We start from the raw sequence: 72,089 nt of genomic DNA, 5'->3' as shown, positions 1-72,089 counted from the left end.
GAGAATAAATTATTTTCATAATTAAACAACATTATTATCACCGAATCAAAACTTTTGCCTTTTTTTCCTAGGGGTAAGGGAATTCTAATAGATATGAAATAAAAATTCTTACTTCATGAAATAAAAAGGCAGGAATTACATTCCAGGATTTTTATCATAGTAAGAATAAAAGGTGAAGGCTTTAACAGTGTGAATTTGTTGTGTTCACCATTCACAGAAAAGAATACGGTTGGCACTTTTTGACATTTTCATAAGAGGACTTTAAAACTATGCAATTTTGTAAATTTAGAATGACATGTGAAAGCATATCCTTCTGTATAATTGTGTGGTTTTGTTGTGCTACTGTCAGGTTCGATCGACACTTAGTAATTAGGTGTTGGGACATAAAGGATGGTGGGTTTTTTTAAGTAGCTTGGCACAGGTGGAAATTTTCAAATCTCCTCTCAGAATGCCTGAATAGAACATCATGATCATAAACTATCTTTTTCCACTTTCTTTGATTCAAAGAAGTGGTCTCTATGTTACAAAGGCAACTTATTAAAAAGTAAGAACACCAAATCTCTTTGAATATAAATTAAAAGTCACTCTGACCAAAATATTGATCTGCTCTCCTAATAGCATTTAGAAGCAAAATTTCATTTTAATCAGACTATTCATATGAACCTATTCTACTTGCACAAATACCTTATTAATGCTGAATATATTACTTATCAATGTCAAACAGTATCCATATTACATAGGAAATAGGGTTTCTATTACTTTATGAATAAAAAAAGAAAGAAATCACTCTACAACCTCTAATGTGAGCGCAGGAAATAACCAATTCCTTTTTAAGACTTATACTTAAGCACATTAAGTTAATGATCCCTAAAATTCTAGAACAGAAGCCAAAACATATTATATATGTTTTTGGACAGATGTGTGATGTGATTATGTGGATAATTCTAATGAATTCCATTTTTTTGTGTCTAAAGTAAAATAATATATTTACCATTTGAAATGCTGGCAAAAATTTTTGGGGGTGTCGCCTGGGTGGCTCAGTCGATTAAGTGTCTGACTTTGGCCAGCCCCTACCCGCTTGCGTGCTCACTCTTTCTCTCTCTCTCTCAAAGATAAATAAACTTAAACAATTTTTAAATAAAAAATCTTGATGGGGAAGAACTATCTCTACACGTTTTCCCATCTTATTATTTTAAGATCCTTATTAACTTAATTTTTCTTTGACAAAAGAACTTCCATAAAATCATCTTTTCTCTCATTTTTTTAAAACTTTTTTTAACGTTTTATTTATTTTTGAGACAGAGAGAGACAGAGCATGAACGGGGGAGGGGCAGAGAGAGAGGGAGACACAGAATCGGAAGCAGGCTCCAGGCTCTGAGCCATCAGCCCAGAGCCCGATGCGGGGCTCGAACTCACGGACCATGAGATCGTGACCTGAGCCAAAGTCGGCCGCCTAACCGACTGAGCCACCCAGGTGCCCCTTTTCTCTTATTTTCAATACTTTGCCTTTTGTGTTGGCTTTCAAAAGCCACAGGAAATACTTTCATTATAATGTTTGTGCTGTTGTGACAAACATATATTTCAAGTTTTCTGGTTTCTCACTTTCTTTTCTTTATCACTACATTAGGAAGACATGCCCATATATTACTATTTTCATCTGTTGATGAAATCTTCTCCAATGTTTCTTGACATTCTGTCTAAATAATCACTAGGAAAATAATTTTTAGAAATTGCTTAAGTATTTAAAAATCATATAAGTCTAGTAGCATTTTTAAAACTTTTATTTATGATATGTAAAATTGATTGTAGTGATTTTCTGATAGGTTCAAATTGGACCATAAACATATTTTTTGTTAATCATTTATTTGGAAATTGAAAAAGATAAATTGTATTTCATATGAGGTACACTGAATTCATATTTCGTATGAGAAAGCTAAGGTTGGACAAATTAGGGGAGAAAAGAGAAAAATGAATTAATGTTTTTTGGGTACTGGTTGGAAACTCAGAATGGTATCTGAAGGTAGAAATAACATGAAATTCAATTAAGTGCTGTAAAAAGGTCATGTTAGTTTTTAAAACTTTTGTTTTCTTCAAATGACTGTTGAGTTTTCTCCTTCTGCCATATTCCAAATATTATATGCTTAATTTGAGCTTTCATTGAAAAATCACTTTAAGATGATGTATTATGCTAGAAAACATTTTACTGGGGTGCTTGGGTGGCTCAGTTAGTTAAGCCCAACTCTTGATCTTGGTTCAGGTCATGACCTCAAGGTTCATGAGATTGAGCCCTGCATTGGGCTGTGTGCTGACAGAGCTCAGAGTCTGCTTGGGATTCTCTTTCTCCCACTGTCTCTCCCCTCTGCTCCTCGCATGAGCTCTCTCTCTCTCTCTCAAAAATAAATAAATAAAAATGTAATGAAAAGAAGGAAAACATTTTGTTTCAAAAAAGGTTTACTTCTTTAGAGAACCAGAATAATAGAATAATGACATAAAGAAGGATGCGAAAGAAAAAAAAAAGGCTTACCTGCTTGCTGAGAGGTTTGGATTCTGATGCAACAAGCTGGACCTGATTTCAAACATGTCTTTATCCATATATGCACCTTTATTTACTCACCTGTAAAATACCTAAATTGGATGATTTTTGAGTATCCTTACAGCCCTAAGATATTACATCTCTATAATGCCAAGTGTCTTTGGGAGTCAATATGATTAGTAGATTCTCATGTAGGTTCTATTTAGATAGTAAGGTTTTAATGCCTGTGGATTGATCACTAATGCTCATTATGATATGTGGGAGTTTCATTCATTCATTGACTATTTACTGAGTACCTACTGAGGTTTAGTCTCTGAGCTATGTATGTATGCATGTTCATCTACTATCTTATCATCTCACAAAAATGGTGAAGGATAAAACTTCATATGCCATTTAAAGTCAGAAAAATATATAGTAATAACTCAAGTATAATAATTTTGAATTACCACAGATCAGTAAATTATATTATGTTCATTTACTAATTTGTAACTTGTGAAAACACTTTTACATATTAAAATTTTTCCATTTTCACAATGTTATGAGGAAGTCATAACACAGACACATGCACACACCCGTATGCACATGTAAGAAACTAACATACAGATCATGCCCTACATCATATAATTAGAAGACACCCTAGACAAACTAGAATTCTCACTCCCAGACCAGTGATCTTTTCAAAATATATTTTAGTTGCTTCTCATGAATACGGGGAAAGGAAAAACATCCCTAGTGTTGATTACTTTGGCACTCCCATGGAAGTTTTTAAGAATTGAGAGTATTTGCTTTCAAATTTCTGTAATTTGTGCTATACAGTTTATTGATATATTACTCTACATGAGTTTGAAAATAACATATGCATCTATCCTTTATTGATATACTTAGAGTTTGAAGTATGCCTAGTGTTTGGTGTGCACTAGAGTATGGGAAAACATGATCCTAATTAAATTCAGCTTCTATGGAGAGACACTGAACTTCTTTTTCAGTTTACTAGTGTCCTTTTTATGGTATAATGTACCAACTGTGAGGGTATGGTAGACATTGTGACCCCTCCTTACCCACCTACCTTACCCAATATCTCATCTCCTACTCTAAGGAGCTTGTATACAATGACTAGTCAACACAGAGATAGAAAGTCGTGGTTCTTGTTAAAACTTACGACTCTGAAGGGTTATCAAAGCTTCAGAGCTCCCTGTGAGACCAGCTGAGATCTTTTGTGAGACAGCATCACAGTCCAAGCTTTCCTTCTTTTCAATCCTGTATCCTTTACTTTTCCATAGACATTGATATTGAGAGCAATCCCCAGTAAACTTCGTGCTTGTAGGTCTTTGTATATAATTTGTTTTGGGGGTAACTATTTACTCAGGAAAGGGGAATACCCAACCATTTGGACTTGTGTTCATAGGGTCTAAGTTGACATTGATACCAAAGCATTTCCATACCCTTTCTGTTAGAGTGTAAGGATATGGAAGCAAAATAATAGAGTCTCTAGTGCAGGTCTGGCTCACATTGTGTTCACTCGTCCATGGAACTACCTAACTGTCATTTTCCTAGTCCCTGATGTATAATTGACAGGGATAGTTTTGCGAGTGGACACAATGTCCACATTGGTTTCTTGGCCTGCAGGGAAAGAGGGCTTCTAGTGGGGAAGGGAAAATGGAAGTCTCTGAAATTGTCTCTTCCTCCCAGACAAAATGCTAAATGAAATTCACTTTTGCAACATGAAAGGAATGGTAGACACTGGTGCAAACTTAAAACACCTAACAGAGTATTAGGCCCTTTCTTCGTTCCATTTAATTCACCAGCCTAGCCCCTAGGAAAACCATCTAGATCCTGAAGGATAGCATAGACTATCACTAATGCAACCAAATAATAGACTCACTTGCAGATGCTGTGTCAGATGTGGTACCTTTGCTAAAATAGGTTAACTTGGCCCGAGGTACATGATATGTGGCCATTGGTCTGGCAAATATGTTCTTTTTCATTCCTCTCAAAAAAACATTATCAGAAAATTTATTTCCTTCAAATCGAAAAGAATATACACTAATGTCTTTCCCCAGAGCTATGTGAAAGTCCCCACCTTCTGTTATAATAAAGTGTGATGAGACCTGAATCATCTGGACATCATAATAAACCTTTCACTACTACCCTATATTGGTGACATCATGTTAATCAGATTGTAAAAGCAAGAGTAACAAGTATGTTATATGTGTTTCTATTCCAGAGGATGGGAAGATTCAGGGGTTTGTCATATCAATATTGAGGGGTTCAATGGCCAGAGATATGTTAATATATATAAAGTAAAGGACAAATTATTGTCTCTGATATCTCTCCCCATGAATAAGAAAACACAACATTGGGTAGGCCTATTCAGGTTCTAGAAACAGCATATTCCACATCTTGAAAAACTGTTCTCCCCATATAAAGTATGATATGAAAAGCTGCTAGCTTTGAATCGATATAAAAAAAGGTTTCTGTAGTCAGTTTAGGCTGTAGGACAAACAGCTCTGCGTCTTGGGCCTTATGATGCATTTGGAGTTACCTGTGGGGAGGAAAATGTCAGATGGGAAAAAAAAAGATGTCACATGGAGTGTTTGGTAAGTCCTAGTAGGAGAAACACAATATTGTTTATTCTGGAGCAAGGCTCTGCACAATATTTTATGCCTTTTGGGAAATATTTCTTCTTTTAAGTCACTGGACACTGGTAGAGATAGAATGCCTCACCATGTGGTCATCAAATGACCGTGTGGTCAGAGATTCCCTCATGAGTAGATCTATGGTTAAGATAAGTAGGTTCTATTCTTGTGCCAGTACCATACTGTCTTGATGATTACAGCTTTGTAGTATAGCTTGAAGTCTGAGATTGTGATGCCTCCACCTTTGGTTTTCTTTTTCAAGATTGCTTTGGCTATTTGGGGTCTTTTCTGGTTCCATACAAATTTTAGGATTATTTGTTCTAGCTCTGTGAAGAATGCTGGTGTTACTCAATGGAACAGAATAGAGAACCTAGAAATGGACCCACAAACGTACAGCCAACTAATCTTTGACAAAGCATGAAAGAATATCCCATGGAATAAAGGCAGTCTGTTCAGCAAGTGGTGCTGGGAAAACTGGACAGCGACAGGCAGAAGAATGAACCTGGACCACTTTCTTACACCATACACAAAAACAAACTCAAAATGGATGAAAGACCTAAATGTAAGACAGGAAGCCATCAAAATCCTTGAGGAGAAAGCAGGCAAAGACCTCTTTGATCTTGCCCGCAGCAACTTCTTACTCAACACGTCTCAGGAGGCAAGGGAAACAAAAGCAAAAATGAACTACTGGGACCTCATCAAAATAAAAACCTTCTGCACAGCAAAGGAAGCAATCAGCAAAACTAAAAGGCAACTGACAGAATGGGAGAAGATATTTGCAAACGACATATCAGATAAAAGGTTAGTATCCACAATCTATAAAGAACTTATCAAACTCAACACCCCAAAAACAAATAATCCAGTGAAGAAATGGGCCAAAGACATGAATAGACACTTCTCCAAAGAAGACATCCAGATGGCCAACTGACCCATGAAAAAATGCTCAACATCACTCATCATCAGGGAAATACAAATCAAAACCACAATGAGATACCACCTGACACCTGTCAGAATGGCTAACATTAATAACTCAGGCAACAACAGATGTTGGCGAGGATGCAGAGAAAGAGGATCTCTTTTGCATTGTTGGTGGGAATGCAAGCTGGTGCAGCCACTCTGGAAAACAGTATGGAGGTTCCTCAAAAAACTAAAAATAGAACTACCCTATGACCCAGCAATGTCACTACTAGGCATTTATCCAAGGGATACAGGTGTGCTGTTTCGAAGGGACACATGCACTCCCATGTTTATAGCAGCACTATCAACAATAGTCAAAGTATGGAAAGAGCCCAAATGTCTATTGATGGATGAATGGATAAAGAAAGTGTGGTATATATATACAATGGAGTATTAGTTGGCAATCAAAAAGAATGAAATCTTGCCATTTGCAACTACATGGCTGGAACTGGAGGGTATTATGCTAAGTGAAATTAGTCAAAGAAAGACAAAAATCATATGACTTCACTCATATGAGGATTTTAAGAGACAAAACAGATGAACATAAGGGAAGGGAAACAAAAATAGTATAAAAACAGGAAGGGGGACAAAACAGAAGAGACTCATAAATATGGAGAACAAACTGAGGGTTACTGGAGGGGCTGTGGGAGGGGAGATGGGCTAAATGGGTAAGGGGCATTAAGGAATCTACTCCTGAAATCATTGTTGCACTATATGCTAATTTGGATGTAAATTTTAAAAAATACAAAATAAAATTAAAAAAGAAAGATAAGTAGGTTCATCAGGAATTCATTATAAAATGGAAGTAGAACATCTGAAATCTGGTATAAGCAATGCCCAAAGACACAAGTTCAGCCTGTGTCTTAAGCAGATGTCTGAGACCTTCTCTGACTCCACTACTACTAAACCTTTTACTACACCATCACCACCACCCACACCACCCCAAACCCTCATGAGCCATGTCATTCTCTTTAGCAGCAGAATCTCTGAGTCAGCTTACAGTTGTGGACACGTGGAATTTGGAACAGGAAAAAGCAGAGCTTGGTTCATAAATATGTTGGCTTAATGTGTTGGTTGAGCAAAAAAAATGGCCATAGCTTTGCTACAATCCCTCTCTGGGGATTGGAAGAAGTGAGAGCCAATGGAGACAGTGGTTAGGGAAAACCTGATTAGCAAGCTGAAGCTGGTAAACCTATTCATCCACTCTATGAGGAAAGAGAAGTGGCTTCGAATTAGAATATATAGAGATTCATGAGCAATAGTGGATGGCTTGACTAGATGGCCAGGGGTCTGGAAGGAGAAAGAATGGAAGATAGGGAACAAGGAGTTCTAAGGCAAAGGCTTACTAGGTGAACTTAGGGGAGTGGGCACAGACTGAAAATTTTTTCATTGCATGCTGTTACCACCGGAGAGACAACACCCGTCATGGAAGAGGGACTAAACAGTCAAGTAGATAAAATGACTTAGCCAATTGATGTCAGCCAACCTCTGTCATTGTCCACTCCAGTGCTTACACAATGGGTGCATGGATGTAGAAACCATGATCTCAGGGATGGAAGCTATGCATGGACCCAGGATCATGGACTCATACTCATCAAATCTGATCCTGCTGCTACCACTACTGAACCTCAACCTGTCAGCAATGGAGACAACGAGTCCTTAATATAGCACCACCCCTCAAGAAAACAAAGACACTTGGTGGTGTGTTGACCATATTGGACCCCTTTTATTCTGCAATGGCAGTGACTCATTTTAGCAAGAACAGAAATATTTTCTGAGTGTGAGCCTGCCTTTCCTGACTGCAGGATGTCAATATAGCACCACTATCCAAGGGCTTACAGAGTGATGTACCAGGTCAGGATCTTACTTAATATCATGTCATATCGAGACCCTCATTTTGTAATAAAAGAGGTAGGGGAGTGGACACATTCCCATGAGATCCACTGCCCACATTATGCAGTATACTACCCAGAAGCTGTCATTCTGACAGAGCAAAAAAAGGACTTATGAAGACAAACTAAAGTGCCAGCTAGAAGATTCCTTGAAGGCTGGGGCACCATCCTCCAGGATGCAGTGTACAGATGAAATCGTGAATTGGCCAACTTTTTCTGGAAAGAAACAGATAATAAATATTTTAGGTTTTGCAGGCCTTGTGGTCTCTCTTGCCACTATATTGTGAAAGTAGCCTTAAATACTCTGTAAATGAGTGGGTGTGGCTGAGTTCCAATAAAACTTTATTTACATAAATAAGCAACAGGATGGATTTGACCCAAGGGCCATAGTTTGCCAACCTCTACACTCAATCAGTGTCCTTAATAGTTAGAATATATGAGTTCAAGATCAAGGGAGGGAAGTAAGTGTGGCCCCATTATGATCACTCCTGGTGATCATCTTGGGAATTTGTGTTTTCTGTTTGCATGGCTCCGTGCTTTATAGATTTAAAAGTCTTAATACCCAAGGGGGATTACATGTATGAGGGGACACATAAAAAGCCCTTTGCATATAAGCTATCACCTTGGGTGTCACCTGGGCTTTCACCTGGGGTAAAAGACAAGTACACAGGAGGAGCAGTCAGCATCCTGGCAATGAACTGATTCACATAATCAGGAGGGTGTAAAGTTGCTGTTACTCAATTAGAACAAGGAAGTCTGTATTTGGCTGCCAGGTGACCTACCTGTATACTTCTTAGTTTCCCTTACCTTATTTTAACAATAAATGGACAAGTGCAACAGCGGCAGTCTGGGAAGGGCATAGTACCCACAGATCCAAGACCAGCAGAAATGCTAACTGAAGAGAAGGGAATCTAGAGTAGATTATGCAGGAGGGAGATGGTAAGCATCATTTAGCCCTAAGATCACCGCTGTAATATCATGGGTTTTATTCATGCCACCAACCTTTTTCTTACAAGTCTGATGCAGTAAAAGAGACCCATCATAACCACAAATCTAACTGCTCTAGTCAAAATACTTATGAAGGAGTAAATATGACCAGTACAAGGGATATACTGTAGTGGGTGCTGTTCTGTAAGACCTGGATCTTGCTTTAAAATGGAGGTATTTATTGCTATAACTTTCTGGAGATATGACCAGCTAACAAACCTCAGCTCTTGGTCCTGTCTGTAGATTGCTCTGGGCTTCCTAGTCCAAAATCACATCTCCCTCTAATGAGCAGCTTGCATCCAAGCATCCAATAATTGGTCAATGCAAGAGTGTATAGGGACTGGTACCCTCATCACAATGCAAAACAACTTCAAAAGGTCCCTTGGTGAAATCCTATGCAGCCTAATATTCTTCCTTATCCAGTACTGCTTCTTATCCTTCCTTTCCATCGCATCCCTTCCTTTCCCCAAGTGTTGATCCCAGGAGCTCTCCCTAATAAATTTCCTGCCTAATATCCAATCACAAAATCTTATTGACAGGGAATCCTACCTGCAGCAGGGAGATATAAATGTCTACCAAGCCCCCAAAATAATTTGCTTCAAATCTGACAAAGAAATGACAAGAGTTCCCTCCTGATGCCAGAGGCCTCCTCTCTTGAATCTGCTGGTCTGTTTTTAATGTAGTGCTCCCTGGTGGACTCCCAATTAACAGTACTGCACCTGGGAGTGCTAGTGATGATTTAATGAGCACCGTCTTTGTTCATATGTGGAACTGTCAAAATGAAGAGTTCTCGTGGAGGCTGACTTGCTTGATTACAGCTCCAGTGATGTTCCTGGATAAACTGCATCAAAGCTTAAAAGTACTTCCACATAAGGAAACTGGATAAGGGATACATAGGATCTCTCCATATTTATTTTTTTACAACTGCATGTCAATCTGTAATTGTCTTGAAATAAAACATTTAATTTTAAAAAGTCCCCTAAAATAGGATTTCTAGCTCTCCTCCCCCAACAGAATAAGTTTATTCTTTTACTGGGAAGTGTCTTCTGTATTAAATGGCTATCCATCCATGATTCATCATAGTTGGATTCAGACTGAAGACTCTGGGGCCTTTTACATGGCTTTGTTTGTTGTTTCAGTTTCCCCTTGAGGAGAGTCAGGGTCCTCTTCTGCAAGAGACTTAACTGTAGATAAGTCAATTGCTTTCCAGTCATGCTTCGAGAGCCTCCATATATGTCCATAAGGTATTGGAGGATATTATGCAATTAACTGAGAAGTTCTGAAGGAGTTCATATTCACACATTTTTAATATTTGCTCATATGGATCAGTTTATATGAATGAGACCTACTTTTAAAGTACATGCTGCTTTTGAGAGCTGTGCTATTTAAAGGTATTCTATAGGATCTTCTTAGATTGACTCTCTTGAGGCTGTGTTTTAGAAAATGGAAAAGATAATACTAAATGAAATTGAAAAATGGAGGAAAAACAAACTTATGAACAATATATTCACAATCTAATAAATTAGGCTGCAAAATACAAAGTTGGAAAGAAACTGTATTGGTGCACATCCAATCCAATTATTAAGCCATCCAATTATTAAAGTCTGTTTCCTACCAGGAAACAAATAGGGCCCACAGTGCATCAGGGAGTAGTCTAAGCACAATGTAACTCAGTGCTCATGTACAGCATTGTAGGTACCTGAGTGCATGGGAAGGCTTTGAAACAGACTGGTAACACTGCCTACCACCTCAGAAGAGCATTTCCTTTGAAGAATTACATTGCTTGCCCCAAGGTTTTTAACACCCCTTTCAAGCTCAATACTTGAGGTTTATTGTTTGCATTTAAAATCTAGTTAAACCACTGGAGCTATGGTTGCTAGGAAACCAGTATTATTTGGAAGCCGCTTCACCATCTCTTTTGTAGTCACACCCTTAATTAGGAAGAGCCATCAGATTGCACAGTTTTAACTCCCATATTTCCCACTCTGAAAGGTCACTGAGACTAAAGACCACACTTCCAGCATTTTCCACTTCTTTATATTCAAAAACCATTTGTGTAATACATTCCTTTGTGATCTTGATTAAATTGTCTTCATTAAAGAGACCTCATCCTTTGCCACTTCACTTAGCATTTCCTAAATTCTCCTTATGCAGTTTTCCATTATGAACAAAGCAGTTCCCCCAACCTCCCCCGCCCCATGCAGGGGAAATTGTTCATTTAGGAGAACAACTAAAGGGTTAACATTTACTGTTAGCACTTGGCATGCCAGAGTCCTTTAGGGGAGAGCTAATTATTTAAATAAATCACAGTAGTTATTTTTTTGTTTTTTTGTTTTTGTTTTTTGGCTCCTTTTTTTACAATGACAAAATTTTGGGTCCATTGGACAGGTATTTCCAGTCTGGGCACTTAGGATAGTTTCTTTGTTGCCTTTTCTTCTTTTTACCTCCCCTCTAAAATAATGTTATTTTCTCAAGTTGTTGGGCTGTGACGCTACCAATTTCCTGAAATGGTGGGAACATGATCTTCCAATTCAATATTCTTAAAAGGTTGGGCAGAGCTTAATAGCCCGAGAAAGTACTATCAGCAAATTACGCATGCCTTCATCTGTACCAGTCACTCAGATTGCAGGATTCAGATTAGCATTTACCCAGGGCATAGAAGAAAGAGATTATAAAGGCATTTGATATATTTCACATCTCCTTATTATTAACTTTCTGAATTTTCAATAAAAGATATCTGGGAACATGTTCCAAGGCCACACTTAATACATGGCATGTGACGAGAAAGCTGGGCAGTTTGCTAGTGTTTCAGGGTATCAGAGAGTAGTTTATTTATCCAACAATATGTGTTGGCACCTAACAGGAGCTTTGCTAGTGGCCAAGGGTAAAAGCAAAAAGCAATTATTCTTCCTTTGCTAAAGGATCTCTTTCTCCAGTTAAAGGGGAAAAAAGGACATGTGTACAAGTAGCATATGAAAACCTCAGGGTGCCTGGGTGGCTCAGTCGGTTAAGTGTCCGACTTTGGCTCAGGTCATGATCTCATGGTTCGGGGGTTCCAGCCCTGCGTTGGGCTCTGTGCTGACAGCTCAGAGACTGGACCCTGCTTTGGATTCTGTGTCTCCCTCTCACTCTGCTCCTCCCCCACTCAGGCTCTATCTCTCTCTCTCAAAAATAAATAAACATTTAATTTTTTTTTTTAAAAAAGCATATAAAAACCTAAGAATATATTTATTGAGGGCAAGGACTATTTGCACCCCCAAACTAAGTAAGAGGCTACACAAATATCATGCTTATCCTGGACTGCCATATATTGTATAATCACAACCTAATAAAATTATTTGAACCACATAAAAAATGAAAACTATCTTAACAAGCATTTATCTCCCTCAAATATTCACCTTAAGAGCTTATATGACTCTTCCTATGAAATCAACATCTCTCAAAATATTTCTGAACACTTCTTTGTAAATTGCCTTCAAAGTCTGTCACTCAGCTTTTGAGTATCCTATATCATGGCATATTTGCAGTCTTTGAAGTTGGATTTGGGTGTTGGAAACACCCATGCCTGAATGCCACTGAAAGACAAGTCTGATGTGTATTATGGGTGATCCTTTAGTATAGTTTTATTATAAAACTAATATGTGATTCAAAAGTAGTGAGATGTTAAATGATTTTATATGTCTTAGAAATCAGTCCCTCTTACAAAAACAAATAATAAAAATATTTTTCTAATTGATAATGTGGCTTAAATAAGTACATGTGAAATTGGCACTTTTATGCATATAGCAACTGTACTTTTGCTCACCAACTATATTTAATCTTCTAATAGACTCACTAATTTAAAAATGGTAATATTTTTCACTTTGTTCTGGCTATTAGGAGGCTCACAGCCAAATTAATAACATTTGAAGAAATTAAGTATGCATTTTTGGATAAACTTTACCTCAATCTAACTTTCCATTTTTCCCCTTGTTCATTCTTATGATCTATTTCTATGGTATTACAGTAAGTTAAGTTTCTGAAATTATTTCAAATCTCTCTGAAAAAGAAAGTTGGGTATAAATATTTATATTCTTCTTCACTTCGATGTTTTTTCATTAGAGATACATCTCATAATCATTTATTGATACTTATACATGTTTCTTTTGAGCAAATAACATAAGAAAATGAGCACAATTAGAAGATTGTTCAGAGAAAGATCAGTGGAAAAGGAAAAGAAGTTATGCATTCCATCAAGTCTAGCTTAATAGTAAATGACTACAATTCTATTTGATTTTATAACAGATTTGCTAATAATCTAGCATAATATTAAATAATAACAACAAATTGGTTTGCTAAATTCTAGAGAATGAACAAGCAACATGAGCATATCTTGGAAGTCATAGGCAGAATTTCATACACTTTGTAAGTAAGATGTGATTTAAAAGATCTGTCTTCAAGGGGCACAGCACTGGGTCGGGCTCAGCCACTTAAGCATCCAGCTTCGGCTCAGGTCATGATCTCATGGTTCGTTCGTGGGTTTGACCCCCACATGAGGCTCTGTGCTGACAGCTCAGAGCCTGGAGCCTGCTTCGGACTCTGTGTCTCCCTCTCTGCCCCTCCACTGCTCATGCTCTGTCTCTGTCTGTCAAAAATAAATAAACACTAAAAAGATTTAAAAGATCTGTCTTCAAAATGAAAAAAAAAAAAAATATATATATATATATATATATATTTGGCATAAACAGATATGGCTTGGTCTCCTTGAACTTCTATGAATTATTAGAGTTTATACCTGAATTAGTAAAGTGGCTTGTTGTCTATGGCAATATACGATGATAATACAGTATTTGTACTGGAAAGATAATATCTTTCCAGTAAGTTGCTTTGAGATTCAGAAAATAGATTCAAATTCAAACCAATATTTAAGATCTATCTTCATCCTATTTAAGAAGATGTTAGATGTTGGTAGTATTAAACATTTCAATCCTCATAACAAGTTAAATTTGTGCAAGCCATTTTCATCAGTTGACACAGCTACCCTAGTGATGAGGGACCATAAGGAAAGCTGAAGGCCAGCCACAAGCTAGCAAACACCTTCCCCAGCCCGCAGGTGGGATATGTGTAATATTTCTCAGGCACTTCTTGCTGCCCAAGAACAAAGAAAAGGGAAGAACAAATGGTTAACTGATAGAGATAACAGTCACGCAAGACATGAGTCTCCATCAGTTTACAAATATCTTAGTAAATTACAAGAAAAAGGCAATCTTATCAATAGCCTTGTCTCCAGAGACCTACAGACAGTTTCCTGGATCCCCAACATCACCCTCCCCTCCACAGTGATGTAGGGAATAAAGGCAAAAAAGAAATGGCAGGTAAAATTAAGTTTCTTTATAACCTGCACCCCATTGACAAATACTTGAGGCAAATACAGAGTATCACATTTTTCTAGGAACCCCCTACCATCCTAATGATAATGCCTTACTAGAAGGAAAACAACCTTAACTTGACAATAGTCAGGCCTCCGGTGTCTTATGAGTCCTCTTTAGCATATGAAAGTCTTGGAGCCCTCCCTTTGGTCTTTACCTTCCCCAACTCCATAGTATGTAACCAGTCACTCTTCACAACCCCAGTGCAGCTGTTTCTGCCCACTGGTCCTGTCCCTGTGCTTTAATAAAATCACTTTTTTTGCACCAAAGACATCTCAGGAATTCTTTCTTGGCTCTGGACCCCCTACCAAAACCCCATCACTAGGATCTTGGGTATTAAGATAGGTCATTACACATGACAGCATGAGGATAAATTCTCCAATACTTTCTCCATTCCCCATAGTGGGTAATAGCATGGACTTTGGAGTCAGATAGATCCGGGTTCATTTTTTAACTAGTTACATAATTTCTTTGTTCAATTTATTTACCATAAAATGGAGATAATTATACTTATATCATAGACTTGTTTTGAAAATTATACATATGTAAATTGCTTAGCTCAGTAGGTTATCAAGAAATAATAACTAATAGTAATAGTTTTAGTAGTAATAATAAGAGTAGTAGTGAGTATAGTAATTATTCAAGAAATAATTGAGGACTACATATTACAAATTAAAATGCAAATATTAAACAGTATTTCTCACATGCAAGTGCTGTTAATCTTGTGGTCCTATAAAACATATTTAATAGGGTGCCTTATAGGTTAAGAGTCTGAAGCACATGTGCATAGGGAAGTGAAATGGAAAGGCAGCAGGAATATAGTTTTAGTACTTTTGATGCTGTTAATTCTGTACCACATCTGAGCTAGTAAAAATTGCTTGACATCACCCCAAACATCTTCTCCTGACAATAATATGTCCATATCCTCTTCCCTGATCTCCTTCCTAGCTAAGGTAAGTTTGGGTATGGTCAGAAAAAGGGGGTTTGGGAAAACATTGTTGGGTAGTGTGGGTGTGGAGTGCTCACCTGTACATCTTTTACACCTCTTTCCGGGCACATAGGAAGAATAAACTTATCTGTCCCTGCATTTAATCTGGTTCATGAGGCCAACTTTTGCCAAGGGCTATTAGCAGAAGTGGTCTGTGTCATTTGCAGGCCATAGCATTGAATTGTGAGGGTGAGACCTCTAATACTGTCTTCCTTGTTCTGTGATCAAGGAGGCTAAGTGTTCCAGATGAGGATGGCAGACCCCCTTACTTCAGGTAGACTTGTTATTTTGGAGATTTTCCTGTGAAGAAGAAATTGGTCTTTGTTGTTAAGCCATAAGATTATTTTTTGTTTTCTCACCTAGCTTATCCTGATTAAATGTAGGTGAGTAGAAGTGATTTCAGTCCTCTCTCTCTCTGTCTCAATTATTATTCTGAGTATATCCTGTGGAGAGAAAAAAGGAAGTTTAAAGGAAATACCCAATTGTTATAAAAGGAGCTCAGTTTTCTACTTTACAAAAATGAAGGGAGATAATAAACTTTTTTTTTTTTTTGCTGAATTTATTAGATAAGACTGAGTGGGCTAAGGACCCAGTTTCTTGCCTTTTTCTAGTTGCAGTAAAGTGGTAGCTAATGGGGAAAAAACGAACAGGAAAAAATAAACTTTATGGAACATATAGATTGGTTTGCCCTGTGTTCTCCTCCCTCCACATAAATAATGGTTGTCCATAAAGTATACTTTTATATTCGTAAATATAGAATTACAATCTTTTATCTGCTATAGACAACCTAGAGTTCTTCCATTAGACAAATGTTCATTTTGACATGGGTTTCTTCAACTAGCAGGAGAAATCCTTAAGGACTTAAAAAACAAGGAGGTCTCCCACATACTGCAAATTAGGAATTAGGCAAATAAAAGAAGAGGAAGATAAGATTAAAGCCCTTTCCCAAGTTGAACGGAGTTGTGACCTGGTTCATAGTTCAGAAATCTTTTGTGTGATACACAGCCTACTGTTCAAGCTTCCCATCACGTTTTGTTCTATATCTAAGAGGTCTAAAAAAATTAAATCCCTAAGGAAATCTGGGGGAAAAAAACCAATGTGGTATATTTAGAAAAACCTTACCTAACCTATCCAAAACCTACCAATTATAAAAATTTGTGAAATTCTTGGAAATTTAGAAAGTTATAACAGTATAACATGAAATAATTTAGGAGAGACAGGAAACCAGAATCAGCGATATGTGACAAGTGCATGACCTTGCATTTGTGCCACCATAATGGCAGTTTGGCCAGTGTGCATAGATTTCACCAATGTCAACTAAACATCATTTTTTCCCCATTAGCTACCACTTTACTACAACTAGAGGAAGGCAAGAAATTGGGCCCTTATCCCATTCAGTCTTATCTCATAAATTCATCAGAAAAGTAACTGGAATGTGCAGAATTCTGAAGAGTTATTTTTTGGAGATTTATGTTATATCTTTAAGAAGAGTATGGATGTTTTCTTTTAAAATGTAAGCTAATCTGAAAAACTTACCACATGACTTTATGTGTAACTGGTGTAGACCAATCCAATGAAGAGTGTATCCTCGGGATCAATGCCTAGAGGTCCAGGAACTCACAGTGGTCTTTAGTCTTCTTAAAGCCTCCAGACTCCTCCATGACCCTGGACCCCCTGACAATCTCTGCATTCTGGATCTTATCAGTGAGAGGGGTAATGTCATTGGAAAAAAATTAGTTAAACCCTTCTATTTCTTTTTTTTTCAATATATGAAATTTATTGTCAGATTGGTTTCCATACAACACCCAGTGCTCATCCCAAAAGGTGCCCTCCTCAATACCCATCACCCACCCTCCCCTCCCTCCCACCCCCCATCAACCTTCAGTTTGTTCTCAGTTTTTAAGAGTCTCTTATGCTTTGGCTCTTTCCCACTCTATCCTCTTTTTTTGTTTTTCCTTCCCCTCCCCCATGGGTTTCTGTTAAGTTTCTCAGGATCCACATAAGAGTGAAAACATATGGTATCTGTCTTTCTCTGTATGGCTTATTTCACTTAGCATCACACTCTCCAGTTCCATCCACATTGCTACAAAGGGCCATATTTCGTTCTTTCTCATTGCCATGTAGTACTTCATTGTGTATATAAACCACAATTTCTTTATCCATTCATCAGTTGATGGACATTTAGGCTCTTTCCATAATTTGGCTATTGTTGAGAGTGCTGCTATAAACACTGGGGTACAAGTGCCCCTATGCATCAGTACTCCTGTATCCCTTGGGTAAATTCCTAGCAGTGCTATTGCTGGATCATAGGGTAGGTCTATTTTTAATTTTCTGAGGAACCTCCACACTGCTTTCCAGAGTGGCTGCACCAATTTGCATTCCCACCAACAGTGCAAGAGGGTTCCCATTTCTCCACATCCTCTCCAGCATCTATAGTCTCATGATTTTTTCATTTTGGCCACTCTGACTGGCGTGAGGTGATATCTGAGTGTGGTTTTGATTTGTATTTCCCTGATAAGGAGCGACGTTGAACATCTTTTCATGTGCCTGTTGGCCATCCGGATGTCTTCTTTAGAGAAGTGTCTATTCATGTTTTCTGCCCATTTCTTCACTGGGTTATTTGTTTTTCGGGTGTGGAGTTTGGTGAGCTCTGTATAGATTTTGGATACTAGCCCTTTGTCCGATATGTCATTTGCAAATATCTTTTCCCATTCCATTGCTTGCCTTTTAGTTTTGTTGGTTGTTTCCTTTGCTGTGCAGAAGCTTTTTATGTTCATAAGGTCCCAGTAATTCACTTTTGCTTTTAATTCCCTTGCCTTTGGGGATGTGTCGAGTAAGAGATTGCTACGGCTGAGGTCAGAGAGGTCTTTTCCTGCATTCTCCTCTAGGGTTTTGATGGTTTCCTGTCTCACATTCAGGTCCTTTATCCATTTTGAGTTTATTTTTGTGAATGGTGTGAGAAAGTGGTCTAGTTTCAACCTTCTGCATGTTGCTGTCCAGTTTTCCCAGCACCATTTGTTAAAGAGACTGTCTTTTTTCCATTGGATGTTCTTTCCTGCTTTGTCAAAGATGAGTTGGCCATACGTTTGTGGGTCTAGTTCTGGGGTTTCTATTCTATTCCATTGGTCTATGTGTCTGTTTTTGTGCCAATACCATGCTGTCTTGATGATTACAGCTTTGTAGTAGAGGCTAAAGTCTGGGATTGTGATGCCTCCTGCTTTGGTCTTCTTCTTCAAAATTACTTTGGCTATTCGGGGCCTTTTGTGGTTCCATATGAATTTTAGGATTGCTTGTTCCAGTTTCGAGAAGAATGCTGGTGCAATTTTGACTGGGATTGCATTGAATGTGTAGATAGCTTTGGGTAGTATTGACATTTTGACAATATTTATTCTTCCAATCCATGAGCAGGGAAAGTCTTTCCATTTCTTTATATCTTCTTCAATTACCTTCATAAGCTTTCTATAGTTTTCAGCATACAGATCTTTTACATCTTTGGTTAGATTTATTCCTAGGTATTTTATGCTTCTTGGTGCAATTGTGAATGGGATCAGTTTCTTTATTTGCCTTTCTGTTGCTTCATTGTTAGTGTATAAGAATGCAACTGATTTCTGTACGTTGATTTTGTATCCTGCAACTTTGCTGAATTCATGTATCAGTTCTAGCAGACTTTTGGTGGAGTCTATCAGGTTTTCCATGTATAATATCATGTCATCTGCAAAAAGCAAAAGCTTGACTTCATCTTTGCCAATTTGGATGCCTTTGATTTCCTTTTGTTGTCTGATTGCTGATGCTACAACTTCCAACACTATGTTAAACAACAGCGTTGAGAGTGGGCATCCCTGTCATGTTCCTGATCTCAGGGAAAAAGCTCTCAGTTTTTCCCCGTTGAGGATGATGTTAGCTGTGGGCTTTTCATAAATGGCTTTTATGATGTTTAAGTATGTTCCTTCTATCCCGACTTTCTCAAGGGTTTTTGTTAAGAAAGGGTGCTGGATTTTGTCAAAGGCCTTTTCTGCATTGATTGACAGGATCATATGGTTCTTATCTTTTCTTTTATTAATGTGATGTATCACGTTGATTGATTTGCCCTGCATCCCAGGAATGAATCCCACTTGATCATGGTGAATAATTCTTTTTATATGCTGTTGAATTCGATTTGCTAGTATCTTATTGAGAATTTTTGCATCCATATTCATCAGGGATATTGGCCTGTAGTTCTCTTTTTTTACTGGGTCTCTGTCTGGTTTAGGAATCAAAGTAATACTGGCTTCATAGAATGAGTCTGGAAGTTTTCCTTCCCTTTCTATTTCTTGGAATAGCTTGAGAAGGATAGGTATTATCTCTGCTTTAAACGTCTGGTAGAACTCCCCTGGGAAGCCGTCTGGTCCTGGACTCATTTGTTGGGAGATTTTTGATAACCGATTCAATTTCTTCGCTGGTTATGGGTCTGTTCAAGCTTTCTATTTCCTCCTGATTGAGTTTTGGAAGAGTGTGGGTGTTTAGGAATTTGTCCATTTCTTCCAGGTTGTCCAATTTGTTGGCATGTAATTTTTCATAGTATTCCCTGATAATTGTTTGTATCTCTGAGGGATTGGTTGTAATAATTCCATTTTCATTCATGATTTTATCTATTTGGGTCATCTTCCTTTTCTTTTGAGAAGCCTGGCTAGAGGTTTGTCAATTTTAAACCCTTCTATTTCTAAGTGTGGCAGCGAATCAATCCTAATGGGCAAAATATGGTAGAAGACAGGTATGCATGACAAAGAGCTATTTACAATAATAAAGCACCAGATCTTTGTGTGTTTATGAGTGTGAGTGTGTGCATGCATGCATGCATGTCTGCTCTGTAATCCTGAGTTGGCGATTTATCCCTGAGATTGCTTGTGTTCTTAAGAACACAGTGCAGGAATGAAGGATGCCTAAATTAAGATATACAAAAACAAAACAAAATGAAAGTAGTTACCTTTAAAGATGGAAAAAATGTTTAGTGTCCATATCATTTTTTACACAGCTGAAAGAGAGAAGCTTTCACAAAAAGTGGCCTCTGGTGTAAAACCCAGTAGTCCTGCCACACTTAACATCTTTCTGTCAAGAATACCTTTCCTTTATTCGTTGGAGACTGTAGTAAGCTTGGCTGGCAATTCTGGGGCAGGTCTGAGCAGATTCTAAGGAAGGACAGTGACACATCCTCCATCGTCCCTATTTGTATTAAGAAAGAAACTGAATAGAATCATGTTTTTCTTTACTAGCTTCCCTCACCAGTGAAAAAGCTTTGATAATGTGGAACTCTGCCTGATTCCTTTAGCACTGGCTGTCCTTACCCTCCCAAACCCATTTTCCCAGCCTTGTGAATATATCCTTTTATAAAATCAGAGCTTCCTGATTTTGTAGGCAACCTCTCTGCAGTTCTTAGTATGGGATGGTGGCAGCTTGCTCTCACTACTTGTTGGGATAGTTTGCCACCACTTCCCAATATTTGTGCCAGGAGTCATGGATGGGAAGCCAATTCCCTTCGCATTTCATAAAGTATCTTGACACAATCTGTATTTATTTATGTATTTATGTATGTATGTATGTATGTATTTAAGAGAGAGCAGGGAGGGGAGCAGAGGGAGAGACAGAGAGAGAGAAAGAGAGAACCTAAAGTAGGTTCCATGCCCAGCGCATAGTCTGACGGAGGGTGGGGTGGGGTGGGGATCAATTTCATAAACAGGAAATCATGACCTGAGCCAAAATCAAGAGTCAGATGGTCAACCAACTGAGCTATTGGGTGCCTCCAACACAATCTGTTTTATACTATAGGGTAAACTCCACTTTATGGTCACCAGAGCCTAGAGTCCTGGTGCCTAGTAAAGTGAATTGACCTAAAATAAGCCTAGAGACTCCAATTGCCCTTTATTTCTCTTGATGAAGCCAGATGACCTCAACCCAGGGTAAGGATCCTTCCTAGTGCTTGATTTTCTCCAAAATGGTCATATATTTGGGGGGATAGGTGAACAAAAAGGGGATTAACAATGCACTGATTTTGATGAACACTAAGAATCATTGAATCATTATAATGTACACTTAAAACTAATCTAACACTATATGTTAATTATACTTCAATCATTTTTTTAAATGGCCATAGATCTGATAAGCAGCAAGCTAGACCCTAAAAATATCTTAGGAGTGTCAAACCCTACCCTTAAAAGTTCTCGTGTGTTTACTTTTTTTTTTTAATCATAGAATGTTGCTGCTAGTTTATTATCTATAGAATAAACTCAGAACACTTATCAGGTGCTCAAAACATATACATGAAATAAATTATTGATGGACTTTCAAGTTGGCGATCCTGTGTTACATGCTTTAGTGATGTTCTTAGTAAATGATGGGTGTCTGTGAACTATAGTTTAAGGGTGAAGTCCAAGGCTGAGGAAGTGATACACAAAAACAGAATCCATGATCTTGCCATTAGGACTATAAGATCTCAGTTAACAAGATAAAATCTTGACAAAAACAAAAACAAAAAAAACCTCTACACTGTTAACTGCACCCAATGTGTTCTCATCCCCAAGGCCCCTGTGAGACTTCTTCAACATAACCTCCTGAGGTTCCCAAACCCTAGTTTGAGTAAAACCCCTGCCATGAAGTCATATGTTCACAGAAACTGGTATAATCACAGGAGGTCAAAGTGTTCTATTTTGCAGCTGAATTCCAAAATGAGCTGGATAATTTTATGACCAGCAATAAAACTAGTAGTTATGAGAGCTAAAATAAAAAAGCTAATCAGATCTCATGTTTCAGGACATAAACTTGTCACCATGAACATTAACAAGATTTTCCCCCCTTAAATGGCAATGCAATATGTTATAGAGGATTTTCACTTTTTAGTCATCTATGCCATATGTTTGTTCCTGGGAAAATTAAATTCAGCATGCATTTATTAGGTACCCACTGTGAACAAAGCACCATCCTAGGCAAGATTTCCATAGGGTTGAGAAACTTGCAAAATAGAATTAGGTATAATCTAGTTGCAGAGGGAGATGTGTGCAACCAGAGCCCACATCAGTGACTCCAGGGCATCAAGAATCATAGGATTCCCAGGAATTCACATTACAAAAGGCACCTGGTATTTTGGGGGGCAATTTCAAGGGGATATTATGACCAGGAGTTGGTTCCTTTCAAATATTAAAATCCTCACCCAAGTCTGAGATGAAGGATGTCCACCCAACCTTAGAAAGTGTTCCCTGTGACAACCCTAAATATTAGGGTATATCTAAGAGACAAGACTGGAGAGGGGAAGAATATTAGAAGAAAATATTTGCGTTAGCCTAGTATGATTTTCTTATCTAAGGAGCTTTAAATTTAAAAAAGCAAATCTCTTTAGGAGATTTTTAAAAATCCAGAATTCTTCGAGGCAAATCCATCCCTTTGAAAGCTCTGTCATATTTGTAGGATGGTTTTCTTTCTCCTATGGCAGTAAGGGCCCTAATTCTAAATGGGAGTCCATCCAGAATGCTGGAGAGTGGAAAGGAAAAGTGATACCAGGAAGCTTAGAGCACTAGGGAGGAGAGAAGAAATAAAGCATAAGCAAAGTCGAATTCTAGATGCTAAGGGGGATGGAAATACCATTACCATGTCTGGTATCTAGTTACCTCTGCTACCTGCAGAGAGACAGGAAATTGTGGGCAATTCTGTTTTCACAGTGGCAGTAAAGCATCTAGCAGGGAAGAAGTTTTCTAGACTTGAATGGGAAGTAGGAATTTTAAATGGTTGGGGTTGGGCCTTCCATGTGGGAAGGATAGCCTAAGCTTCAGTTATAAACAAAGGACTGCCATATGAAACACAATAAAATAGGCACTATATGATAGAAGAGCAAAGAACAGGCAGTGGAATTTCAGAAAAAAAATAAACAACTAATTGTGAATGAAGGGGCTACATAAAACTTAACAGAGAAGATGATGTTTTAACAGACATTTAAAGGTAAGTAGGATTTCAAGTGATGGAGGAGGCATTATGGTGTGAGGCATTCCAGTATAAGGACATAGTGCAAACAACAAAATAGGTTAACTGTTCCTATTTTTCAGCAAAGGACTAATACTAATATAGTGAAATTGCACTATCATGCTCTTTGTTGGAGAAGATGAAACTGGAAACTTAATCTTAGGTTTGTAATTTCTTCAGACTACAGGGAAACTACAGAGGGTGGCCATGAGCTGAAGTATTTTTAAAATTTTTTAAACTTTTATTTATTATTGAGAGACAGACACAGAGGGTGAGCAGAGGAGGGGTAGAGAGAGGGGGAGACACAGAATCCAAAGCAGGCTCCAGGCTCTGAGCAGTCAGCACAGAGCCCAACGTGGTGCTCGAACTCACCAACTGTGAGATCATGACCTGAGCCGAAGTCAGTTGCTTAACCAACTGAGCCACCCAGGCGCCCTAGAGCTGAAGTATTTTTAAGGACATAAATCTGTAAGCAAGCATTGTTAAACAGGTTGACATTGAGATTCAAGAGACAAGAAACAGATTATTCCCCTTGCCCCTCTTTGCTAAATTAGAGAAGGGGCTTACCACTAGGTTTTGACTTAGACATTCATTTATTCCAGGAAGCCTTAATGATCCTCAGGTCTGGATTAGGACTAAATTGTAAATATTGATTTGTCAGTATCTGCCTTAGACCATCAAGGCCATTAAAACAGTTTATCTTATCTGCCTTATTCTTCATTTACCATTTTCTTTTTTTTGTGCCTGGCCCCTAGTAGATACTTAATGGATATTTATTGGATAATTAAGTGAAAAAAGGTGTGAATACTTTGAATGAATCAGATGGAAAACAAGGGAATCAGAATAGTGGCAATAAGAATGAAAATCATGGGAAACATGGAAATTACTATCCAAAGGACTGGAGACTCATGGGATGTGCAAAGGGAGCTATGTCCAGCCTGAGTGTCTGGTAGGATAGTGATGCTGTCCTACAATTATGCAGTCAGAGTTCTGTATCCTATCAAATAGAATCTATTCCTTTTTTAAAAAAATTTTTAAAAAATCTTTATTTATTTTTGAGAGAATGAGAGAGACAGGGTGGAGCAGGGGAGGGGCAGAGAGAGAGGGAGACACAGAATCCGAAGCAGGCTTCAGGCTCTGGGCTGTCAGCACATAGCCAGACGTGGGGTTCAAACCCATGAACCATGAGATCATGACTTGACGCTTAACTGAGTGAGCCACCCAGGTGCCCCCAAATATATTCCTTGTATGAAACTTCTGGTTGAGGTGTTTGGAGATCTCTTACTAATTTTAGAAATGTGTTCATGGTCTCCTCCTATATGTCCCCTGCAGGCTGATTCCCCGGATGGGAAGATGTGAGATCCTGGTGCTAACTAAATGGGGTCTGATACTCCACTTGGGAGTGATTCCTTATCATACCATGATTCTGATAAAGAGAGAAGCCAGAAGTTGAGATGTTTAGATTTGATACTTTAGGCATCTGCAGCCTAGAAAAATTGTCAGTGTACCCCTTTCCCATATTCAAATAATATATCTGAGAAAGGTGAAAAATTTTTAGATAATTTTTTAGAATAAAATGGTTCAAGTCTATGGAAGTGTAATGTTGGCACTGTAGTGATAGAACAATCTCCAGACATTCTCACTGTATAACACACCAGAGTGGCTATGCTGTACCCAGTTCCATGGAGTTAGTTATGGTACCTGGCTGGGAGTTAAATCTTCCATATAAAGGTAACTCTTTTGAAGCAGATGATTTAGATGGATTAGCATATACTGTAATATGTTTCAATACATTTATTGTAATCAAAACTCATTGTTTTAAGAAAGAAGAAAAATAAAATTCAAAGTCTTATTGGAAAAAGAAAGTTAATTTTCATTGAAAAAACATCTGGTTAATTTGGTAGCCAAATATCAGAATGAAAAAAAAGAAAAAGAAAAACCTCAAAGCTGTAATTCAAAACCTGAAATAATTAAATTCTTAATTTAGAATGGAATTATTATAACTGGTCATATTTTTCTGCACATTAATCTAAAAGAATTTTGTATTTGGATTATTTCGCCATTGAATATGCACCTGCTTCTCAGATTGGCAAGGCAACAATTTGCTGTGAAGAATCGGTTGTTTTGAATGGCTAATTGGTTACAGGTGCAATGAATTAACCATCTGCCTTAGAGACTGACTCAACTAGGGGAAGGAAAATCCTTTTCTGTCACTTTGGGAGCACATCAGTGAGATGTGATTCTAACTCGAAATTTGTGGATCCTATGCGGGGTGAGGTGAGTGGGAGGAAAAGAAAGCAAGTTTAGTGGTTAGTCAGAAGAATATTACAGCGTCATATGTGAGACTGATTTCTTAATGTTTTAATAAGTAATCGAATTCTCTTTTGAAATAAACCTCCAGCCATCTCAAAGTATAAAATATTTAAAATATATCCAGAAGAGAGAATAGTAAGCCCATAGGTGGATTTACACCCGTGCATTTAATATGAACTTGTTTTTGGTTTTCAACTTCTAGCTGTTCTCTCTTGGTTCAAATCTAATTTTTGAAACATTCAAAAAGTTTATTATATTAATCTACGGGTGTGTCACAATACTTTAAATCTTTTATTTCATCAGGTGACTTTCTAATCGCTCACCTATGGTGAGACAACATTTCTAAACGTTCAACAACAACCAAGGATGGTCACAATCTTCTGACTCTAAGAAGACAAAATGAAGCCCTTTCTGACTATGAAATGGCCATGTGCACTGAGTAACTAGGTGGGAAATACTATTAGGTAATGTGGTCTGACTGTTCCTCTTTGCTGTCAGGTAAATACTTTATTTTTCTTCCTATACCTAACTGAAATCATGTTTTATATGTTTAGTTTACTATATCTGCCTTTTAATAGCCTTAAATATTTAAGAGTTTCATTTGGCTTAATATGTTTCCTCAATTAGAAACAAGATTCTCAGAGTACTGGAGTCTGTTCTAATTAGGGATTTTTCTAAAAGCCTCTTTTCTGCCCACCCACATTAATCTTGGGGAATTGATTAAATGGAAATCAGCTTTTTCTCACAAAATGATGTGGAATCTTTCTGGGTGCAAGCACCTAGAAACAAAGTTTCACTTCCGATTGGTCTTGTAATATATCTTAATGTTTGATTGACTTGGTTAAATAAATTAATACTTTCACCATCTTTAATTATTTTCAGCAAAACACAATCATTTGTGCTTACATGGGTGCCCTTATAAAACCATATGACCTTTTGCCATCAGTGAGAAGAGCAAAGTAGCCAAGTAGGGAGGACTCTTCTGTATCATTTTAGTTACTAAGAATATGTGAGAATGTATGGGAATTTTAGGCATGATTTGTTGTTTTCCAAAAAATGTTTCATTTCTTTTATAAAATATTTCCTAACACAAACAGCATATTTGGGGAGAATACTATTTTCAAGATTCCAGTTAAGGGTTAGGTTGTTTCAAAAATATTTCCCATCAAATGTGTTGGAAATTGAATAAATGAGGCACCATGTAATTCCAGTTTTCCTTACCTTGTCAAAATGTCATAAAATGCAATATTTTTCAATAGAATGACATTTTACTTTCCTTTATTCATTTAGAAAAATAAATTTATGAAATTTACATTCTCTCTTTTTTATTTTTTTAATGTTTATTTATTTTTGAGAGAGAGAGAGAGAGAGAGAGAGAGCATGAGCAGGGGGAGGGACAGAGAGAGGGAGACACAGGATCTGAAGCAGGCTCCAGGCTCCAAGCTGTCAGCACAGAGCTCAATGTGGGGCTCGAACTCACAAATCATGAGATCATGACCTGAGCCGAAGTCAGATGCTTAAATGACTGAGCCACCCACGTGCCCCTCTCTTTGAATATATATATACAATTTTATTCCAGTGAAATCTTTGTACAACAATGAAATATTTCTGACAAAAGTTCACACCTTTCAAATATTATTCAATAAAACAACATTCCATCTGATGCAAAACTTTAGTCAGGGAGTTTCTTAAGATAATTATAAACATATATGGTTTATGTAATTCTATTAGATTGCTCTAGAAATAATTTGAGTTAAGAGCACTATAGAAGTAAAGCTTTCTCACTCTTATATATATAGTTTCTTTTCTATCCCATTAAATGAAAAAATTACCAAGTAGTTGTCAAATGATATCAAATGGCATTCTTTTCTGCTTGTTTCTGAATGCATACAAATGCTCATGCTGATTTTCTCTTTCTCTTCTAACACAGTGATACACCTTATGGTATAGCTCCACTTTATTCCCTCCCTTCATTCCCTTTTAGTGATGTCCTTCTCCAATTTAAATTGGTGTCAAAGAAAATCCTTGTGTCACAGAAGCTGTTTAAAGAGGTTACTAATGGCAGAATTGAGAATTACGTATCTTACCTAAAATACCTATACTATCATCAGAGACGGAGGTCACTTTGGAAATCCCCTTCCAGGGGCGCCTGGATGGCTCAGTCGGTTAAGTGTCCGACTTCGGCTCAGGTCATGATCTTGTGGTTTGTGGGTTCGAGCCCTGCATCGTGCTCTGTGCTGACAGTTCAGAGCCTGGAGCCTGCTTCAGATTCTGTGTCTCCCTCTCTCTGCCCCTCCCCCACTCTCACGTTGTCTCACTCTGTCTCTCAAAAATAAGTAAGTGTAAAAAAATTAAAAAAAAAAAAGAAATCCTTTTCCAGACTACTAATTTTTCAAACATTTTATAGCAACTGGACTCCTTCCAATGCAAATGTAAGATGCAGTAGAAAAATGCAATAGTGTTCCAGCTGATGCAAGGATGAACTGCTCAGATCCATTTTTTATTACTTTCTTTCTTTGTTGTGTCTGCAATCCTTAATGTTCAGGGTAAAAGTCCTTTTTTAACAACATTTTTTCCTGCTAGGAAACTGAAGCATAGAGAAATCATGTGGCTTATCTAAAGGTAACCAGTTGTTAACAAAATCAGAAGAAAAGTAAGTTCTCTTGAATTCTTATGTAGCTTTTCTTTACTGTTAAAATTTGAATTTTAATATTTGAATTATCCATATGATTTCTTTTTATTGGTTAAAGTGCCCTGGATCACTTATCACTTCATCTGACCTAACTCATGTATATGAAGATACTAGTGCCAAACCTTTCCTAGATTCCCCCTTCTCTGAGCTCATGATAACCTTAAATCTCAGTACGTAAGACTTTCAATCTCTTAGACAGTTGATTATGCCAAATGCTTAGCATGGGGCCAATAGATGGCTCCAGGCTATTGATGATTTCATTAAATCTTTCCCAATCTATTTATTTACACAATTTCAGCTGGAAAAAAAATGCACTGAAATGAAACATCTCATTTCCAGTCCTGGCCTGAGGCAAAAGGAGACAATGATACATATCCCCAATTTAGACTAGACAAAACTAGCTACATTTCAAATAGAGAATTCACATTGTGAGTTTAAAACCAAGTTAACCTGAAACGAGACATTTTCTCCCTGTATATCTGTGCACAGCTTCAGTTGATGGAACTATGAACTGTGTATCTGAACCAAAGGACCAAATTTTTCTAAAGAAATGTTAAAACTGGCAAATTAACTCAAACACTGCCTTAGAGTTTCCCCCTCTTTCTTTCCTGTTGTGGTGGTCACTGTGGCATTCATTGGTGGCAGACAAATGAAAAAGTGTTTTATTGAATCATCTTGATTGCCATATTGATCATTTTTTGTTGCTTTTGTTCCTAAGCACAGAAAGGAAAAAAAAAAAAAAAAAAAAAGGGAAGCAAGCTTCCCTTTGACCAAAAAAAAAAAAAAAAAAAAAAAAAAAAAAAAAAAAAGGTTTTAGGATAGAGAAGCAATTGGTTCCAGTGAAAAATCAGTTAAGGAAATTTTTCAAAATGGAAGGATAGTTTTTGTTTTGTAATGAGGGTTTGCCAATTAGTCACAAATGAACTTGAGCACATTTTCTTGATAATCATGAAGGATGATGGCTAAATGGATCAGCCACACATATTTTATAGTTTGTACCCTGCAGTGTGGGTCTTTACCTACTGCGTTCCAAGTACTTACAAATTAAGTTGTTAATGACTGATCAATATTTTAAAGCTAAGTGTCACAAGAAACAATTAGATTACATAATTGAGTTTTAGCTAATGTGAGTTTCTGCAGAAGTTCACGTGCTAAAATAACATTTCAACTTTACACTTGTCTTCTGCTAAGTTGTTTTATTTTTCTCTTTCCCTCTTCAACATCCTGATCAGATCTCCAAATTTCCAAATGAACTTTCATTGTTCAAGACTCAGTGTAGATTTCACATACCAGGTTGGTATCTTATTTTTCATGTTCTCCATGGCTTCTTATGGTTTTATATAAGGAAAACCATTTCTTCTTTATTTTGTACAGTGATACTAATACTTCTTTACTATTCAGTATTCTTGTAGATAACAGCATGCTCTTTTATAACACCTCATTGGAAATATAGATACTCTGAAACATTATTTTTTTAATTGTTAAATGTAAATCATTTATACTGCAGTACTTTATGGGAGAAGCATATGCTGAATTTTAATGGTGTTTTAGTTTGCAGTCCAAAACTGTGAATGTGTGCATACAAAACCATGAAATGGCTAATGAAATGTTCCATCAGTTGTAGGCTGGGTATGTAAAAGTCTATCTATCTTATCTATTATCAATTTATCTAATATATATATATGTATATATATATATATAATGAAAAAATATATATAATAATGAAAAGATTATTTTTAATATAAAGTAATAATGTTATTGAACCTCCAAATGGTATTCATGTAGATGGTACAGAGAACATTGAAGACTTGAGAACAATTATTCTAGTTGCTAGACAGCTTCAGTACATGTCAAAATTAGAATCAACTAGGGACCAGCTTGACCCCACCCTGGACCTCAAGACTCCAACTCTCCAGAAATGGGTAATGACCTTCCACATTTAAAATAATCCATTGAGGTGACTCTGACACTGACATTGATCTAGAGGGATTTTCTACAGGAAAAGGTAATGTGTTATGCTATGCTTGTTGTCTGCTCCTGGACACTTCCATGTTTTACTGCTTTAAAAATTATATCTGGTTGTGAATTTTTGATATAAGCTTTGAAGTTTTGGAGGAAGATGGCTGAATTGACTTTATTTATTTCTCCTTGCTTATTTTTTATGATAGGCCATTAGTAGTGTTGGCAGCATTTACTATGGAAGTTTCTCAGTGTTCCTCAGGAGATAAGCCTAAAAAGATAAACAGTTTGAAGCCAGAACATCTACTTGCTAAAGTGTATAGGGTATTAGCATAATACTAGCCTCTGAGATGACTCACATGATATTTTGATACCTTGAATTTAGACTGCAAATAAAAGTGCTATATTTCATTATACTTTTCCATTATCTAATATATGCTTTTTCTTAAATTTGTAAAATATATTTACTTAATAGAATTACAAAGTAAGAATTCATTTAAGTAATGTACATCTTGCTTATACTTGCATTTCAATATTAGATAGGAATTTGCCTGAAATATAAGTAAAAGTCTAGAAAATCAACCAAACATTGAGAATTTCTTCTGACTTTAAAAGTGGAGATTCTATCTATCTATCTATCTATCTATTCCTTTTGTCTCCCTGTGAGTAAAATGGGTTCCTACCTCAAAGGGTTGCTCTGAGCAATATATTTTTTAATACGAATAAAAATTCTAGAACAGTATTTGTCATAGTATGCACTATAAATAAGTTATCAGTATTTAGTTCATCCTCCAAAGTAGAACTTTTCAATTTACCCTTGGAACATTATATAGCAAAGAAAATGGCCAGGTTATCAGAGGGTAACCTTGGCTTTACACCTCAGCCTGGAAAAGTCTAGAAGGTTAAGACTGCCTGGCTGCTTAGCTGTTCTGATGATTGAACAAGGAGAAAGCTGGAGTTAGGAAAAGTCTGCTTTCCTCAAGATATTTAAGAGCAAAGCTGCACAGATCTTGGTCATCCTGTGGTCTTAAAGGAACTTAGTTCAAAGAAAATCACTTGGTGGGAAGTTGGCTCAAAAGAATTTGTCTGTAGTAAACTGCTCAAAACCAAGGTACAGAGAGAATATTTGTAAAAGACAAGCTGGAAGAGACATTATCTGAATTTAGGAAACCAGACCTATCCCAGAGCAGGGGTGGGGGGGTGAAGGGATGGGGACTAAGTTTGAACGTTTTTCAAGCCTGCAGTTCAAATATAAGTACCTTCCATGCTCTATAAAGACCAAAGTCAGAGTCCATTATTGCTGGTCAAGTATCATCTCTTCTTTCCCTTACAATTCCTTCCTTCTCCTTACTTCTTTTTTCACCCTCTGGACCTAGAAGTAGCTTATTTAATGGAGTGGAGTAGTAGAGATAGACAGAAGAGTGACATCAACCATACCCTCTTGTTCCACCAAAGCCTTTCCAAGGCTAACATGGGTCAGAACTGGGAGTTTTTCATCATACATAGAATGAAAGTCTAGTGACTGAAACGTTCCCTTTTTACAACTACACCAATTGGAGAGCTTTTTGTCTACTTCTTTTGACAGCAAAACACAGAAGGGCTGTCACTATCTGCCAGCTCATTCTCTTTTGAATCTCACATCAGCCAAACTTTCATCCAAATTATTCTACACAAACTGCTCTTATCAAGATCACAGATGACTTCCAAACATTGGCAAATTTCTTCTTAGTCTATGTAGCTTTCCCAAATTACCTCTAAATTCTGAAGTGCTCTGGGGTTTGATCCTTGCACTTACCTTCCCAACTATACTCACCTCTTAGGAGAATTTATCTAGTCCCAAGACTTTAAATAACATTTATAACTGAAACTGACTCCTATACTATCCTAAATCAATCACCTGAGCCCCACATATACTTTATTATAGATTCAACTTGTTCCCTTGAATGTTCACTGTCTTCTCATGGCCAAAACTTATTTTTTTTCAATATATGAAATTTATTGTCAAATTGGTTTCCATATAACACCCAGTGCTCATCCCAAAAGGTGCCCTCCTCAATACCCACCGCCCACCCTCCCCTCCCTCCCACCCCCCATCAGATTTTTAAGAGTCTCTTATGCTTTGGCTCTCTCCCACTCATGGCCAAAACTTAACTCTTGGTCTCAGTCTGTCCACTAGACCCGTTTCTATATTGGTCTTCTTCTATCTCAGTATACAGCATCTACAGGGTGTTCAGGTCAGAAAATTCTAAAGTCATTCTTGAGTTGCTCTCAGACATCTTTTATCCAATTCATTAGGAAATCACGTTGGCTCCATCTGCAAATGATATCGGGAATCTGACTACTTCCCAGTGAACTCATCATTGGCACACTCCCCCAAGTTGCCATCATTTCTCACCTGCACTCATTTAAAAGCCTCTTAATGATAGTCCTCTTGTTTTAATTCTTGCCCCCTACTGTCCATTTTTCAATATAATAGCTGAGGGTGATCCTGTCAAAGTAAAAGTCAGATCTTGTCATCCCTCTACTCAGAACTGTTCAACTACTTCCCTTTTCTCTCATAGAAAGATCCAAACTTTTTAACCTGACATGTAAGGCCCTACATGATCTGGCCCTGATACCTCTTTGATGTCATTTTCCTCTACTCTGTCAGTTACAGGCTCCAAGAACACACAGAGTCTGCTCCTTCCATAGAGATTTGCATTTGAAGTTCCATCTGGAATACTTTTCATCCACACGCATATTCTCCTGGCTTACTGACTTCTTCCAGTCTCAGATCTCACCTTTCAGAGGTACTTCCCAGACAGCCCACATAAAATCACCCCCACATTCAAGCCAATCTTTATTCCCATTTCTCTAGATCACTTGTTACCACTATATTATAAAGCTTTAAACATTGTTTATGCTTTATGTTTTGTTTCTTGCTGTATCACCCACACCTATCAAGTGAGAGATGCTCAGGAGATATTTAAATAAATAAATTAATGAGAGTGATTGGAACAATCATGGGACCTGTCAGAGAGCTCATGGAGAGGAAAGGAAGGACACATGCCCCAGAGATGCTCTGAAAGGGCACTAAGTGAGGAGTGGGGTGGGGGTGGGGGATAAAGCTGTTTATTGCTACATCTTTTATTTATTTATTTATTTATTTATTTATTTATTTATTTTTATTTACTTAAAAATTTTTTAAATGTTTATTTATTTTTGAGAGAGACAGAAACAGAGCACCAGCAGGGGAGGAGCAGAGAGAGAGAGAGGGAGATACAGAATCCAAAGCAGGCTCCAGGCTCTGAGCTGTCAGGACAGACCCTGATGTGGGGCTCAAACCCACCAATGGTGAGATCATGACCTAAGCTGAAGTCGGATGCTTAACCAACTGAGCCACCCAGGTGCTCCTATTTTTATTTTTTTCAAGTAGGCTCCACACCCAACATGGGGCTTGAACTCACAACCCTGAAATCAAGAGTCGTTTGCTCTACCCATCCAGACATGCACCCCTATTGCTACATCTTTTAAATAACACTTTTAACTTAATGGATACATATATATTAAATAACTATTTATAATGAGAACACTGCACATTGATATTAATTTGATGTTTAAAATTCATTTATTCACTTTCACTATTAAATAGAATACATATTATCTTTATTTGTACAAATATTTGTACTTTTATCTGTGCTTTAGGTGCTTTATGTGTTCTTTAGATGCTTTAAATGTGCTAACTCAACATTTCATGTTTTTGGCTATTATTAGTTTCTCTTGGACTATATTGTAATTATTTTTTGACATACTCCTCTCTTAGACTGTATGGTCTGTAAAGGCAGTTATGGTTTTGCTTTTTGCTTTTTAGTTTAAATAACCTTGGTACCTAACTAAGCACCTGACATATAATAGGAACTAAAGTCATGCTTGTGAAATTTATTTTTAGTAAGTATTCAACTCCATCATCTCTTTTCCCATAAAGAGTGTACACCGTAGGATTCTCAGAACATGTGAGCTAGGGATTTTCTATCTAAGCAAGTCGCTCTTCAAACATAAAGGCTACAAATGCAGAATTTTTATGCAAGAATGCTGGGAATATTGTTTTTCTAAGCTCTCCTTGAAAAAAATACTAGCGGTCCAGCCAACCGAGGATATTTTAGCAAAAGAACTGGCAGTAAGCATTGAATATATTTAATTTCAGATCTAATGCAAAAAAAAAAAATAGTGATGATAAGAATAAAAAAAAGGAGTGTAAATTTTAAGTGCTCTCAAGCATAGAAATGATATAAAGAATAATAAAAATTGAGAGAAAGGGGGAGCAATATTGGAACCAGAATAAGCCCAGTGAGTCTTCATCTGTGAGGATGGGGGTCAAAGAATATCATTTAAGTTACTATTCAAGTAGTGAGACTTTAGCACATATAAGAGAAAAAGTATTAATTCAGTAAGTAGCATAATTATTAACAATTCATAAGAGATAGCAAGTAGATAATAATCTTAAAGAGCAGGGTCTAAGGGTGTTGTATTAAAGTATAAGTGTAAAGTTTACTACTAGAACAAAAATACAAGACTTCCAAAATTTCAGAACTATAAAAACAGGCAAAAATCATACAAACACACACATATATACATGTGTAATTTAGACATGTTTATATATGTATTCACATGTACATAAATTATATAATGTTCATATCTAATGCATTATATGTTGTTTTGAATACTACCTGTTATATAGTATGAGACAAAATCTGAAATACTGCCATATGTGTTTTTTAGTAAACATAAATGGGCTTAAGTATTAGAAGCAAAAGATTTTTAGGATGGATGGCACCTAGGTGGCTCAGTCGGGTAAGCGTCCGACTTGATTTTGGCTCAGGTCTTGATTTCACGTTTTCATGAGTTCATGAGTTTCACAGGTTCATGTGTTCAAGCCCCACACCAGGCTCCACACTGACAGTGTTGAGCCTGCTTGGGATTCTCTCTCTCCCTGTCTTTCTGCCCCTCCCTTACACGCTCTCTCTCTCACTTTCTCTAAAAAACAAATAAATAAACTCAAAAAAAATATTTTTAGGGTAAGTTACAATGCTTTACTCTAGAAAAATGATACATCTAAAATAAATAGATTCAGAATGGTTAAATATAAAAAATGGATTAGGTAATTCAGGCAAATGCAAATTAAGAAAATCAAGGTAGTGCTCTTGCTCTCAGACAATGTAGAATGTAGGCCAAAAGTATCGTAATGCAAAGGTACAAGATCCAAAAATCTAATTAGATCCAGGATGTAATACTTCAGAATATGTGTGTACAAATACCTTTGCAGTATATTTCATGTAGCAAAAATTACATATGATATGGAAGGGGGAGAAAAAAGAGTAACTTCACAATGTAGAAACCCAGCAAGCAAACCATAGCCATGGGAGAAAGCTTACCATCACCAGTGGTAAGTCATACTGATGGCACATATCCTTGGTATGATATGATAAAAATGGCAGCTTCCCTTTGTGGATTTCTTTCCCAAGACTGGCAACTCCAGTCTAACCATTAGAAACATTTTAGACAAACTCAAAATGAGGGAATTCCTTCAAAAAACTAAGACAATCTTAAAAATATATGGACTTCAGTTAGTCATAATGTATCATTATTGGCTCCTTAACTGTAACAAATGTACTAATATAAGATGTTAATAACAGGAGTATATGAGACTCTCTATTATTTTCACAATTTTTCCAGAAATCTGAAACTTTTCTAAAAATAAAGTCTAATTAAACCTTTAAAAAAAAACAAAGTAAGTTTAGTGAATATTGCTAACTTTTGTAGAACACACAGGAATATATATATTCCTATTTGTGTTTACATAAAGAAAGCCTGGGTATTTATAACAGAAACTAATTAAAGAGGTTACCTACAGGGGAGGATGGTAAAGGGAAACAGGACAGATGCTCCCCTGAGGCACAAACAAGCTTCTTAAAAATGAACCCTTTTATATAGTTTTTTTAATGGGAATGTATTAATTTTAAAAGTGTACACACAACAGTAGTAATTGACAGAAATCTCTTAATAAAATGGGCCAAATTTCAGTCTACCATGTTAGAGTCATGCAACTTCAGAAAATATCGATTCCTAAAGTACATATATTTTTAATTATTTCAATTCGGTTAAAATGTCTGACCAGAAACCTGGCCAAGACAGATAAGAGTAATTAGTAATTAAGCATATAATAATGCACTCTATTATAATACTAGTCTTAAAATTTTGCAAAGTACTTTTACATGTGTTATCTGATTTATTTGGCTTTTTGAATAAATAAAAAAGAATAAGTAAAGAAAGTAGATTTCCTTCCCACCTTTTCTTTTCTTTCCTTCCTTTTCTTTTCTTTCTTTTTCTTTTCCTTTCCTTTTCCCTTTCCTTTCCTTTTCCTTTTCTTTTTACCTTTCCTTTCCTTTTTTCTTTTCCTTTTCCTTTCCTTTCCTTTTTTATTTTCTTTCCTTTTTTTCTTTTTTTTTTCTTTCCTTTCCTTTCCTCTCTTCTTTTCCTTTTCTTAATATTTCCTTTCCTTTTCTCTTTTCTTTTTTCTTTCCTTTCCTTTCCTTTTTTTTTCTTTTTTTAAAGAAATTTGAGTCTTAGAAAAATAAAAGAACTTTCTTCCTAGTGTGGAAATGGCAGAGGAAAGAGGAGATAAGAGAATCAAATTTCTTCTAGTCCTAATTCAGTGTTTTCCATTATATTTTGGAATCTATGTGAAAGTATAGAACGTTGGTAATATCCTAATGGTCATAAATTCTGCAATACTTTCTTTTCTTGAGAGAGAAGATTGCAATGTAGTTACCTGCGGTCTGGAAATAAATTGAGTAGTGTCCATGTGTGCTGTGAACAGATAACAGTGGGAGAGTAATAGTTTTTAGATAGGATGGGCTAGGTTTGAACCAACATGTACATGAGTAGATTAATAATGTTTACCAACCATAAGAACTATCAAGCACCTAATAAAGTCTGAATATTTCCTCTGTTGATGTTCTTCAATCAGGAAGGATTTCCAGATAAACTTTCAAATAAATCATTATGGGTGCATTTACATTGCTAACTTCCCCAAGGTGTGTGTGACTGAAGATCATCATTTCAAGAAGGGGCAATCATAGAATTAAATAATGCAGATTCTTATACTCAAGGCTTGCTCCTTTTCTTGACTATAGTAAATGATCATTATTACCTTTATATTTTCAAGATATGTGTTAAAATCACTTGATGGTTTTTTTCTCCCCTTTAGATATTTATTCAGCCATTCCCATTCCTTGGTCTAACCACCAGAGAAATAAAAAGTCATTCAAGTTTATCTTTCTGGTATTATTTAAATGAATACCATCCTTAATCAGTATTGGATACAATTACAGAAACTCAGCAAGAACAAAATATTATCAAGAATATGACAAAAACAATATACTTTCAAGAACTCGGACACAAATTAATTTGCCAGGTACATGGATGAACAAAAGAAAAGTTCTACCCCAGTGAAGCTTCCAATCTTTCGAAGAAAAACAAATCAGACATTTTATGAATAAATATACATATGTAATTGCAAATATTGGCAAGTGATATGAAGTGATATGAAACTGATGGGGTAAATTTAATATCTGAGATAGAATTGGAGCTAAATTCTGGTAAATAATTAAGCATAAGCCAGACCATGCAGGACAGGAGACAGAGACCCAGGCAGAGCTTCAGATTTCACTGGAGACCTAACATGGAAAAAGCTCCACATAATTAAGGAACCAAACAAACACGAACATTTTTCTTATGGTTGAAATTTAGTGCGTGAAAAAAAAAATGTTTTTTTCCCCTAAAATTAACTAGCAATTCCACATGCAATCTGAAGTATATTTCTATTAATTTATCACCAGGACTTTATAGAGTTAGATTATATTCTAGTGCAATAAAAAAAAAAAACCACTAAGTGATTCTAAGGATTGTGCTATGATTGAATTTGTATTTCTAAAACACCTACTCTGGCTATTCTGTGGGGAATCACTGCAGAAGACTTTGAATACCAGATAAATGACTATTGCATTTTTATCAGTCCAGATAAGAGACAGAGTATTGGACTAAGATAGAGTATTAGATGAATATCTTGCTGCAGTGATGTGCAACAACAACCTCAGAGATCACCAACATTTTTTATCACTCATGAGTCTGCAGGTAGACTGAGGACTCAATGGTTTTCCCTGAGCATTGGATATTGACTTGTTCCACGTGTCTAATCTCTTTCTTGGGACCACCAGCTTCCCTGGAAATGTTCTTTTCATGGCTGACAGGAAGAAGTGCAAAAGTCTAAGCCAAAAGCCCCTGTCAGATGGGGCATATATTATGTCTGTTTGCATTCCTTTATCTAAAGCAAATCACATGGCCAACCAAAACATTGGGTGGGGAAATGTAGTCTAGCTACTCTAGTGAGAGGTACAGAATCATGTTGCAAAGAAAGTATATATGTATAATTCTGTAACAGATATTGAGTGAAGAATATAATCTAAGAGATTATTATCATGAATTGAATGTGTGATATATTTTGGAAGTAGTTTCTAATTAGATACGAAGGATGACAGAGGGAGTTATAAATGATGATTCCCACATTTTTGGTATAAACAACTGGGTAGATGGAAGTGCCATTTACTCATAGAAGGAGACTGGACTAAAAGGAAGTTGAGGTGAGAGACCAATATTGTAGTTTGGAATATATCAAAGATTTAGATGAGTGATACAGCGGTAAGTAACTGAATATTCATGTTTGGAGTGAAAGTGTGGTTGGGACTGAGTTATTGGAATATCAAGCGTTTTCTTTTCTTTATTTCTTTTCTCTATTTTTTCTTTCCTTCCTTTCTTCTTTTTCTTTCTTCTTTCTTTCTTTCTTTCTTTCTTTTCTTTTTTTTTTCTTTCCTCTTTTGGTTACTTCTTTTACAACATTAAGAAGTAAACTGTACAAGCAGGAGTGGGGAAAACCAGGGGCCCACCCTGTCTGGTATGAAGTATGGAGCATGTGGAAGAATAAATGCCTATAATGAAGAGAGACTTCAGGGAGGGAAGTGTGCTCAAGAACCAAGTAGTCAAGCCAAAGTAGGGGAATTTTAGAGAGTCAGGAGAAGGATTTAGGAAGATTGAGATTTGGGTTAGATAAAAAGAGGTATGGAATAATACAGAAATGAATTTTTTTATAAACAAATGACCAAAGAGATATAGAGATCCAGTTTTGACTGATAGAGAAAAGACATCATTCTTTTGTTTCCAATTTTCAAAATACATATTGTAAAAATGTAAAACATTTCAAGATACTTGTAAAAAATTGAATAATCACCATTTATTTTCTTAGTACCTTTCATCTTACTCAAATTGGGCATTTCCCTCTTCCATTATATTATTGTAGTAGATCAAATGATAGAAATTTATAAGGGGAAATTTAATATTCTTTCCCTAGTACTCTGAAATCCTACCCTTTATGTTAACTAATGCTGTTTGTGTATTTTTCTACACATTTTTATGCATATATGTATGTATACTTATCCATATTTTTTATGTTGTTGATTTTTTTCAAGTAAACTTTGCTGTATTCACTTGACAGTATATCTTGGAATATCCTTACAAGTCAATAATGTACATCTATCTTCTTGTTTGTGATAACTGTACAATAATACTTTATTTGTATAATATCAATTCTATGTTTCTCTTAATGATAAACATACATATGTTTCAAAAGTTAATATTTTAATCTGTTATTAGTTTTAGTTTTAGTTTTGGTGGTTATACAATGTTTTCAAAAATCCTTTGTATATAGGTCCTTTTATACTGAAGCTTTTATATTTGCAGATAGATTTCCAAAACTGAGAGTACTACTCCAAGGAACAGGAAGAGTTGTTTTTTTTTTAATTTTTTTTAATGTTTATTTATTTTTGAGACAGAGAGAGACAGAGCATGAACAGGGGAGGAGCAGAGAGAGAGGGAGACACAGAATCTGAAACAGGCTCCAGGCTCTGAGCTGTCAGTACAGAGCCCGACGTGGGGCTCGAACTCATGGACCGTGAGATCATGACCTGAGCCGAAGTTGGACGCTTAGCCGACCAAGCCACCCAGGCACCCCAGGAAGAGTTTTTAAAAAAAAAAAATTAGTACACCCTATGTTTATTTGTTTTATTTCTTAAATTTCACAGATGAGTGAAATCATATGGTATTTGTCTTTCTCTGACTAACATATTTTACTTAGCATAATACTCTAGCTCCATCCACATCATTGCAAATGGCAAGATTCCAAAAAGAGAGAGAGAGAGAGTGAGAGAGAGGAAACCAAAAAACAGATTTTTAACTGTAAAGAACAAACTAATGGTTACCAGAGGGGTGGTGGGTGTGAGGAGGAGCTATGGGTTAAATATGTTGGGATTAAGGAGAGCGCTAGTTGTGATAAACACCAGGTATTGAATGTGAGTGTTGAGTCACTAAATTCTGTACCCAAAACCAGTATTACAGTGTATGTTAACTACCTGGAATTTAAATAAAAACTTGGAAAAACAAATGTTTTTTTTTTAATTTAGTACATGTTGCTAGTTTAGTTAATCTAAAAGTTTGTAGCAGTTCACATTTCTACCAAAAATATATGGTTACCCAGTCTCATTTACAGCATTGAATGTGATTGCTTTTATTGTTGTTTGTCTGATCTCTCTCTCTTTTTAAACTAATTTTTTGGTGATTGCATTATTAATTTAATATATAAATATTTCATTTGTCTTAGTGCATTAGGTGTTAAGGATATGGTGGCCGGCAAGAAAGAAATAATGTCAGCCTTCCTGAATTCCAATAGGCCAGGAAGTTAGTTTATTATTAATTAACAAATTTATTTATTGCCACACATGTTGTCAGAAGAAAAATATATGGTGATAAGCAATATTGTCTGCTAAGGTTTCCTGAAGGAAATAACAACTAAGTCCAAACCTAACGGATGAGTAGGTGAAGGAGAAATGGGATGAGAAGACCCTTCCAAACAGACGAGGTAAATTGAGCACAAGGTCTCAGAGGAACTAGAGAACCTGGGTGGTGCATAGCAATAGAAGTAAAGGAGAGCCCTGTATTATATAACAGCTGGCCTCTTAAGCCAAGTTAAGGAGCAATGAACATTAAACACTAGAAAACACTGGAAAGATTTTTTCTTTTCTTCTTTTTTTTTAATATGAAATTTATTGTCAAATTGGTTTCCATTCAACACCCAATGCTCATCCCAACAGGTGCCCTCCTCAATGCCCATCACCCACTTTCCCCTCCCCCCCATCAACCCTCAGTTTATTCTCAGTATTTAAGAGTCTCTTGTGGTTTGCCTCCTTCCCTCTCTGTAACCTCCCTGCCCCTTCTCCTCCCCCCCGGTCTTCTGTTGAGTTTCTCAGGATCCACATAAGAGTGAAAACATATGGTGTCTGTCTTTCTCTGCCTGACTTACTTCACTTAGCATAAAAGCACTGGAAAGATTTATGCAGGACAGTGATATTACAAGATTTGTATTTTAGAAGAATCTTGGAGTGCCTGGGTGGCTCAGTGGTTATACCTCCAACATCAGCTCAGGTCATGATCTCATTGTTTATGGGTTCAAGCCCTGTGTCAGGCTCTGTGCTGACAGCTCATAGCCTGGAACCTGCTTCATATTCTGTGACTCCTTCTCTCTGTGTCCCTCCCCTGCATACACTCTGTCCCTCCCCCACATACACAGAAATAGATAAATAACTCAATAACTCAATAAATAAATAAATGTTAAAAAATTTTTAAAAAAGAAGAAGAATCTGTACTATGCAAAACTGATTGGTTAAGAGTGGGTGCAAGAGAAGCAATTCAAGTTAGAGAGCCTAGACCCCTGGAGTAAGGTATAGATGAGATGATGGAAAGAAGAAATGGAGTTGGTAAAGTGGACAAGGCTTTGTGTTTTATCGGATGAGCCAAGTGAAGTAGAGAGGAGGGATTAAAAGATATTTCCCAAATTTCTCATGTCAGCAATTCGGTGAGTGGTGGTTCTGTTAACTAAAAAAGAATATTCCCTAGCTTATAACTGGGAGCCAAGTTTCCAGGCAAGAATGGGTTTAATTCAAACATGTTGAGTTTGAATGCCTGCCAAATGCCCTAGTAGAGATGTTTAATTGACAGCTGAGTAGATGTGTCTGGAATTTATGGACGTGAGTTGGAGATTTTCCTTCCTTTGATTCCTTTGTCGAAGATAAATTCCCAAAGTGGGTCAAATGGTGTTTAACATTTTTATGGTTCTCAGCATTCATTACTATAATTTTAATTTTTTTTTTCTCATTTATATTTCTACTAGTAATATTTGACGATCTCATTTTATCTCATAATTACTATCATTGAATAATGTCATCAATATAGTTTATCTTTGAATAAGTGCCTGAACACAAAATTTGTTTTAATTTTCACTTCTTTAGTTTGCATGGTAAACAAGGTATGTTTAATTAATTTTATTTCCTCTTGGGTGAATTGACTGCTTCTGTCCTTTGTCTAGTCACTGCTTGTGTTATCACCTATGCATTTGAGCTCATTCATTAAGTAATCACTTGTTAGTTAATTATCATCATGCACTGCACAGTTACATAACAGTTTGGAGCTCAGAATAAAAATGTATGAGACACAGTCTCTGCCTTCAGATCCAGAGAAACAAGAACTATAAGGTTAAAATAATATGTGCTTTGTGCCATGAAAGAGATATGTCCAGGTGTTATCTTAAGGGACATCTGACCCCGACTGGGCAGGGAATGAGACAGAGAGGGAAGCAACACCTTAGCTGAAAAGCAGTAGTAGCTAAGCCAGGAAAAGAGGTGGGTTATGGGGAACATTTGGGGTGTGTTGAGAGTGGGGTGGGTCAGGCAGAGGTAATAGGCTATAAAATGGAAGAAAATGTATAGAGAATATTGTTGAGGTATAAAAATTATTTCAGTAAAGGTAAGGCATTGAGTGGAAGAGCAGAGAAAGGCAAAAATAATACTAAAAAGATGAGCAGAGGTTGATTACAAGGTAAGATGTGTGGTAAATCTGTATTTTCTCAATATTTTACTTGATGGATCCATTTTAGAAACCATTCTATTATACACAGAAACCACACTTAATTCCTCATTATCCGCATGAGTAATGGAAATCATAGGAGGGAATTTGGTACAAGGTATTGCATTTTCTGCTCACTTTGACATCAAAGAACTAAAGAAAGATTTTATTGTTTCTATATAGATACAAATAAAAAAAATGAAGCTGGATTATATTCTATTCCATTTATGTCTTGAACTTTCTTCTTTCAGGTCTCAAGACCATCTCCTTAGTATAAGTGTTCAGTGATTTTTGAATGTTTCAAGGTTAACTGCCTACAAAGATTTCCATGGGCTAATACAAATTTGGAAATGTGGGGTTAATTTTAAAGAATGTTAAAGGCTCTATTCATGCAATCAGAATTGAAAGAGATGAAAAATATGGAATTTGAAATAAACAACAAAAAACTGATAGTTTCTGAATCTCGTATTTTCAGATATTCCTTCATCTTCTTCTGGGAAGTATTAACCCCACAAATTTTAGGTTGTAATTATTCACCAGATAGTTTGTAGGTAAGATGCTAAACAGGCTGCTAACAAATGAAAAATCAAAAAGAAAAACAAAAAACAAAACAAAACAAAAGGAAAACCCTAAAAAAACCCAAAACTCAAATTCTACTCTCTGGTCCACACAGAGGGATTAATTGTTATTTATTATTTAGTACATTTGCTTAGATTGTGCTTAATTTTGTTCGGAATCTTCAATAATACCAAAGTCATCAATTGTAACCAGAACATATAGTTTATAAAGTTAAATAGAACAACAAAGTACCTAAGATTTTAACAGTAAACTGTGTTTTAGGATCTTTGATGGCATTGTATTATCTTAAATTTGTGACATAAAGCCAGGTACCTTAAACAGAAAACTATACTTCTGCATACTGCAAGTCATATTTTTTCATGAGTATATGCTTGGTAACACTTGTGTAGTTCATAATCTCTGCCATCATATGTATTCAAATAGAAATGAAGTTGCCATCAAATTCTGATTAATTTATTAGTTATGCAGTTTTCATACATGGTCTTTTTAAAAGTCTTCACAGAAGCTGATTTTCACTTCAGCCACCTTGACTGGTGGATATCAAATCCAGTCCCATCCAAACTCTTGGTTTGAAGCATATAAATGAAAAAGAATTACTTTACTGTGATAATAGGGTCTAAAAACTTATAAAATATAATTACTTATCAAGACAATGTAGCCTAAATTTAAAAATATCAAGAAACAGTGTGAAGACAATTTATACTTATGCCTAAAAGTAACCTGTGCTACCACATCAGATGTGGAGAGACGGGAGTTTGAAGCCAATGGCATGTGCTAATAAATGCTGCAGTGTTACGCTTACAGGTAAGTTGTAACCTTAAGTTATTTAAAATCTACTATAACATTTCCAGTTTAATGAATCAATAGAACTCTCACTAGAATTGATGAATACTAGTATTGATGAATATTAGAATTCAACTCACAAATGTGTTTTCTAAGTGTCCTTGAACAAATATTTTGAGTTCCTTCTGTGTGTTAAGTACTCTTCTAGGTGCTAAGGATACAGAGAAAAACATGATTGAGAAAAACCTTGCCATCAAAGAGTCTGTATTTTAATGGAACAGGAAAGTAAGCAAATAAAGGACAGAATAAATAAATAAGCTTATTTCAAAACATGATAAGCATCTTTTAGTAAATAAAGTAGTGTAATGGGATAGAAAGAATTTTAGATAGAATGACTTTTCTTAGAAGTTAACATTTACAATGAATCTTGAAGATAAGCAAAAGCCAACAATGCCTATTATAAATCACAGTGGAAAGGTCAAGTAGACAAATGAATGTATGAGTGTAATGCTGAGGGGAACAAAACAGAGATAGAAATTTTGGAGTCAGAGTATATAGTGCTATTTAAATCCATGGATATATAATTATTCCGGAAGAAAATAGACAAAAAGAACAGGGTTCAAAACCAATCCCGGGGCACTACAATATTTTGCGTAAAGGTATTTTGTGCAATAAAAAGCTAAGGGTCACAAAGAAAAGTTACAAGGATATGAAGTTTTAAAGCTTAAAGAGAAGGCAACCATTTTGCCTGGGACAGAAATTTGAATGAGAACAGATATGTTTCCATTGGAAACAATGGACAATAAGGACAATAAGGAAGTAGTAATCATTAAGGTAATTTCAGTGAAGAAGGAGGAAGAAAGACACATCAGAATAGTTTGAAATGGTAGAAATAGATTTACTACTTAGTGTACAGAAAGTATTTTCAAAAAAGGGCTTTGATACAAAGATAAACATGTTGGAATGATAGATGAAGGAGGATATAAGTTTAAGAAAGAGTACACTGATGAGACAGAAAAGAAAATAGATGAAGTCCTTAAGCAAATGAGAAGCTCTAGGATCTAGTATCCAAGTAGAGATGTTAATATTATATAGGATCAGGGACAACTCTTAATTAAAATAAAAGAGAAAATAGCATCTGAATATAGAAAAAGATTTGTATATTTGGTAGAGGAAAAATGAGGTAATACTTATTGTATTTCCTCAATGAATACAAATTGAGATCATAGACTGAAAAAGAAAGGAAAAAATTTAGGAGGTTTGACATTAAATTATTATATTGAAGATGGGAAAACAAATTTACTAGTGAAATGTACAATCATGGCTATGTAATGTTAAGTGCCCACTTGAAATCTGGGCTCAAGAATTTAAAGTGGGTCCAAGCAAGAAGATTCTGTTTCTTCCATCTGTACTCATGTGTTGGGGTCCAGACATAAGACTTACTAAATTTTGGGTTTAACTTGAGTAGTGCTTTTTTGGGTATATTCCGAGGAGATAGAAAAAAACTGGAGGGTGTGTGTGTGTGTGTGTGTGTGTGTGTGTGTGTATGTGTGTGTGTGTGTGTGAGAGAGAGAGAGAGAGAGAGAGAGAGAGAGAGAGAGAAATCTAAAAGTATGATGATCATGATGGATCACTGAGCTGCACCTGAGTAAGGGAGTGAGGGCATTGAGGGGGTAAGAAAGCAGGAAAAGTTGGGCCAATAGTTTGCAGATATTGATGAAATCGAAGTTGGCTGACAAGTACTAAGGACCTGGAAAAATAGATAGTAGTACTTAGAGAATGGAAATTAGAATGAAACAACAACAACAACAAATTAGTTAATTCATTACACAAGAACAGTGGTGTCTGTCTGAACCCCAAGCCCAAAGATGCATATAGAAGACAATAAAACAATATGCAGTCCTGTATACATTTCAATACTATCTCCAGCTAAGACGCTAACAGATCAAGAAAACACATATCCTTAATGAAACAAGTAGGTTTCATTAAGTTAAACCTGGTTAACTTAAACTACCAAGTTAAACCTGGTAGGTTTACAGACTAGATTTTTATCATTCTGTGATGATAAAGTAAATCATTCTGAAACATGATTTTACAGATTCTTATAGCACAACTTTAGAGTGACAAAGGAAAAAATATGTTTATAAAGCTCTAAATTCTTAAGAATATTTTGTCCTTAAGCACTTGAAAGCTTTTTTTTAAATAAATTTAGAGAACATATCATGACTTCCTAGATGTGGATGAATTAGAAGTCTTCTTTTTGTTTTAAGGATATAATTGTTTTTATAGATAACCAATCCATTTTTTAAAATATAAAAATAATAAAAATATTGATTCTACTCATGAAAGGAAACGTCTGTAATAAGTATTTTCATTTACTCTCTCTGAGATTCCAGGCAAATAGGTAATTGAGTTATAAACTCTTTGCTATGCTTTTGTGAATTTAGTGAATTCAGTCTGCATTTGTGAATACATGAAAGTCTAAAATATGCCTAAAAACCGAGACTAAATATGTGATTATATTTTTATTAGCTGGTACCTTTTTTATAAGAAAGTAATAACAGAATGCCTAACTAAAAGGAGATCCACATAGTAAAATTTATTTCCCTGTACCAATTGGTACAAGAAGTAGAAGAAAGCAGAACTTTCAAATTTCAAGTGATACAGAAACATTCTAATGTAAGAAATATCAACCATGATAAGGATTTTGATTATTAACCACAACGGGAAAGATGGCTTTATTCTGTTACTTTGTAAGACATATTTGTGTGTGTATATGCACATATGTAAGATTATTTACGGGTGTTATGGTGGAAGGGGGGTGCAGATAAGTGTTCCATAACCTCTTTAATTAATTTCTGTGCTCTAAAATATAAGTAATAAAAAAAATAAAGTTGCTGTGTGGCTTCACTTATCTAGGATTGTTTGACTATGGCTGCTACTGAGTGTTATGCTTAGAACAGATTTCTCCATGAAGAAGCTAGGAATCTTAGGACTCTGGATTCAGTCAGAGATAGGATTTATCCTGGAGGTATTATTAAAACAAAGAAAACTTTGTTGAACATGGTTATAAGATAGTGGTTTTAGTAAAATACTTTTATTTAATCTTTCTTCCTTTCTAGGGGTGCCTGGATGGCTCAGTCAGTTGTGCATCTGACTTCAGCCTCAGCTCAGGTCATCATCTCATGGTTCATGGGTTCAAGCCCCATGTAAGGTTTTGTGCTGACAGCATGGAGCCTGCTTCAGATAGTGTCTCCCTCTCTCTCTGCTTCTCCCCTGCTCGCAGTTCTGCACACATTGGTGCTCTCTCTCTCTCTCTCAAAAATAGGTAAACACTAAAAAAATTAAACTTTTCTTCCTTTATAATATTAGCATTTAAAACTATAATTTTGTATCTCTCTACTGATTTAATTACATCCTGCATATTTCATATGTTCTATTTTATGTTATTCAAAATACTTTCCAATTTATCTTGGGATTTCTTTTTTAACCTATGGTTATTCAGAAGTATTTGTTTAATTTCTAAATATTTGGAGCCCTTTCAGGTAACTTATGATTATTGACTTCTGATTTAATTTCCTTACTATCAGATCACATGTGCTGAAAAGTTTATTCTTTTGAGCTGTATTAGGACATATAGTTTAGCATGTATTCTATTTTGATAAATGTTCCATCTACACATGAAAAGTATATATGTTCCACAGACATTGGGTATAATATTCTTTAAATGTCAATTAGATTAAAATAGTTGATGATATTATTTAAGTCTGTATTTTTACTAATATTTTTGAATAGTAATTTTATTCAGTTAATAAGAAACAGTGTTAAAATACCTCATACCCAGATTGTAGGTATGTTTATTTATCCCTTTAGTTCTACCAGATTTTGGTACAGGTATTTCAAAGCTCTTTGATTAGGTGCATATCAATTTCAGATTGTTATGTCATCCTGATAAGATTGACCATTTTATTATTAGAAAATGCCCCTCTTTATTTCTGGTAATATTCCTTAAAAATAAACAAAATAAAAATTTACCTATAGGTAATCCATAGCAGCTTGCTTTCATTTGTTGGTCTATTTTATTGATTTATTTTTCTCGGGACCTATGGGCCACATTTTCCCATTTCCTTGTATGTTTAGTGATAGCTAATTGTATATTGGGCATTGTGGATAATATGCTGTAGATACTGTATGTTCTATTATCTTCCTTTGAAGAGTGTTGATTTTGCTCTAGCAGGCAATTAAAAGTAGATCATCCTGCACATATGAAAGATTGGTTTTATATGGGTAAAGATTAGTTTCATCTGGATGGTTTTATGTGGAAGATGGCTTGTTTTGATTTTGCTCTTAGTCTTAAGGGTATTCTTAGTCCTGGGCTGGTAACTTTTCTCTTAAGGCTTACCTATCCTGAGGCTTTAATGGAATGCCCAAACTGCTTATGAAGCTCTTCTAACAGAACAAGATTAAAACTTCAAGCTCTGTCTCCTTTGTTGTGGCTAGCAGCTAAAATACCTGCTATTTTTTTTCAGTTTTACCCATATTCCCTGATGCTGTGTTTTTGGAGTCTGTTCTATGGGTGTTCAATTTAAAGGTTGAGTCAGTGTTTAAAATTTCAGGGATTTCACCTCTGTGCCTACCTCATTTCTGGACTTTTCCTTTCCATTTCTAGCTCTACCAGCAGTCCTAAAAGCTATCTCCTGAGATTTCAAACAAATAAGACTTTGGTTCTGTGTTTGAATTCAGACGGCTCCAGTCACACAGAAGCAAAATGCTCCGGGGGGGAAAAACATATAAACATAGATTTTCCTTCAATGTAATTCTCTTCTTTCTAGATTGTATCACTTCCACTTCTAGCTTGCCTTTGGACATTCCCTCGTGCCTTCAATAGTTGGGGTTTTTCAAATGTTTGCTTCAGGGTTTATAGTTGTTTTTAGTGGGGGGATTAGTCTGATATAAACCACCTCTCCATTACTGGAGCAAAAACTAGTACCAAAATGGGCTTTGGAATAGTGCAAACAGGTTAATTTGCTTTCATTGACTAAATGTTTACTTACTACCCAATGTGCTAGCAAATGTTTCAGGTATTGGAAAGGATGAATATGACCAAGCCCTAGCTTTAGTCTAGTAGGAAGGCTAGACTCTCTGACATTAGGAAGGACAGACTCCCTCAATTATCTGTGATCCAGCATGAGAAGTGCTAAGAGAGAAATATTTCCAAATGCTATGCTAGCACAATTCAGGGAGCCAGGAATTCTACCTAGTCAAGTTTTCTCCGAGGAAGCAATGTTTGGATTGGTTCTTGAAAAATGCACCAGAAGTTTAACACATCAGGAATGCTGTGAATGTCATGAGGAAGGAAATTTTAGACAAAGGTAACACTACAAAGAAATGTGAAACTAGATGGTTTATTTTGAAAAAGGCAGATGAATGTGAGTAATAAGTTTAGTAAAGGTATGATAAGCCCAGATTGTGAATGATGTATAATAGTAATAACAACCATTAAAAACTACTACTACTAACTGAGAACTGATTATGCAAGCACTTAGGATAAGCAGTTAGCATATGTTTTCTCTATTGATTATAACTACAGCCCTCTGTAGTAGGTACTATTAGGATCCCCCATTTTTCAGGTGAAGATACTGAGGTTTAGAGAGATTGAATAATTTGTACAAGGCTGCTCAATTGGTAAATGCAGAGTTGTGATTCCCACTCACAGTCTTTGATTTCATACTTTACACACTTAACTACTCTAAAGAGTTTCAAAGTGATCTTGTTCATAAATAGGAAAATCTGAATGATTTTAAAATGTCAGTGTTTTTATTAGATCTGAATTTTAGAAAATTTAGCTTTATAGAAATATGGTAGATTACAGAGAAAGGAGATTACAAGATCAGTTACAGTAACATGGATGGACCTACACGGTATTATGCTAAGTGAAATAAATCAGATAGAGAAAGACAAATACTATATGACTGCACTTATCTGTAGAATTTAAAAAATAAAGCAAATGAATAAACAAACAAAAAGCAGAAACAGACCCATAAATACAAAGAACAAACTGATGGTTGCTGGAGGGGAGGGGTTGGTGTGGATGGGCAAAAATGAGTGAAGGAGAGTAGGAGATACAGACTTCCAGTTATGGAATGAGTAAGTCATGGGGATGAAAGGCAGAGCATAGGGAGTATAGTCAATAGCATTGTATGGTGACAGATGGTAGCTAATTTGTGGTGAGCCTAGCATACATACAGAGTTGTTGAATATCTGAAACTAACATCATGTGTCAACTATACTCAAATTAAAAAAAGTTGCTAAAATCTATATGTAATGCCTACACTTTATAAAGGCATTCAAGTTACCCAACACTTCGCCATTATTTCATGAGTTCAAACTTTTCATGGGTTTATTATTTATAAAGAGACAAAGGAGTTAAGAAGGTGGCAGAAGATCAGGCCAGATAATTCATATGCTCTTAAATTTAACACCATCATGCAATAATTTAGAGTCTCATAACTCTGATTGCCATTATCCCTCCCTCTCTCCCCCATACTATTTTGTAAAATACTACCTAATATATATTAGAGAACATTCTGATTAACCTCAGTGACCAGTGATAGTTTCAGCATTCGTAGCCAGTTTCAGATTAAAGTTTGTTCTGATACCTCCATCATCTTTAGTGATCATATATCAAGGATACATTTAGAGGTAGGCTCAATGCCAGTCACCACCAATTCAGGGGTTTGGTATAAAGACTTCATGATTGCCATGGAATGCCAGCCTTTTACACAGCAGGAGAAGAATTTAACATGGCATTAAAAAGCTAAATAAAACATTTAAGAAATCTTTTTTTAAATTTGTTTAATGTTTGTTTATTTTGAGAGACAGAGAGAGAGAGAATGGGGGAGGGGCAGAGAGAGAGGGAGAAAGAATCCCAAGCAGGCTTTGCACAGTCAGGGCAGAGCCCAATTCAGAATTCAACCCCATGAATCATGAGACCATGACCTAAATCGAAATTAAGAGTTGGTTGCTCAAATGACTGAGCTACCTAGGCGCCTCAAGAAATAATGTTTTAAGTCATATACCTAGTTCGAGTCTACTCAGAAGATCCATCGAGTCCCTATTTCAGTTCAAATAGCTGTAAAATGCATGTGGCATTTTATGTTTTGGGCATTATTTTATTTAATAAGTTCCATCTTTGAATTATTCTCTTTAGAAATTTTTCTGGGTAAATGTGGCCTCTGGGTGGCTCAATCAGTTGAGCGTCCAACTTTGGCTCAGGTCATGATCTCACAGTTCATGGGTTCGAGCCCCACATCAGTCTTTGCGGTGACAGTGTGGAGCCTGCTTTGGATTCTCTGTCTCCCTTTCTCTCTGCCCCTCCCCCACTTGCAATCTCTCTCAAAAATAAATAGACACTGAAAAAAAAGTTGTAAAAAATTTTTCTGAGTAACTGGTGTTTGCACTTTCCACTTTTTGAAAAATCAGGTATTGCAGATGTGTGAAATGAATAAAATAACTAAGGTTAAGAACAGACTACCTAGGTTTGAATTTTTTGATTAATCATATCTCAGTTGTATAACTTTGCACTAATTTATTAACCTGTCTTCTTCAATTTATTCATCAAAATGTCAGAGATAATAAGAGTGCTTGTACGAGTCCTTGTAAGGACTGAATGAGACAGTAAATGCAAAGAACTTCAAGCATTATAAATATTCTAATGTTACCATTACAAATGTTTGGAATTTTCTCTGAAATTTACTTAAAGATCCTGAATTTATTATAAATGTATTTATAATTGTCTTGCATTTTCACTGATCTTGTTGTTGAAAGTTTCTGGTTTCAGATCCATAAGATCCTATAATTATGTCATAAGATTTATTATGTTTGGCTGAAATTTACTTTTTTCAACAGGAGAGTCACTTATGAAACTTATACTGATTTGAAATACCAATCTGAATAGAAAGAAGCCATTGTAGATCCATCTTTGAAATAAACTGGGGCAGATAGCTCAGATAAATGTATTTTTCTGTTTTAAAAGGAAAATGCTAAACTGCCTGTATTCATTCCCTAGGGCTGCTGTGACAAATAACCACAAACTCGGTGACTTACGTCAGAAATGTATTTTCTCACAGTTTGGGAGGCCAGAAGACTGAAAGCAAGACATCACCAGAGTTGATTTCTTCCAGAGGCTTTTCGAATCTGTTTCATGCTTCTCTTCTTGCCGCTGGTAAGAGTTAGCAAGCCACAGATTTTCTTGGTTTATAGAGGCTCACTCCACTCCTTGTCTCAATCTTCCTATCATCTTCTTTCTGTAACCAATCTACCTCTTCTTTCTTTAATAAGGATACCAGTCATTAGATTTAGGGCTGACTATAAATCTAGGATGATCTCAGTTCAAGATGTTTAATTTAATAACATTTGCAAACACATTATTTCCAAATAAAGTCATATTCACAGGTATTGGGGTTAGGGCTTGGACATATCTTTTGGGGCATGCTATTTAATCCATTGCACTGCCAAATGCTAGATTGGAGAAATTTTCCTAAAAATATGATTAATCCAAAGGCAGCATAATAATTGACTAAACACTAAAGAAAAATACATGAATTAAATATAAATTATTGTGACCAATTACAACTGAGTTGTAGAGAAAATAAACTTTATGTATGAAATAGTCTTTTACTCAATAGAGCATTTAATATAACCCTAAATTATCTAGACTGGAAATTATACAAAGGAATGGGTAATGTTTTCCACTCAGGAATCAAAATAAAAAATATTCAAATAGAATTTAGAAATAACATTTATTTCAACCTAATTCTTGATTTTATCCTAGGAGCTTGTGTAAGAGAAACAGTTCTGTATATTTTATACTGCATTTTGGATTCTCTTATATTAGTTTTCAAACTTGTTTAATGAAAAGAATGTGGACTTTACAGTTCAGCAGACTTGGATTTGAATGTCATATCATCACTGTTAAGCTGTGTGATCCCGGAAAAGTAAATTAACCTATTTGTGTCCCAGCTTCCTCATCCGTAAAAAGAACGTGGTAATGCTAGCTTCCCAGGTTATTTTAACTTGCTGTTAGAATAAACTTGAGGAATTGTATAAATGGGACCTGATACAGGAGTTTTCAGTATTATGAACTTCTCTTTCCTCTACTTGGCTGTTCAAGTCGTGGCCAGTCTGATCAGGAACAAAACAAAACAAAACAAAACAAAACAAAACAAAACAAAATGACTAGTGAAATGCAAAAGACATTTTTAATTGATATTTTTCACCTTAACTCCCCCCATGCAACTTGGAATAGTTTATGGATGACTTCTCATTAATCTTACCAATATCTGATTGTGATAGATAAGGAATGTAGCAAAACTCTCTCTCCATCTCTCTCTTTTCTCTTTCTCTCTCCCTCCCTCTCTCTCTCTCTCTCTCTCTCACACACACACACACACACACACACACAGATATACACACACAAGTATGTTAATTTTTCACAAGTTTACTCAGACCACAGATTCAATCACATACTAGTTATTTATGGTGATCTTTCTTATTGTAAAAAGGTAAGTCTAATCCAGATGCTATGCTTAAGACGACTGACCGCTACTGAAATTTGTTTTGTTTTCCATTCATAAATGGGAGACTGAGTCATGATTGGAGTAATCATATTTGGACAATCTTAAGGCCTTGCAACAAGTCTTTTGCCAAGTTGGTACAAACATTTATGTATGTTCTTTTTCAATCCAGGCTGATGGTGATTTGTGACAGTTTTAAGTTCCCAGAAATGTGTGGAGACTGGCTGGCTGTCAGGAAGACATACAAGGAGACTTTTATGTTGGCGATTTACAGAAACTCAGATGCAACTTAATCTTTCAGGTGTAAAAACTTGATCTTGTTGGTGATCCAGAAATCAGACTCAAGAATCATGACTCATACTTGTTAAAAGAGACATAACAACAAAAAATAATAATAATTTATTGAGTAAATGGGTCATATTGCTCTTTGATGAGAATTTTGGCAATATTTATTAAGAAACTTAACCGTATTGATATACATTTATTTATAAATCTGTATAGTGAGGAGACCAGAGACCCACACTTACATAGAATCATGTTAATTTATAGTTGTGTGTGTTTAATTAGGAGTATTCATGTTTACCAAAAATTTTTATAACAGAAAAAAATTAAAACTGCTAAGTGTTCAAACAAGAGTAGAAGAATGCATTTCAAAGTTTGGGTATGGAAACAATTTACTTGGTTGCAAAGAACATATTCTTGCAAATAACCCCAGTTTATTTTTAATTTTTCTTATAAATAAAATTTATATTTTAGAAAATTTTTGATTTACAGCAGAGTTGCAAACACATATGGAGAGTTCTCATTTACTCCATAGCCAGCTTGCCCTATCATTAACATATTATATTCTTATGGTGCATTTATCATAAGTAATGAACGAAGAGAAACATATTCTTTTTTTTTTTTTTAATTTACATCCAAGTTAGTTAGCATATAGTGCAACAATGATTTCAGGAATAGATTCCTTAATGCCCCTAACCCACTTAGCCCATCCCTCCTCCCACAACCCCTCCAGTAACCCTCTGTTTATTCTCCATATTTAAGAGTCTCTTATGTTTTATCCCATCCCTGTTTTCATATTATTTTTGTTTCCCTTCCCTTATATTAATCTGTTCTAGGTTTTAAAGTCCTCATATGAGTTAAGTCATATGATATTTGTCTTTCTCTGACTAATTTCACTTAGCATAATACCCTCCAGTTCCACCCACATTGTTGCAAAAGGCAAGATTTCATTCTTTTTGATTACTGAGTAACACTCCAGTGTGTGTGTGTGTGTGTGTGTGTGTGTGTGTGTGTGTGTATACCACATCTTCTTTATCCATTCATCTGTCGATGGACATTTGGGCTCGTTCCATACTTTGGCTATTGTTGATAGTGCTGCTATAAACATGGGGGTGCATGTGTCCCTTCGAAACAGCACACCTGTATTCCTTGGATAAATACCTAGTAGTGCAATTGCTGGATCGTAGGGTAGTTCTATTTTTAGTTCTTTGAGGAACCACCATACTGTTCTCCAGAGTGGCTGCACCAGCTTGCATTCCCACCAGCAGTGCAAAAGAGATCCTCTTTCTCTGCATCCTCGCCAACATCTGTTGTTGCCTGAGTTGTTAATGTTAGCCATTCTGACAGGTGTGAGCTGGTATCTCATTGTGGTTTTGATTTGTATTTCCCTGTTGATGAGTGAAGTTGAGCATTTTTCCATGTGTCAGTTGGCCATCTGGATGTCTTCTTTGGAGAAGTGTCTATTCATGTCTTTGGCCTATTTCTTCAATTGGATTATTTGTTTTTTGGGTGTTGAGTTTGATAAGTTCTTTATAGATTTTGGATACTAACCCTTTATCTGATATGTAGTTTGCAAATATCTTCTCCCATTCCATCGGTTGCCTTTTAGTTTTACTGATTGTTTCCTTTGTTATGCGGGAGGTTTTTATTTTGATGAGGTCCCAGTAGTTCATTTTTGCTCTTGTTTCCCTGTTCTGGAGATGTGTTGAGTAAGAAGTTACTGCGGGCAAGATCAAAGAGGTCTTTGCCTGCTTTCTCCTCGAGGATTTTAATGGCTTCCTGTCTTACATTTATGTCTTTCATCCATTTTGAGTTTATTTTTGTGTACGGTGTAAGAAAGTGGTCCAGGTTCATTTTTCTGCATGTCACTGTTTTCCCAACACGACTTGCTGAAGAGACTGTCTTTATTCCGTTGGATATTCTTCCCTGCTTTGTCAAAGATTACTTGGCCATACGTTTGTGGGTCCATTTCTGGGTTCTCTATTCTGCTCCATTGATCTGAGTGTCTGTTTTTGTGCCAGTACCATACTGTCTTGATGATTACAGCTTTGTAATACAGCTTGAAGTCCGGGATTGTGATGCCTCTTGCTTTGGTTTTCTTTTTCAAGATTGTTTTGTCAATTTGGGGTCTTTTCTGATTCCATAAAAATGTTAGGATTGTTTGTTCTAACTCTGTGAAGAATGCTGATGTTATTTTGATAGGGATTGCATTGAATATGTAGATTGCTTTGGGTAGTAATATTTTAACAGTATTTGTTCTTCCTACACAGAGGTTTGGAATATTTTCCAATTTTGTGTGTCTTCTTCAATTTCTTTCATAAGCTTTCTGTAGTTTTCAGTTTTTATAGATTTTTCACCTCTTTGGCTAGATGTATTCCTAGGTATTTTATGTTTTTTTGTGCAACTGTAAATGGGATCGATTCCTTGATTTCTCTTTCTGTCACTTCCTTGTTGGTGTATAGGAATGCAACCAATTTCTGTGCATTGATTTTATATCCCGCAACTTTGCTGAATTCATGAATCAATTCTAGCAGTTTTTTGGTTGAATCGTTTGGGTTTTCCATATAGAGTAACATGTCATCTATGAAGAGTGAAAGTTTGACCTCCTCCTGGCTGATTTGTATGCCTTTAATTTCTTTCTGTTGTCTGCTGAGGCTACGACTTCCAATACTATGTTGAAAAACTGGCGAGAGTGGACATCCCTGTCTTGTTCCTGACCTTAGGGGGAAAGCTTTCAGTTTTTCCCCATGGAGGATGATATCAGCATTGGGTCTTTCATATATGGCTTTTACGATCTTCTATCCCTACCCTACTTTCTTGAGGGTTTTTATCAAGTCTGTTGTATTTTGTCAAATGCTTTCTCTAAAGCTATTGAGAGGATCATATGGTTCTTGTCCTTTCTTTTATTGATGTGATGAATCACATTAATTGTTTTGTGGATATTGAACCAGCCCTGCATCCCAGGTATAAATCCCACTTGGTCACGGTGAATAATTTTTTTTAATGTATTGTTGGATCCAGTTGGTTAGTATCTTGTTGAGGATTTTTGCATCCATGTTAATCAGGGAAATTGGTCTATAGTTCTCCTTTTAGCGGAGTCTTTATCTGGTTTTGGAATCAAGGTGATGCTGGCTTCATAGAAAGAGTTTGGAAGTTTTCCCTCCATTTGTATTTTTTGGAACAGCTTCAAGAGAATAGGTGTTAACACTTCCTTAAATGTTTGATAGAACTCCCTTGGAAAGGCATCTGGTTCTGGTCTCTTGTTTTTTGGGAGAGTTTTTATTACTACTTCGATTTCCTTACTGGTTATGGGTCTGTTCAAATTTTCTATTTCTTCCTGTTTCAGTTTTGGTAGTGTATATGTTTCTGGGAATTTGTCCATTTCTCCCAGATTGCCCATTTTATTGGCATATAATTGCTCATAATATTCTCTTATTATTGTTTTTATTTCTGCTGTGTTGGTTGTGATCTCTCCTCTTTCATTCTTCATTTTATTTATTTGCATCCTTTCCTTTTTCTTTTTCATCCAACTGGCTAGTGGTTTATCAATTTTGTTAATTCTTTCAAAGAACCAGCTTCTAGTTTCATTGATCTCTTCCACTGTCTTTTTTTTGTTTGTTTTGATAGCATTAATTTCTGCTCTAATCTTTATTATTTCCTGTCTTCTGCTGGTTTGGGGGTTTTATTTGCTGTTCTTTTTCAGCTCCTTAAGGCGTAAGGTTAGGTTGTATATCTGAGATCTTTCCTCCTTCTTTAGGAAGGCCTGGATTGCTATATACTTTCCTCTTATGACTGCCTTTGCTGCGTCCCAGAGTTTTTGGGTTGTGGTGTTATCATTTTGATTGGCTTCTGTAGACTTTTTAATTTCCTCTTTAACTTCTTGGTTAGCCCATTCATTCTTTAGGAGGATGTTCTTCAGTCTCCAAGTATTTGTTACCTCTCCAAATTTTTTTTCCTGTGGTTGATTTTGAGTTTCAAGCGTTGTGGTCTGAAAATATGCACAGTAGGATCTCGATCTTTTTGTGCTTGATTAGGGCTGATTTGTGTCCCTGTATGTGGTCTATTCTGGAGAACGTTCCATGTGCACTGGAGAAGAGTGTATATTCTGCTGCTTTAAGGTGAAATGTTCTGAATATCTCCGTTAAGTCCATCTGGTCCAGTGTGTCTTTCAAAACCATTGTTTCCTTGTTGATTTTTTTGATTAAATGATCTGTCCATTGTTGTGAGTGGGGTGTTGAAGTCTACTATTATTATGGTATTACTATCCATGAGTTCTTTATGTTTGCGATTAATTGATTTGGCGCACAAATGTTTACAATTGTTAGGTCTTCTTGGTGGATAGACCCCTTGATTATGATATAATGTCCTTCTGCATCTCTTAATACAGTCTTTTTTTAAAGTCTAGATTGTCTGTTGTAAGTGTGGCTACTCTGGTTTTCTTTTGTTGACCATTAGCATGATAGATGTTTCTCCATCCCCTTATTTTCAATCTGAAGGTGTCTTTAGGTCTGAAGTGGGTCTCTTATAAACAGCATGTAGCTGGATCTTGTTTTCTGATCCCTTCTGTTACCCTATGTCTTTTGATTGGAGCATTGAGTCCATGGACGTTTAGAGTGTGTACCGAAAGATATGAATTTATTGCCATTATGATGTTTGTAGAGTTGAGGTTTTTGGTGGTGTCCTCTGGTCCTTTCTAATATTTGTTGCTTGTATATTCATCTTTTCTCCCCTCAGAGAGTTCCCCTTAAAATTTCTTGCAGGGCTGGTTTAGTGGTCACAAACTCCTTTAATTTTTGTTTGTCTGGGAAACTTTTGATCTCTCCTTTTATTTTGAATGACAGCCTTGCTGGATAAAGAATTCTTGGCTGCATAGTTTTCTGATTCAGCACATTGAATATATCCTGCCACTCCTTTCTGGCCTGCCAAGTTTCTGTGGAGAGGTCTGTGCAAACCTGATCTGTCTTTCCTTGTAGGTTAGGGACTTTTTTCCCTTGCTGCTTTCATGATTCTCTCCTTGCCTGAGTATTTTGTGAATTTGACTGTGATATATGCCTTGTTGGTGGTCAGTTTTTGTTGAATCTATTGGGGTCCTCTGTGCTTCCTGGATTTTGATGTCTGTGTCTTTCCCCAGGTTAGGAAAGTTTTCTGCTGTGATTTGCTCACATAATCCTTCTACTCCTATTTCTCTCTCTTCCTCTTGAAGGACCCCTGTGATTCTGATGTTGTTCCTTTTTAATGAGTCACTGATTTCTCTAAATATTAAATTGTGCTCTTTTGCCTTCATCTCCCTCTTTTTTTCTGCTTCATTATTCTCCATAAGTTTGTCGTCTGTATCACTGATTCTCTGTTCTGCCTCATCCATCCTTGTTGCCGCAGCATCCATCCGTGTTTGCAGCTCAGTTATAGCATTTTTAATTTAATTCTGACCAGTTTTTACCTCTTTTATCTCTGCAGAGGGGGATTCTAACCTATTTTCAACTCCAGCTAGTATTCTTATTATCGTGATTTTAAATTCTGCTTCAGACATCTTGCTTGTATGTGTGTTAGTTAAGTCCCTAGCTGTCATTTCTTCATGCTTTTTCTTTTGGGGGTGAATTCCTCCATTTTGTCATTTTGAAGGGAGAAAAAGAATTAATGAGGTATAGAAATTAAAAATTAAAAAATTAAAATTAAAACTAAAATTAAAAAATATTAAAATTATAAAATTAAACACACACACACACACACACAAATATTGAATAAATGATGCTAAATCCTAGGTGTGTTTTGGTCTGGGTATTCAAAGTGGTTTGATAGATTAGAGGAAAAAAAGGGGAAAAGAAAAGGAAATCATTTGAGAATTTGAAAAAATGAATACACTTAAGTAGACTAAAATGAGATGATGGGAGTAAAATAGAATTTGAAAAAAATTACACAAAAGTAAAGGTATACTTGAAAAAAAACTTAAAAACATTTTTAGTGAAATTAAAAAATTAAAATGAATTTTTTCTATTTCTGTATTCAAGAAAAAGAAAAGTAATGAAAAAGAAAAAAAGGGAAGTCGTTTGAAAATTTGAAAAAGTGAATACACTCTAGTAGACTAAAATAAAATGATGGAAGTAAAATAGAATCTGAAAAATTTACAGAGAAACAAAAAATATAGTAATGAAATTAAAGAAAAAAATTTTTAGGGGCGCGTGGGTGGCTCAGTCAAGTTAAGCGTCCGACTTCAGCTCAGGTCATGGTCTCACGGTCCGTGAGTTCGAGCCCCGCGTCGGGCTCTGTGCTGACAGTGCAGAGCCTGGAGCCTGTTTCACATTCTGTGTCTCCCTCTCTCTCTCTGACCCTCCCCCACTCATGCTCTGTCTCTCTCTGTCTCAAAAATAAATAAACGTTAAAAAAAATATTTAAAAAAAGGAAAAAAATTTTTAATAGAAATTGAAAGTAAAAACGAAGTTTTTCTCTTTCCATATGCAAGAAAAGAAAAGAAAAAGAGAAAAAAGAGAAAGGAAAAGGAAATCATTTGAAGATTTGAAAAAGTGAACACACTGAATTAGACTAAAATAAAATTAGGGAAGTAAAATAGAAATTGAAAAATTTTACACAAAAGCAAAAAATATAGTAAAAAAATTAAAGAAAAATATTTTAACAACAATTGAAAATAAAAATGAATTTTTTTCTCTATTCAAGAAAAAGTGAAAAAGAAAAAAAAAGATAATTGAATAGATGGACCTGCTAGCAGATTGAAATAGGACTGAAATTACTTCTTTTTCCCATAGAAGTCAGACTATGAAGCACTTTGTAGTCCATAAAGTAAGTAGCCAGTGAGACTTGTGTTCTTGAAGAGCCAGGTTGGCCCAGTCCTGCGGGGCTCAGTGTAGTGGCTCCGCTCTCCACTAGATGGCGCTGCTAGCCTAGTGGGGTGGAGCCTTGTGGCGTTTGTAGGTGCGTAGGCGCATGCACAGGAGCTGTGGAAATGGCGTCACTCAGCTACTCGGTCTCTCGGATCAGAATTCTGTTTTTATCGATCAGCAAATGGGCACCCGTCCTCTGTCTTCACCTTTCGTCTACTCCCCGCTTTTTCACTGTCCGCGACCACGCCTCAGGCAATACCTCTCTCCTGAGTTTTGTCTCAGATGCAGCTCTTTTCCCGGCCCCTTCTGAAGGACTGCAGCTTTGACCCGTCCCGCCCCTCTTCATCACTGAGCAATAGCCGAATTCCAGCTGCACCCAGGAACGCTTGCTGGACCCTGCTGCTGCTGGTGCCTGAGACTGCGGCTGAGTGCCAGCTCACCCCAGAAAAAGTTCGCGAGATAGTGTGGCAGCAGTGTTTCAGGGATTATGGAAAATCACAACACACATCTGGCACCAGTCTTCACCCTTAATGACCTTGTTCAGCACCAGTGAATGTGGCCATTTTCTGGGGTCTGCTGGGACCAGGCAGCTTCAACAGTCTCTACCAAATGTCCTTCCAGCAGTGGAACCGCTTTTCTCATGTGGCCTGAGAACCTCCCGGACCCCACTCTGTTCCTGGGGATTCGCCCTTCCCACCAGAGCACCACCAGGTATGGAGCTGCAGAGTTGCAGCCTTTGTGCTCCCCTTGTTTACAGTCTTAATGGAATTTAAACCCTCTCCTTTCTCCTTTCTACCTTTTTAGTTTAGTCCCCGCGGCTGTTTCCAATTTTCCACTTTCTCTCCAGCTGCTTTTGGGGAGGGGTGCTTTTCCCGTATTCTCCCTGCACCCTACCCCCCTTCTCTCTCTGCCCACCAGAGTACTTCCCTTCCCATGGCTTTTCGCTCCCCAAGTTCACCTCTCCGTGCCGGGTACCTGCTGATAAAAGAAATTTCTGTTGTGTAAGCTGCACAGTCTGTGGTGTTTCTTATGGCAGCGCTAGCAGACCAATACGTACGCCAGAGGAATTTCTTCTTCTCTCTGAACTAATCCCCACACTAGTGCTCTTGATCCCATTTGCTCCTTTCTCCAGGTATCATCTTTCTCTTTTGTATTTTCTGATTTATATTTTTTATTGATTCCCCTTCTAACTATATATACATTGGTGTGTACAGATAAATATAAATATGTGCACTCAGGTTATGCATACACTCATAGTCCCTGCCATCTGAGAGAAACTGAAAGAACCACTACCACAACAACAAACATATTTGGCTCCGCATTTCCCTCTACCATGTCTGTTTTGGTACTTCCATCAACTTATGGAAATATTAGATTGCACTTTTTATATCTCCTTCATAATATTCCATTCGATTTTCAACCTAAGTCTGGATTATGCTTTCCCTACCACATCCCTGCCATTGCCCCTTCCAAGATAACTAGCCATCCATAATTTTACCAATGAGGAAAGGGAGACTTTGAAAAGTTGCATAACTTGCCCAGGGTCACACAGCTAGAAATAACCATGCCAGGTTTTGAACCTCAACTAACTCCAAAGCTTTTAAAGCTATCATTAAAAAGTCATTTTAATGCATGATGAAGCTCAAGCTTCGGGGATGCTTCAGCTCACAGCCGCCTGCAGGAAGCAGGAGCAGTCATCGTGATATAGACATAGGATTAGTGCAGTGCTGAAAAGCAGGAGACAATTGAATCCCTGGCCTGTCTTCCTTGTGAATACGTGGGAAGTCTTGATTGTGTGAATGCAGAGGGCATTTGACACCATCTGTAGAATGTCTGTTTTAGCTAACTTGCCATCCATATTAGTGTTGAAAAAGGAATGCAAGGGTATTGGAATATACAGTAAAATCTTGGTTTGTGAGCGTCATTCGTTCCAGAAACATGCTTATAATCCAAAGCACTTATATATCAAAGCAAATTTCAAGCACCGTTGGCTCAGTTGTGATCATGTGATGTTTGGCGTCATATACTACTAGCATTGCAAGATCATTGCTCATTTATCAAGTTAAAATTTGTTAGAAATGTTTGCTCATCTTGTGGAATACTCGCAGAACAAGTTACTTGCAATCCAAGGTTTCACTGTACAACAGAAAAGATTTAGAAATGAAGAATATTTTATCCAAAGAAAAATATGTCTTGACTTTAAAGTCACAAAGAATTATTGTAGAAAGACTAGTTTCTTACAAGGCTTTTGTGAAGATGACCATGTCATTTCAAATTAAATAAGAGGGAGGAGAGTGAAAAGATACTGTGAGAAGTTATAAACTTCCTATAAAGCAGGAACTGATTTTAATAATAATAAATGTTTATTGAGTTCCTACAGTGCCCCAGGTACTAGTCCAGTGCATTATCTGTATTGTGTTGTTAAAAATCTCAGAACAAACCTATGAAGTAGACAGGGTAACTAGATGATTTTTATCTGTTTATTTTGTAGTTATCAAGCTTCCACAGATAACATATTAATAAATCGTCTTAACCCAAAGTAAATAAAGAGACAATATGGGACTACATCAAAAAGATAGTAAATCTTAAAATCAGCCTAACATAAGACTTTGACCCTGAAACACTTTCAAGGTAGAGATATTTCATTTAGCAAAAACGGAAACAATGAAAAAATATGCATGTGGGATGTCAGATCTTCCATTGTGCATTCAAACTGAGTATTCTTTTATGAGAAATTCAAAGTGAGAAAGCTTATCAAATCATCGTAAAAGTTGGTCTAGATTCCATATATCAGATGTGATGTGATAATGTAATATATTTTGCTTGTTTTGAGACTTAGAGGAAAAATGGCTTTATTAAACTTTTCATTGGTCTCTAATTAGAGCTATTAACTCACTAGTAAATGGATAGCAGGCAGCTGGTAAAGAGGTGAAATAATCATGCCAGAGTACTATCTGTATGTGTTATATACAAAAGGTAAGAAGATAAGCACTTGAATTAAAACACTAGAATTTTGAAGTCTTTTATCAAAAACAGACAATTTGGCTCATTTAGGGAACAAAACAGGGAATTGTATCTTAGGTCACTAAAGGGAAAATTGGGTCTCACCAGATAATTTGTAGCTTGCTGTGGCAGTGGCCAAGTGATTATATTAGGTTGAGAAGTAGATGTAATTTAACAGGATTTCAGATGGGACTTCTGACAGTCTATCATAGGAAAAGTTAATAAGCAAAATGCTAGACTTCGGTCTAAGTGTGAACCTAGCTAAAAGACTGATTGTAGCCTAAAATAATATAGGATAGCAGTGAATTGTAGCAAATCCTCATGGAGAAGTGACAAATGGGGTCCTTCAGGACTGATTGCCAGGCCCATTACTTTTTAACACACTGGATAAGTTATGGTGTCTGAATTAGTTGATAACATTAAGGATCCAATTTTATTTTTTGGAGAAGTTATTGGATTGAACACTTCAGTTGCTTTGAAATTTTTTTAAAGCTATGACTATTTAGACTAATTTTATGAACTCTCACATTTCTTAGGCTTGGCAGAGAGAAAGAATTTCAAGTTCCTACCTAGAAAATATACGCCCCTTCACTGTTGGTGATTATGTATGAATTTCCAATGATTGGAAATACTGGTTAATAAATATTTGTTGAATATTTTCTATGCACAGGAGATGCCCTGTATTGTCATAATAAATAGATGAAAACACTTTCATTTTCCTCAAGCATGGGAGGTAGTTGAATGCTGGAAAAATGATAGTAAATTTTGGTAAGGATGCATAGGCTGCGGATGGTGAGAGCACAGGAGAGGGGAATCTACCTCATCTAGGGTTCAGGGCAGTCCCCCTCATAGAAGGAATGTTGACCTAATCTTAATAGCGAAAGTCAGTAGACGGAAGGTGTAGTGAAGATGCAGAGGAGGGCGCTGCCTATGTAAAGGCAGGAGGTCTGAGGGGGGACAGAGGATGACCAAGTATGTAGTCTAGAGTCTCGGGTGTACAGCAGATTGTAAAAATGGCTGTAATTGTTACCCTCTCTGGATCCATGACATTAACAGTATAACGTTTTAGCTTTTTCCATGGGGAAATTGACTCACCCCTTGAATCAGGATTGGTTTTGTGACTTATTTTGGCCAATAGAATGCAACAGAAGAAATCTGCCAGTTCTGAGCACAGATTCAGGAGGGCTTGACACTTCTCCTCACTCTCCTGGAAGCTTATTCAAGCCACCGTGTGAACAGGCGTGAGCTGAGCTGCTAGAGGCTTAGAGACCGTGCAAGGCAAAGTCAACCATTCCAGCTAAGGCCATCCTAAAACCACCTGGTACAACCCAACTTGGCAGCTCACACAGATGCAGGAGTGTACTCAGAAGAGACCAATACAACTGCCCGGCTAAACCCAGCCCTCGTCACCAAACTGAGCTATATAGATGATATAAATGTAGCAAAAGCAAATTCACACAGTAAAACAATGAGGCTGAACACAAGAGCAGGGCAAGATTATGCTGTCTTTTGGGCTCTACACTGAAGGTGATAAGAACTAATAGTTCCCAAATATCAGGCTTTGATGATTTTTCCCCATATTGATAGTTTTAGAGAACTCTAAAGGTATCCTGAAAGCACATCTTTGATCACTTATTTATGGATGCCTGGAAGAAATATCCATAATTAAGTTATGCCTAATGGTTGAAACAAATAGCTTTGTACAAATCTAATCCCCGAGTTGGGTTCAACTGTGGCAGAGAGATTTAATATTATCCCATATAAAGATGCTCAGGAAAGTGTATTTGGGGGAAAGCAAGATAGTCCATTTGAAATGGTATTTTGAAGTCTCTCATAATTTATGGATAGTATCACTGCCCAGAATTCTTTTCTCTACCTTATTTTTGCCAACATATCCTACTTCTTTATCCTGATTGGCATGTTCCTAATAACCTTATATTTAATCTGAAAATTGTAAGTTGTCATAGAGAAGCTAACTGTTATACGCTGATATATGATGATGATATATGCCCTTTAAAGGGCATGCTGTAGCTACTTTTTAAAAACTGTTTAATTTTGGGGTGTCTGGGCAGCTGAGTAGGTTAAGCGTCTGACTTCGGCTCAGGTCATGATCTCGCCTTCCCGAGTTCCAGCCTCGCATCACGCTCTGTGCTGACAGCTCAGAGCCTGGAGTCAGCTCAGAGCCTAGAGCCTGCTTCAGATTCTGCGCCTCCTTCTCTCACTCTGTCCCTGCCCCTCCCCCTCTTGCAGTCTGCCTCTCTTTCAAAAATAAATAAACATTTAAAAATAAATAAATTTTAAAAATGTTTATTTTTGAGAGAGAAGGGGGAGAGGGGCAGAGAGAGAAGGGGACAGAGAATCTGAAGCGGGCTCTGTGCTAACAGCAGAGAGCCCGATGCAGGGCTTGAACTCACCAACTGTGGGATCCTAACCTGAACCAAAGTTGGACACTTAACCAACTGAGCCACCCAGGTGCCCCTGTAGCTACTTTGGATTGAAGCATGTGGCACAGTCATCAACAAGCCATTGGTATACAAGTTTGAACAAGAAACCCCTGATTTACAAAGCAAATATTATGCCAGCCTAACATAGGACTGTGGCAATGCTTTTCTGCTAAGTCAAAACTAGAATGATTGAATGTGGTGTTGCTTGATGGTAGGATCAAGATGAGGCTTGGGGAGGAAGACAAATTCTGCCTCTCATCTCTTTTTTACCCCCACAAATAGGGAGGACCACAAGATGATTGTCACATTTCCCCATGGGTTAGTTCTGTGTTTGAGAAGTGCATGTGTGTCCTGGCATATATGTATGTATATTTAGATATGTTATGCCACATGTACCTGCAATAGTCATTTATCTTGATCAGTGGTTGTGGTTAAATTATCACCAGGTAATGGGGTGCCTGGGTGGCTCAGTCGGTTGGGCGGCCGACTTCGGCTCAGGTCACGATCTCACGGTCTGTGAGTTCGAGCCCCGCGTCGGGCTCTGTGCTGACAGCTCGGAGCCTGGAGCCTGTTTGGATTCTGTGTCTCCCTCTCTCTCTGACCCTCCCCCACTCGCGCTCTGTCTCACTCTCTCTCAAAAATGAATAAACATTAAAACATTAAAAAAAAAATAAATTATCACCAGGTATTTACTAACCATCTATCCCCTTCTCAGCATGATACTGATTTTGAGATAGAGTCAAAAGAAAAATAAGGTAGAGTCCCTGATTTTAAGATGCTAATACACTGGATATACAGGCGAACCTACCTGAAGAAAATCAGACAACCCACTTTTAATGCTCCATTTGAACACAGCATTACCTAGTGTGCACATTCTGGAATTTTCAAAAGCTTATTTCAACTAACTGGTCATATTTCATATCTGACCTATCATATCTGGTGTAATTCTTATATGGCCATAATATTCTTGAGAAATTATTCCCCTTCAAAGGTATTTTATTTTTTAAAAAGGCAAGAGAAGGCAGGAAACCATTAGAAACCTATTCACTCAGCAACTTTCTTTCATGTCTAGATTCTGTATCCCACTGTTTCATCCCCCCCTCTGATAAAGAACTGTGACAACAGTCATCAGTGGCAAAGTTAATTGGGTTCCATTGATCTCTTACAAATGTCTTCTCTCCTCAGGATTCCTCAGGTTCCTGTCAAGAGCCACTTAGGGCAGCAAGCCTTCAGACATTTCCTTCCTCAGGGATGAGAATTCATATGTGACTTGAAAGGTGGTGTTTACACATCAGGGGGCAGTGAGCAAAATTATAAAGCAGGTGAAGTTTGCCTTAGCCTTCTTCACCTCCCTTTCTGAAGCCTCATCACTACACTGGGGTTCCCCAGCAGGAGTTCCAGAGACCCTCTGTCAGTGATAGCTTCTCACCCATGATGGTTTGGGTCTACCTGGTGGGGAATAATTCTTGACCTTTCCTTCCCCCTGCCTCCTCCCTATCCAAGTTTATCTAACCTTCGGCCCATTTGCTTCAGGTATGTTTTCTATTAGAAAGTGATAATCTGGCTTGAAGCTGTAGGTTTTAATGAGAACTCGTCACTCTTTACCCAACCACCATATAACACATTACATTTTAATAGAGGCCTTGGGGTCCAGTGATCTAACCTGAGAGAACAATTTCAGCCACGATATGTGATAATTTGGTACCTTTAAGCAGTCATCAAATACTTGCAGAGCCGCCTTTTTGTCACAGTGAAAATTTATTCTTTCCTTTCTTGGAGTTGTTGAGAGTCGAGTACATTTGATTCTATATGAAGAAAATGTAAAAATGCTGGAATCCCAGCTAATTGCTTCACCTCCTTTCTATTCCTTGGCCAAATCCAGCAGCAAAATTTTGAACATACCTTTTTTTAAACTTTTATCCTAGTAAAGCAAACAAATGAAAACAAAGCAAGAAAAACACATTGCATTTTAAAAACTTATACTTTTTTGATTTAAAAAAGAAAAAGTGTGTGTGTGTGTGAGTGTGGGCAAGTTTGTCTCTCTATGTGTGCACATGCTTGTGTGTGGGAGAGGAGGTTGTGTTTAATAGGGCCTTGTATTAGTGTTCTATTATTGCATAACAACTAGTAAATAATATAATACAAAGTAAATAAATAATACAAAGTATTCTGCACTTTGTAGCTGAAAACAGCACCTATGTGATTATCTCACATTTCTGTAGATCACAAGTCCAGGCATGGCTCATCTGGGTTCTCTGCTTAGGGTACTGTTAAGCTGATATGAAGGTGTAGGCCATGGCTGGGTTCTTATCTGAGGGCCAGGGTCCTCTTCCAAGGCCACTCAGGTTGTTAGTGGAAACCAGTTCTTTTTGATCGTAGGTCCTGTTTTCTTGCTGGCTATTGACCAGGGTTACTCTCAATTCTTAGGATTTATCTGGACATTCCCTTCCACATGGCTTTCTCTACAACATTGCCATTTGCTCCTTCAAGGCCAGCAGGAGAATGTTGCTTTGACTTGTTTCTTTTATTTGTAAGCTCTCTTTTACATTTTTTTAAATCTTTATTTATTTTTGAGAGAGAGAGAGAGAGAGAGAGAGAGAGAGAGAGACAGAGTGTTCTCAGGGGAGGAACAGAGAGAGAGGGAGACACAGAATCTGAAGCAGGCTCCAGGCTCCGAGCTGTCAGCACAGACCCTGATGCGGGGCTCGAACTCACGAACCGTGAGATCATGATCTGAGCCAAAGTCGGACGCTTAACTGACTGAGCCAGCCAGGCTCCCCTGTAAGCCCTCTTTTGAAAGGACTCATCTGATTAGGTCAGGCCCACCCACACTCAGGAGGGGCTATACAGGATGCCCATACCAGAGGTGACAATTTTAGAGAGTTTCTTAGAATTTTTCTTACCACAGAACTTTCCTTGGTTTTCTTCTAAATATTCAGTGAGAGAGTAAAAATATGGAAGGGGAAAATAAATGAATAGCTGCAATAAGAAAAGAAAGTAGAGATTTCCTCTGGGAGTGAAATGAAACCACAGACCCAAATACATGTAGCACTCTACCTTTCTCTAGAGACAGTCCAATGGAACTTTCTGCAATAGTGCAAATGTTCTGTATCTTCTGTGTCCAGTACAGTAACCATTAGGTGTCTGTAGTCATTCAGAATTTGAAATGTGGCTAATAAATACTGGATTTTAAATTGTATTGATTTTTAAATAATTTACATTTAAATTTAAATAGCCAGTTGCCTCGGGGCACCTGGGTGGCTTGGTCGGTTAAGCGTCTGACTTCGGCTCAGGTCATGATCTCACGGTCCGTGAGTTCAAGCCCCGCGTCGGGCTCTGTGCTGACAGCTCAGAGCCTGGAGCCTGTCAGATTCTGTGTCTCCCTCTCTCTCTGCCCCTCCCCTGTTCATGCTCTGTCTCTCTCTGTCTCAAAAATAAATACACGTTAAAAAAAAAAAAAAAATTTAAATAGCCAGTTGCCTCAAGTGGCTGCCATGATGTACCGAACCGCTTCACAGCAATATGTCACCATCTTCACATTCCTGAGTTACAGAATCATCTTCCACATGCTGAAATATTCTGTATGGGGCTTATAGTCTACCTTTAGTTTCCACCTGTGCCTGGGATTTCCATTTAAATTTGGTTACTGTCTTTAATGTTTACATCTGCCTCTGGCTTCCTGCCAAATTTGCAGCTTTAGCTGTTGTGTCATTTCCTATACAAGTTTATAATTGTAAAAAGTTCTAACATCACTTAGTCTAATCTAATCAAAGTAGAAATCCCTTCTCTCCTCTACCTTTGTCACACATATACCCCCAAATAGTGATTGTCGACTTCATTGAGCATTTACTCTGTACATACAGCACTGAGTTAGTGGCCTCATACATGGTCTCATTCAATCTTTACAAAGACCCCATGTGGTATTACTATGATTCCAGCTTTACAGATGAGGAAACCTGTTCATGGAAAAAATAAGTAATTTCCTAAAGTCTCATAATTATTTATTGCTGAAATAGAGATCAATCTCAAGTTCCTTGTCCACAATTACCCTTGATTTTAACCTATAAACCATATTACTAACAGCCACTCTTGCTAAGTGTAATTAAGCCTGTTTCTAATATTATTAGTGGCAGGAGCCCATAACCTTGAGAGGCATTGTGTTCTATTTCCTGGCAGCTTTCAGAGAGCTTTGGTTCTTCTGTGTTGTTCAGTGGTTTCTCATGCAGTGAATGGCTAAGATTTCTACTTCTCTGGGTTTTCTCTGTTAGGTTTGATCCAGGTGTTACATGTGGCTCCATAAACTCTGAACTCTAAAAATGAGCGTATTCCATGAGTGCTCATATATTCTCTGCTTACACCAAGACAGACATTTTTGTGCCATGTTTGAAGCTAAACTAGGAGAGTAAGATCAATCCTGCCATCAGCAGTGAGAGCCATTGTAGGTTGATATAGAAAAATATAAAGAAGATGTGATTTGTGATAGAGAGGCAAGAATGAGATTCTAATGTAATGCAACAGATACCGTTTTTACTGTGGAGGGTTGATGATGCAAACTTCCAGGGCTGGTGCAAAATGAAAATATGTTTTTTTTGTTTTTTTTTTAAAGCAAGGATAAATTGCTGGAAATGGTCTTAAAATGTAAGGCTTTTTCCTTTCTCTTGCAGTTTTTCTCTTGATTTGTCAGTGTTGTGTTTGCTACATAATGATCAGAGTTAAGAAAGGTTAGTATTTTTAATTTTAGCCTTTTTCTGTTTATATTTATATTGCGTAGTGCTCGTTCTAGATGCAAAAAGTGCATCCAGAGTCACCAAAATGATGCAACTCCTATTTAGTAGCTCAAACATGCAATACATTTTGTTTTTACAAGAACAATGGAAATGCTGCTCAAGCCAACTCAGCTGTTTCTATTTACTTCTCGATATACATAGTCTCTACTGACACATTCTACCTTCGGCTTGCTGAGTAATGAAAGACTTAAAGGAAAAGGGTCTGTGGGTTGCCCTATGTTTTCTTTTCCTTCTCTGTCATCATTTTCTGTATAGTGGTTGGTTAATAGAGAGAAATAATATGAGTAAGAAATGATATAATAGGATTCCTTGATTGGGTTCTTGGAATGTCATCACTCTGGTCAGTGATTGCTTATTCTTCACCTTGTCTGAACAGCTACATGGGTCTGTCTTTCTCTCTCCTTCTGTCAG

At 36.7% G+C, this 72,089-nt stretch overlaps 1 long non-coding RNA gene across 1 annotated transcript; it reads left to right on the top strand.

The window, feature by feature from the left end:
• The first annotated feature begins 28,090 nt into the window (after nucleotides 1-28,090).
• On the top strand, nucleotides 28,091-54,956 carry LOC122230541. The gene is made up of 4 exons (XR_006207530.1): nucleotides 28,091-28,350; nucleotides 29,622-29,682; nucleotides 52,823-52,978; nucleotides 54,502-54,956. It is a non-coding gene; the product is annotated as an uncharacterized LOC122230541 (long non-coding RNA).
• The last annotated feature ends 17,133 nt before the right edge of the window (nucleotides 54,957-72,089 follow it).

This window comes from Panthera tigris, chromosome C2 (assembly GCF_018350195.1).
Source record: "Panthera tigris isolate Pti1 chromosome C2, P.tigris_Pti1_mat1.1, whole genome shotgun sequence".
NCBI lineage: Eukaryota > Metazoa > Chordata > Mammalia > Carnivora > Felidae > Panthera > Panthera tigris.
The sequence above is the reverse complement of the archived record's forward strand: the minus strand, read 5'-3'. Positions and strand labels throughout refer to the sequence as shown.